The following is a 72,089-nucleotide window of genomic DNA, read 5'->3' as shown; positions in this document are numbered from 1 at the left end:
AATGCAACGAATGGCTGCTCTTCAAACTGATGTTAGGGCTGATGTCCAAAAAATGGCCATGGGTGTTGCTAGAAATGAAGTTCAAACTTCCAACCTCTGCCTAAGACAATATGGCGTAGATCCTGGTGCCCATCTTTCTCCTGCTGATGCTGACTGGAAAAATTTTGCTTTCTCTGTTCCTCAGTCAGATAGTAACCTTGATACACAGGTCTCCCCTGCTCACTCTTCTGCCCCTGCTGATGACAAAAAGGGGGAGAAGAAGTCTAGAAAGAAGTCCAGAAAGAGAAAACAATCTGAGGGGGAGCATGAGCATGAAAAGGCTCCTAAACAGCAAAGGAGAGATGGTGATGATGGTGGTGATGGTACTGGCACTAAGCCCAGCAACGCTCATACTGAAGCTGGTGTACAGGCAGCTGGTGAATCTCAACCCAGTGTGCCTGCCACATCAGTGGATGATATTAGTTCTGGCAATAAGCCCAGTGACGTTTCTGAATTGGCTGTTGCTGAATCTTTTGTTGTCTCTCAAACCATTGAACGTAAAATGAAAAGAAAAATGGAGAGACATCAGAAGAGACATCAGGAATTAGATGCTGCTTTCAATGCTAAGTTTGGGGCCTATGCTGCTCTAAAAAGACTTAAAATTGAGCGTAGACGAACCCTCACTCCTGATAAGCGTGAAATTGATGATGATCTGATCAGCATTGACGAATATAAAAGGGCTACCCTGAAAAGAAATGCTAAGTTCATGATCAAGTATGATAAAAAGAAAGCCAAGTTGTATGCTGAGTGAGCAGATAGAATAAAGAAGATGACTCCTGAAGAGATGAAAGACTATTTAGCTTCTACTGAGTCAGGAGGAGTTAGAGCTGATGTATTTGTGAAATGGCTAGATGCAATGTTAGAAACCAGCTCATCTTCTCGACCAGTATCGTCTACTCAGCCAGCTACACAACAACAGCCAGCAGATGTTGATGTTCAGGGGGAGCATCTTGCTATTTTTCCCTATCTGCCACCACAAGAACCAGTATCAACACAAGAACTATCAGCTGAACCCAAGTCAATTGACAAATAAAGGGTGAAATCTGCTCCTAGGGACAACCAGCCCCTAAGAAAAGGACCCCTATTTGAGGCAGCTGATGAAGATACTGTGGCAGTTGTGCCAGCTGATACTAATAAGTCAGCTGGTACTGAAGATATAGCAAGGAGTGCTGTGAATGAAGACCCAGCCAGTGGTGTGCTGCTGGGTGAAACAAGTGTTAAAGACCCAATAAAGGTGGATGTGCTGGGTGCTAATCAAGATGATGATACGGTTAATCCTGCTGACTTTACAGTCTGGGGTAGAAGAGATTACTTATTTGTTCAATCACCTATCTCTCCCCGGACCCTCACTTATTTTAACAGAACACAGGATAATCGTGTTAATCAGTTTCTAGTGAGTTCATCTGGCATAGGTGAATCAATCATGTATCCTCCATCTTCCCCAAAACGTCATGGTAAACACAGATCTTGGGAAGATGATTCAGTTGCCCGTGGTAAGCCAGATCTATTTAGAATGAATCCAGATGAAAGAGAGGCTTACAGGCTGGAGATCACTGTACCAGAATTGCTTGAGCAAAGACAAGTAGCTATTAATGAAAGGATACGCCAAGTTAGATTGCTACATCATCCTCTTAATCAGCCATTCTACATCACTGCCTTGACTTATGGCATTGAAATTGGTATATACTTAAATAACAGTGGTCAAAGGCTCTCTACTGATGAGGAGAAAGCTCAATTTCAAGAGGCTCACCAGCTGGGTATGGATCTAAGGGAGTATCGTGCTGCCCTTAGAACTGAAGAGGGTAGAAAGATGATTGAAACAGCAAAGTCCCTGAAAATTACTGCCGATAATTATCTGTTGGGCTTAGAAGCTGAAAGGCAAAGAAGGGAGGCTGCTGATGCTGAACTCGCTGAGAGGTTAAGGCTTCAGGAAGTAGAAGACAAATTGGCTGCTGAGAGAAAGCAAGAGGCTAAGTCCCTCAAATTAGCTAAAGCCATTATCAAGGAACAAGATAAGGCCCTTGATGAACTAGAAGCTGCTGAGAAAGCACCTGCTATTGCTCCTATAGAAACTGCCCGAACCATAGAACTATCTGATCATTATTATAGGAGTAGGTATGGTGATGTGATGAACAGAAGATCAAATTCCAGCAAGATCATCAAAGTGCACTGAGGCTCAAAAAGAGCTTTCAATGTCAGCAGGGAGAATAATGTTCAAAAAAGGATAAATTATGATGAGTTACGATCCTTAGGATTCAGTGAATGGATGGAGATATTGGAGTACTTCATTGGTAAAGCTGAAAGTGGTATTAAAAAGACATTGAAGCCAGAACTCCAAGAGCTCTTCAACAAAGCTACAAAATTTGGGAATGCACCAGTAGTAAACGTAGAAGAAGTACTTTCTCAAAAACCTAAAGGAAAGAAATCTACTGGTGAAGGCCCACAAAGAAGAGATCCCATCGTTCTACCTCCTCATATCCCTATATTTGATCCTGCTGATATACCTATCCTATTTCCTGAAGCCTGAAAAATCAAACAAGAGGAGCTATCTGAAGAGGAATTAGATAAAGATAAAGATAGATAGCCCTCTAGTGCTCAAATTGTATCTTTTGTTTATTTCATTTTTCATTATGATGTTCTTGTAATTACTGTATATAATCTGCTGTAATGAAAGTGAAATGAGTTTATCTTCAAAATCATATCAAATTATAAGATATAGATAACTCAGCAAAAGATCCCAAAAACAAACTTAAAAGGGACAAATTTACTGCCCATTTTTCATTAGGTCCCTCTGTGCTAGCTTTAGTGTTTTCTCTATATGTCATAGGTTTTGTCATCATCAAATAGGGGGAGATTGTTGAGTCCCCAAAATAATTAAGGATTTAATTATGACAAAACTATAATTTATTTGCACTAAAATGTTATGTGCAGCCAGCACAAGTTTGTTTATGTATAGACAGCAGATATTGCTGTGTCGAGTGTAGTTTGCTGCTCAGTCTACCAGTACAAGGTAGACAGTGTTCTTCAATCAGCACATGATGTGTACTCAGCAGTTCAAGAATATCAAGTGTCTCAGCAATGAAGAACCAGCACAGCTGGAATGCAGCTTACTATACATGACAGCTATGCTCCATTATAAGCATAGTAGTTTCCCTAGTGGTCTACATCAATTGTACTATTCAACAGAAGTCAAAGACAAAGTTAAACAGAAAAGGACACGCATCGGCGGCTGACAAGTGACCTTACAAGACTACGTGGGAATGCAGAAGTTTAACGCATGTGCAGACATGGGTTATACTTTGTCAACACCTAGGGAACACAACATTCTATTTGTTTAATCAAATAGTGGTGCCAAACCGAATTGGGGTGTTCCTGCAAATAGCTACCAAAGAGGAAAGAGGAGAGCATGCTCTCTGATGCAGTTGTCCCCACAAGTACAGACATCCTATGTACTAGTGGACAATAGAACCATTACACGGTTAATAGGACTACTATAAATTATTGTATCCACTATTGTAACAACTAGTGGTGTGGGTTTATTTATTTAGAGTCAAAAACGTGTAATAGCTTTTAGTTTACCTCTTAGCTATATTCTAGGTAATCTGTATCAACCAACTATCATTTCGCTAAGGATAGTTGTGATTCTTTGTGATTCAATCAATAAAGAATAACCGTTGAAAATTACATGTGACTCTATTTAATTTACATGCTTGAATACTAATCGTGTTTAACTGTTAAGTTAATTAAAAGAAATTGTATTCACCCCCCTCTACAATACTCATGTTGTTATCAAGGGACCAACACCTTCATTAAACGGAAGGTCATCAAATCAAATATTCGCGGGTTGCACATTGATGGGGTGTGGCAAGAGAAACCATCGGTAATCAAAGAGGAAGTGTTTAATTTCTATAAGAAAATTTTCGAAAAAGCTCACAACATTGACTCGATGGTACAGGGGCTGGAAAATCTTAACTTCAGGTCCGTCCCTACCAATGAAGTTGGCTTTGGAAGCTCTCCCTTTCTTGAAAGTGAAATTTGGGATGTCATTAAAAATTGCGATAGTTCGAAAGCCCCGGGTCCAGACAGGTTCAAATGTGCTTTTTTAAAAAAATTTGGTGGTTGGTCAAAGATCATATTGTGAATGCGGTTAGTTAGTTTTGGGAACGTAGCAGCATTTTAAAAGGGTGCAATGCCTCTTTCATAACGTTAGTACCTAAAAAAAAGATGTGATTGGTTTAACGGACTACTGTCCTATTAGCCTTATTGGAAGTTATTATAAGATTATCTCAAAAATCCTCGCAAATAAAATCCGTAAGATAATTCATAAGGTCGTCGGTATGGAACAAAGTGCTTTCATAAAGGGTCGACAAATTCTTGATGGTATTCTTATTGCAAATGAGTCTTTTGAGGATTTAAAAAGAACCAAAAAGAAGAGTTTCATTTTTAAAGCTGACTTCACGAAATCATTCGACAGCCTTGATTGGCACTTCCTCGACTCGGTAATGGGATGTATGGGCTTCGATTTCAAGTGGTGTGGGTGGATAAAAGAATGCTTTCAAACGGCTTCTATCTCGGTTCTTGTAAATGGATCCCCTACTAGAGAATTCCATCTCGAAAAGGGAGTAAGGAAGGGTGACCCGCTTTCCCCCTACCTTTTCATCATTGCCTCCGAAGGGTCAAATAAACTTGTTAAGCGGGCTCTCGAATTGAACATGTTCAAAGGTGTGAAGATTGGTCGGGATGATGTTATCATCGCACATCTCCAATACGCGGACGACTCTATCTTTTTCGGTGAATGGAGTAAACGGAATGCTCGAAACCTAATGAAGGTACTTCATTGCTTTGAGAAAGCATCGAGGTTGAAAGTGAACTTATCGAAAAGTAACTTGTATGGTGTAGGGGTCTCTAAAGAATTGTTGGAAGATATGGCTACTTTTTTGGGGTGTACTACCGGGGCATTTCCATTCACATACCTCGGCATTCCCATCGGGTGCAAGATGTACCAAGGTAAAGAATGGAATTTTGTGATCGAAAAATTTAAAGTTCGTTTAGCGGATTAGAAAGCTAAAACCCTATCCTTTGGTAGTCGCTTAACACTCATTAGATCGGTACTTAGTAGTCTATCGCTTTATGCTTTCTCCCTATTCCGTGCTCCTTCTTGCATCGTGAACTTGCTCGAAGGTATGAGGCGTAACTTTTTTTGGGCGGGTCGGGGGAAAACACAAAAATGTCTTGGGTTAAATGGGACACTATTATTTCTTCCTTCGGGCGGGGTGGGTTAAATTTGGGATCTCTAAAAGCTAAGAATCTCGCGTTACTTGGTAAATGGTGGTGGCGGTTCCATGTTGAATTCGAGTCGTTTTGGGTCAAAGTCATTAAAAGTATTTATGGTCGGGAGGGTGGGTTGGAGGGACTTGGACACTCTGTTAACCTCTAAGTCAGTTTGGAATGGTGTTGATAATGCTAAAAACGAACATATATTTCATAGCATTATTCCTCAAGAAAGACAAGCTTTTAGTTGCAATTGTTCTATTTACAAGAGATATTCGTTTAAATAATAAAAGGTGAAGACAAAAGACAGATTCGACGATTTGAAGACGCAAACGACCAAAAAGCTCAAAAGAACAAAAGACAATCAAAAAGGTTCCAATTATTGATAAGAAACGTCTCGAAATCACAAGAGTACAAGATTCAAAACGCAAAGTACAAGATATTAAATTGTACGTGAGGACGTTCGAAAATCCGGAACCGGGACCAGAGTCAATTCTTAACGCTCGACGCAACGGACTAAAAATTACAAGTTAACTATATATATAAATATAATATAATATATAATTAATTATATTAATTATATATATATTATATATATATAATAAAAACCGTCGGCAGCCAGAAACTCCAAGGGTGTGAAATGAAAATACCTCTCCGCGACTCGCGGAGTTTAAAGGGGTTTTTGCCGCGAGTCGCGGAGCCCCAAAAATCATTCCTGGCTATAAATCAACCCGAATTCTGATCAAAATATCATCATTTTTTTTCTTCTCATTCATACGAAGTAATATATATTTATATTTATAATTTATATTTTAATTTTAATTATAATAATAAGGGTATGTTAGCGAATGTTGTAAGGGTGTAAGTCGAAATTCTGTCCGTGTAACGCTACGCTATTTTTAATCATTGTAAGTTATGTTCAACCTTTTTATATTAATGTCTCGTAGCTAAGTTATTATTATGCTTATTTAAAACGAAGTAATCATGATGTTGGGCTAATTACTAAAATTGGGTAATTGGGCTTTGTACCATAATTGGGGTTTGGACAAAAGAACGACACTTGTGGAAACTAGGCTATGGGCTATTAATGGGCTTTATATTTGTTTAACTAAATGAAAGTTTGTTAATGTTAATATAAAGATTTACAATTGGGCGTCCCTATAATTTACCATATACACTCGATCGGACACGATGGGCGGGGTATTTATATGTACGACTAATCGTTCATTTAACCGGACACGGGAATGGATTAATAGCCACTAGAATAATCAAAACAGGGGTGAAATTACATTCAAGGGTAATTGGTGTAATTGTTAACAAAGTAGTAAAACCTTGGTTTACACGCAGTCGATAACCTGGTGTATTCATTAAACAAAGTATTAAAACCTTGTTACAATTCGAATCCCCAATTAGTTGGAATATTTATCTTCGGGTATAATAATAATTTGACAAGGACACTTGCAATTTATATTTATGACTGATGGACTGTTATGGACAAAAACCAGACGGACATATTGAATAATCCAGGACAAAGGACAATTAACCCATGGGCATAAAACTAAAATCAACACGTCAAACATCATGATTACGGAAGTTTAAATAAGCATAATTCTTTTATTTCATATTTAATTTCCTTTATTTTATATTTAATTGCACTTCTAATTATCGCACTTTTATTTATTGTTATTTTATATTTAATCGCACTTTTAATTATCGTACTTTTAATTATCGCAATTTTATTTTATCGCATTTTTATTATTCGCAATTTCATTATCGTTATTTACTTTACGCTTTAATTTAAAGTCTTGTATTTATTTTATATTTTACATTAGGTTTTAACTGCGACTAAAGTTTTAAAATCGACAAACCGGTCATTAAACGGTAAAAAAACCCCCTTTATAATAATAATATTACTTATATATATATTTGTATTTTTATAAAAGTAAACTAATATAGCGTTGAGCTTTGCTTAAAGATCTCCCTGTGGAACGAACCGGACTTACTAAAAACTACACTACTGTACGATTAGGTACACTGCCTATAAGTGTTGTAGCAAGGTTTAAGTATATCCATTCTATAAATAAATAAATATCTTGTGTAAAATTGTATCGTATTTAATAGTATTTTCTGCGTAAAATATAAGCTATTTTATATACACCTCGCGAAACATCAAGTATTTTTGGCGCCGCTGCCGGGGAGCTATCTTAAAAGCCGGAAGCGCAACGCTAATATAAAAAAAAAAAAAAAAGATTTTTATCTACTTTTATTAAAAGTCGTTTTTCTAAAAATTACGTTTTAATTATTCAAAAATATAAAAAGAAAAAAACAAAAATATAAGTATTTTTAGGATTTTGTTAAATATTTAAGTTTTATAAGTTTCTTTATCTTTATTTTAATTTATAAAAATATAAATTTTATTAAAAATCGTTTATTTAAATTAAAAACAGAAAACAGAAAATAATAAAAAAAAATAAAGAAAAACGCGTAAAAAAACAAAACCTGTCAACTGAATTCCTGAACCCCGCGACTCGCGGGGTTTTCCCCTTTATTCACCGCAACTCGCGGAGGGCCTCTGACACTCGGACAAAAACCCTAATCACGGGTTATTATTTATTATTATTATTATTATTATTAAAACCTAATTACTATTATTATTATTATTAGATTTAATTTTACTTTTTATTTAATTTGTTGTATTTTGTTAAATTAGTTTTAATAAAATTGTATTATTTGTAGTTTTATTAAATAAATAATATAAAAATAATATTTTTATAAAAATTGTACTTTTTACAACTTTTTGTATATTTTTATATTTTGTACCTTTTTAATCGTTGTAGCGTAATATTTGTATTTTTTAGCTCATAATTAATTTTAAACTTAGTTTTAGCTATAGTTATTTTTACTCCTAGATTTTTAGGCTTTGCCGTAGAATTCCTTAAGTGCTTTTTCTTTAGACTAAGAATTAGGTGCTTTAGAATTTTGCGACGCCTTTTTAAGTTTTAGTTTCTTTTTAAGTTATTTCCATTTGGGATTTAGTTTTTCTTGTAAGCTTTAATATTTTTAGACCTTTTACTATGTATCAATTATCATTCCAATTAGTAATTTCAATTTGCGATTATAATTTTAAGTTAGTTGTAGTAATAAGGTTAAATTAGTTAAGTATTTTTAAGTTTTGATAAGTTTCTTTTATTTTTCCGTCACCTTTTATTTTTCAACCATTTTTTTCTTTTTCGACATTTTTCGACGCGCAATCTTTTTCTCTCTTATTTCTCGCTATTCTAGTTTTTAGGACTTAGAATTTTATTCTACTTCTTATCTAAATTTCTTAAAATTACGAAAATTTATTTTAAGTGGTTAAATTGATAGACATCAAAATTTTCTGGTTCGTAGTAATAGTTGGATTTGTACGTGGACCGGGTTATTGGAGCCAAACAGTCCTCAATTATATTGAGACCAAACGAATCCTGCCCCTCTGCTGCATCTTTTGGCTATTCGAAACGTGGGCAAAATCAGAAAAGTCTATTGATTGGATAACTTATTATAATTTTTCTTTCCTTTTAAAAACTAATAGGATATTCAGTGAATGCACCGAGCAAGACGTTCATCACCTTTTGTACGTTCACCACCTGTAACTCGATCAAGACATCGTTTAACAAATATAACCGCCGTTGATTTTTCATTAGAATCGTCATCCAGTCGACCAAGTACTTCAGTTCAAATTTCCGATAATCCATTTTTTGAACCCAACCTCACAATTGAGAATCCAGAAAATATTCAGGAACGGTTCGTAGATCCTGAACCATTAAACTTTCCTCCGGAACCACCAATCATTCAAACAGAGATTGTTGAGGAACGAACTATTAAATCAGAATCATCTAGTGATACCGATTCAACAAATTCAATTATGGAGAATCTGGAACCTTTAAGTATGGAAGACCGAATGAGAGCTAAACGCACTGGCCAAGGTCACGCAATTACTCATCCAGACATTAATGCGCCAGATTATGAAATCAAAGGACAAATTCTACACATGGTGACTAATCAATGCCAATTTAGTGGTGCGCCGAAGGAAGATCCAAATGAACATCTACGTACCTTTAATAGGATCTGCACACTATTTAAAATCCGAGAAGTGGAGGATGAACAAATATATCTCATGTTATTTCCCTGGACTTTAAAGGGAGAAGCCAAAGATTGGTTGGAATCGTTACCTGAAGGGGCGATTGACACATGGGATGTTTTAGTTGACAAATTTCTTAAACAATTTTTTCCTGCATCTAAAGCCGTAAGACTTCAAGCAGAAATTGTTACGTTCACACAGAAGCCAAATGAAACTCTATATGAGGCGTGGACAAGATATGGAAAGTTGTTAAGAGGATGTCCGCAACATGGTTTAGACACCTGTCAAATAGTACAAATATTCTACCAAGGATGCGACATCACTACAAGAAAAGACATAGATATAGCAGCTGGTGGTTCTATTATGAAGAAAACCGAAACTGATGCTTACAAAATTATTGATAACACTGCTTCCCACTCACATGAGTGGCACCAAGAAAAAGATATCATTAGATCATCTAAAGCAGCTAGAGCCGATTCTAGCCATGACTTAGATTCCATTTCAGCAAAGATAGATGCTTTCGAGAGACGAATGGAAAAGATGACTAAGGATATTCATGCTATACGAATTAGTTGTGAGCAGTGTGGAGGACCACATTTGACAAAAGATTGTCTCAGTATTGAATTAACAATGGAACAAAGAGAGAATATTTCATACATAAACCAAAGGCCTGGAAATAATTATCAGAATAATTATCAACCGCCAAGACCGATTTACAATCAAAACCAGAATTATAACCGAAATATTCCATACAACAACCAACAAGGTCCTAGCAATCAACAAGTATCTAATAATACTTATAATCAGCAAAGACCGAATTTTCAAAACAAACCACCACAACAAACCGATGATAAAAAGCCGAATTTAGAAGATATGATGACGAAGCTAGTTGAAACTCAAACGCAGTTTTTCACATCTCAAAAACAAACCAATGAACAAAATGCTCAAGCATTTAGAAATCAACAAGCTTCTATTCAAAATCTAGAACAAGAAGTGAGTAACCTAGCAAGGTTAATAGGTGAAAGAAAACCGGGAAGTTTACCTAGTGATACAAATACTAACCCCCGGAATGAAACAGCTAAAGCTATTACCACAAGAAGTGGTACAACACTTAAACCACCTGAAATACCTGTAACTTCTGATGAAACTATTCCTACTCCACAAGAACCACAACCTGATCAAGATAAGGAAAAAGAACCGGTAGTTGAAAAGGTTAATGAAGATAACACAGTTAAGGATAAACCTTATGTTAAACCATACCAACCACCACTTCCTTACCCGAGTAAAATGAAGAAGGAAAAACTTGAAGCCGAGCAATCCAAATTCTTGGATATGTTTAAACAGATAAATGTAAATCTTCCTTTCATTGATGTGATTTCAGGAATGCCAAGATATGCTAAATTCTTGAAAGATCTAATCACGAATAGAAAGAAAATGGAAGAACTCTCGGCTGTTACTATGAATGCTAATTGTTCAGCAGTGCTGTTGAATAAGATACCAGAAAAACTATCTGATCCAGGAAGTTTCACAATTCCATGTTTTCTGGGTAGTCTTAGTTCAATAGAAGCATTAGCAGATTTAGGTGCTAGTATAAATCTAATGCCGTATTCACTATACGCTAAACTAGACCTTGGAGAATTGAAACCAACCAGAATAAGCATACAACTAGCCGATAGATCAATAAAATATCCTAGAGGGATAATGGAGAACATGCTAGTTAAAGTTGGTACTTTAGTATTCCCAGTAGATTTTGTTGTTTTAGACATGGAAGAAGATTCTCAAGTTCCTCTCATATTAGGAAGACCATTCTTAAACACGGCTAAAGCAATGATAGACGTGTTCGGTAAGAAACTGACCCTAAGTATAGAGGATGAGAGTGTTACCTTTTCAGTTGATAGAGCAATGCAACAACCACAATCTGCAGATGATACATGTTATTATATTCAAACTATAGATGCACATGCAGAATTATTAGAAGAATTTCCAGAATTACAAGGAACAGGAGAATGTTCTTTAGGAGAAGGAAATGAACCAATTGATGAAGCTGAAATGTTAGCTACACTTATAGCTAATGGATATGAACCAACAACAGAAGAAATTCAAATGCTAAAAGAAGAAGACAAATATCGATATAAATCATCGATAGAAGAACCTCCGAAATTAGAGTTAAAGCCACTTCCAAACCATTTGGAATACGCTTATTTACATGGTGAATCTGAATTACCTGTAATAATATCGTCTTCTCTTACTGAAAATGAGAAATCACAACTCATTTCTGTGTTGAAAGCTCATAAACCAGCCATTGCATGGAAGATTCATGATATTAAAGGAATAAGTCCTTCGTATTGCACACATAAAATCCTTATGGAAGAAGGTCATAAAACGTATGTGCAACGCCAACGAAGACTAAATCCTAATATGCAAGATGTAGTTAAGAAAGAGATTATTAAACTGCTAGATGCAGGTTTAATATATCCAATCTCTGATAGTCCATGGGTAAGCCCAGTTCAATGCGTGCCTAAGAAGGGTGGCATGACTGTTATCACAAATGAGAAAAATGAGCTTATTCCTACTAGGACTGTAACAGGATGGCGTGTATGTATTGATTATAGAAAATTAAATGACGCCACCAGAAAAGATCACTTTCCCTTACCTTTCATAGATCAAATGTTGGAAAGATTAGCCGGAAATAGTTACTATTGTTTTCTAGATGGATTTTCCGGATATTTTCAAATTCCAATAGCACCCGAAGACCAAGAGAAAACCACATTCACGTGCCCTTATGGTACTTTTGCTTACAAAAGAATGCCATTTGGACTTTGTAACGCCCCTGCAACCTTTCAAAGGTGTATGATGGCGATTTTTCACGACATGATAGAAGAATGCATGGAAGTATTCATGGATGACTTTTCAGTCTTCGGTGATACATTTAAATCATGTCTAGTAAATCTGGAACGAATGCTAATTAGATGCGAAAAATCAAATCTAGTACTTAATTGGGAGAAATGCCATTTTATGGTTAAAGAAGGCATCGTTCTTGGACATAAAATTTCAAAAGAAGGAATTGAAGTGGATAGAGCTAAAGTAGATGTAATTGCTAAACTTCCACATCCCACCAATGTTAGAGGAGTTAGGAGTTTTCTAGGGCATGCCGGTTTTTACCGACGTTTCATAAAAGATTTTTCTAAAATTGCCACTCCTATGAATAAACTCCTAGAAAAGGATGCGCCATTCATCTTTTCAGATGAATGTATCAAATCTTTTAATATTCTTAAAGAAAAACTCACTAATGCACCGATCATGATAACACCAAATTGGAATCTACCATTTGAACTAATGTGCGATGCAAGTGATTTTGCAATGGGAGCCGTTTTAGGACAAAGGATTGAAAAAAGATTTCAACCTATATATTATGCTAGTAAGACATTACAAGGAGCACAAACGAACTATACAACTACTGAAAAAGAACTCCTTGCTATTGTCTTTGCTTTTGACAAATTTCGATCATATCTCGTTCTAGCAAAAACGGTGGTCTATACCGACCATTCTGCTCTTAGATACCTATTTTCAAAACAAGATGCTAAACCAAGATTAATCCGTTGGATCTTACTCTTACAAGAGTTTGATATTGAAATCCGAGATAAAAAAGGAGCAGAAAATCTCGCCGCTGATCATCTTTCTCGTCTTGAAAATCCCGAATTAGAAGTTCTGAATGAATCGGCCATACAAGACAACTTTCCTGATGAATATCTATTGAAGATAGATTATAAAGAAATCCCATGGTTTGCAGACTATGCAAACTACTTAGTTTGTGGATTCCTTGAAAAAGGATTATCGTACCAAAGACGAAAGAAATTCTTCAGTGATATAAAACACTATTTCTGGGAAGATCCACATCTGTTTAAAAGTTGTCCCGATGGAATAATACGCCGATGTGTATTTGGAGATGAAGCCAGTAAAATTTTAAACCATTGTCACACAGGACCAACAGGAGGGCATTATGGGCCTCAACTAACAGCAAGAAAAGTTTATGAAGCTGGATTCTATTGGCCTACAATTTACAAAGACGCACACCTTCTTTGCAAATCCTGTGATGCATGTCAAAGGGCCGGAAGAATAAGTCAACGCGATGAAATGCCACAAAATGTCATCCAAGTATGTGAAGTATTTGACATTTGGGGTATTGACTTTATGGGTCCATTTCCAAAATCTCATAATAATCTATATATACTCGTAGCCATTGATTATGTATCTAAATGGGCGGAAGCACAAGCTCTCCCAACTAACGATGCACGAGTTGTAGTCAATTTTTTAAAACGTCTTTTTGCAAGGTTTGGAACACCGAAAGCTTTAATAAGTGATCGGGGTACTCATTTCTGTAATAATCAACTTGAGAAAGTTCTTAAAAGATATGGAGTAACTCATAAAATCTCCACCGCATATCATCCACAAACAAGTGGACAAGTTGAAAATACCAACCGAGCTTTAAAACGTATTCTAGAGAAAACCGTAGGATCAAATCCAAAGGAATGGTCCATTAAATTGGAGGATGCACTCTGGGCTTTTAGAACAGCCTACAAAACTCCAATTGGAACCACACCTTTTAGACTTGTTTATGGAAAAGCATGTCATCTTCCAGTAGAAATTGAACACAAAGCATTTTGGGCTTTGAAGACATGTAATCTTGATTTACATGAAGCCGGACGTCTACGATTAAGTCAACTAAACGAATTAGAAGAATTAAGACATGAAGCATACGAAAATTCGTTAATCTATAAAGAAAGAACGAAGAAATGGCATGATAAAAGAATCAGAAGTTCAAAAGAATTCAAAGAAGGAGACAGAGTTCTTCTTTTCAATTCACGATTCAAGCTATTTCCTGGAAAATTGAAATCAAGATGGTCTGGACCATTCATAGTAAAAAGAGTTTTCCCATACGGAACGATAGAATTGATAAATTCAAATGGGATTGAATTTAAAGTTAATGGTCACAGAGTTAAACATTACATACATGGTCCGATGGAAGTCGACAACGAAGTTAATCACAATTTCGACACCACAGCTAACTAAGTGTGGGGAGAATCAAGTCTTTAAAGGATAATATGAATTTCTGTTAGAGTTAGATTGTCTGTTTTCGTATAGTTCTCGAAAATGGAACACGTATGGTCTTTCCCTAGCAGACCCTAAAGAACTAGTCTTCTCCCCCCATTCTGAATTTTTATTTTTTTTAGGTTTTTACAAAATGAAGACTGCCTGTGAATTAAACCATGGTCTAATGCTACATGCTTTGATCACTAAAAGAAATAATGACATACTACCGAGTGAATTAGTATCAGTAATCAGAGAAAGAATGGACGGAGTTAGAAAAGGATCCAGATGCGAAGATAATAAGTTACAATTTGGTAAAGGAAAATCAAAATCCGCAGCGAAAAGAAGAGCACGACACCTAGAAAAATGTCACAAATGCGGAAAATGGTCACATGGAGGTAAATGTTCAAATAATCAAACCTATTCAAATACCGAATTTGTTACTTTATGCAGAGACGGACCGTTCATATGTTTAGAAGAAAAGACAATGAATGCTAGAGGTTACGCCTATGCAGCCATGGAAGACCAATTAAACCGACTATCTTATGAATATAATAGATCATATAACTAAGAAATCTATTTCACAGGTATGTCTGTACAGTTTTTATTTTTATTTTTATTTTTAACCTTTTGATAATAAACGCTAATTTGTTCGCTAAAAAGTATTAAATTGGTATTAAATAAAATTAGGTTTGGCGACCGAAATTATTGATATCATTCAAAAATTTATTACATCACTGCGAAATTTAACGTTTATTCTTAAGGTATAAATATCTTTAATCAATCAACGCAAAATATTTCAAAAATTCGTCATGAGTTAAATTAGGTCTTGGAACCGAAATTACTTTACCGAAAAGAGGGGCGCATATTTTTGATAATATTTGATTGATTAAAGTGGGATAAAAAGACAAAAAGATTTTTAATTTTATTTTTACCATGTTTTTTTAATCTTAATATTTAAATCTTAAATTAATATTGTAAACTTTGTAAAAACAATATATTTAAAATTGTAAATATTTGAAAAATTAATATAAGTTTGATATGAATTTATGAATTTTTAAATTAAGTTTGGTGTGAATTTTTAATTTTTAAAATATGAATTTTAATTTTATGCATTTCAAATTTTAAGTTTGGTGTGAATTTTTTAATTTTTAATTTTGAATTTTATATTTATGTTGTGTGAATTTAAAAACAAAAATTTACTTTATCTCATTAAGTTAAAAATATGATTTTTAAAATTCGTCGTAAGTTGAAGACTAGGTCTCTGAACCGAAATTGCTTTACCCGAGGGAGGGACGAGAACTTTTATTATCATTATTTTTAATCTTATTGATTTAAAGTATGCCAAAAACATTAAAAAACCCAAAAATCTTAGCTTTTTAAAACAATCGCTACAAAAAGACAAATTTTAAAATTTTGTCGAGGGACGGACTAGGACATCGATCCAAAACGACCTCGTCCTAAATAACAAGGGAAACAAAATTTTAAAATTAATTTCTTAATTGTTTTATAAGTTAAAGATTAAAAAAAAAAAAAAAAAAAAAAAAAAAAAAAAAAAAAAAAAAAAAAAAAAAAAGTAACTCCGCGACTCGCGGAGTTTTAAGTACAAACCTCCGCGACTCGCGGAGGGACAAAATTACAGAAAAAAAATATAACCAGCTGCACGATCTGTACACACAACACACACAAACATACTGCATAAACACTCGAAAAAACCCGAGAAAACCCCCGAAAATACACCCAAAAACACTACAAAAATCTCAATTTTTAACCGTTAATCACCAAATTTTTTGCTACAATCATGTTGAGAAGGATGATATCTAGGAACTACTCAAGAAAACAGGTACAATTACACCCCAAATCACCTTTAAATCCGAATTTTAGTGTGTTCTTGAGCATATTTTCATAATTTGAATTTTGTTAATTTTTAGTGTAATTAGTGTTAAATTGTTAGTATATTATGCATGTATAACCTAGATTGATGCTTGTTAACATGATTTGAAGCCAAAAACTTCAAAATCTTTAGAATCTAGGGTTTGTGTTCTTGAGCAATTTGGGGCTTTTTGATATAAACAGGTTATGGCCGATTTTTGTCATGAATTGTTGCTAAATTGAGTAGTGTAACATGTCTAGGTAGTTAAATGATCCAAACTTTGAGCCTAAACATGATTTTGAGAATTAAAGTGGACTTTTTCAAGTCTAAAATTCATGAACTTGATTTTTGAAAGATAATGCCATTTGAGACTTGTTTATTTGCTAGTAATGATTATTTTGACATGTTATTTGAGTTGAATGCTTATGAACTTGGCGAAAATTTTCGTATATGCTTATTTGAAAAAGTGTAGATTTGATAAAAATGTGAAAATAAGCTTAAGTTTGATATAAATTGATAATATCATTGTAATTATTTTGATTGATGATTTTGCTGACACTAATGCATATTTGGATGCACAAAATTTGTGTTTGATGTGTTTTGCAGACTGAAAGGGGTGAATCTTCATCCCAAGCCCGCCATGCTCCTGCTGAGAACTTGGAACAACAGGAGGTAGATAACTACTACAAGCAGGATGTACCTCATCCAGTCATGACCTTTTCAGATATGCACTTGGAACAGTTGCACCCGAACCTACGATTTGACAGACTTTGGATAGATTATCCAAAATATCAACGGGGTTTGCATACTCTTCACTCTAAGGTTGTTGAGGTACCAAGGGTCATAGAATGGGGACCCTTGGAAGCTGTAGAATTGGCCGGGCCAATTAGGGAATTACTGGTACAGAGGTATGGTAATTCTTCTTTTAATGACTGGATATGTTTATTCACCATACGCAGACCTGTATATAAAGTATGGTGTGAAGAGTTGTTATGTAGTATAGAGTTGAATGATCGGGTAGCTAGTTTAACCGATCGTTCTTTTATTAGATTTTTGTTAGGCGGTTCGATGCGCCACATGTCTTTACTGGACATGGCTCAGGCTTTACGTATATATACGCCTGAGGAATTAGCGTCTGCCGATTGTAGAGGATTGATACTAAACGGTAGGAAAATAGATGAGAATTTTGATACACACGGTGTGTGGAGTCAAATGACAAGCCACCACCGTTTTAAAGGGGGAAACTACTCTTATTTGGATATAGATAGAGCCGAATTAAGAGTAATACATAGATTTTTAGCTAATTCGATTACACAAAGGGGTAAAAACAAAGAAAAGGTAAATGAACAAGATTTGTTTTACCATATGTGTATTCGAGACCCACACAGCGCTGTAAGTATACCATATTGTGTGGGTTATTATTTATCAGCTATGGTTCGAGGGATGCGTCCACATAGCATAATAGGAGGTGGTATTTTTATTACTTTGATTGGTGAATATCTCGGTGTGGATATAAGTCAGGGGGGATTATTAGTAGAAGAGCCGGAACCCCGCGACACTATAGGTTTAAATGTATACCATGGTGCGAAAGTGTTGAAACGGCGAAATAACGCCGCAGTACGATACAATGGTAGACATCCACAGGTAGAGAGAAACCAGGAACAAGGTAATGTAGGAGGGGGGCAAGAGATGCATAGGTTTATAGCTTCTCAGGAATACGAAAATGCTAGACAGAGAGCATTTGAAGATTGGCAAGTTCATCAGAACCAGATCATAGCGCATTGCCAACATATAGGTAGAAACTATATTCCTACACCGAAGCCCGTCTTCCCTCCTTGGTCGATAGAGATGCAGCCACCATATCCTACGTATGACCCTGCCGAGGCATTCTATAGCACTTATGGTTATGCGTGGAACCCCTATTGGTACCAATATCATCCTTAGTTTACTTATTTTTATTTTTATTTTGTAATTTGTAATTATTGATATGTTTAATATTTTTTGTTAATATTGTAATCATTTTTATAATTATCTAACTTTTATTCTTAGATTTTAATAATTTTTGAATGTGGGGTAATAAACCAAACTTCAAAAATATGTATATATGTTTGTAGTTTATCTTATGTACACAACAGGGTAAAACAACGCATTTTCAAAGACTGGCAGTAAGTTCAGCAAAAGCAAGTAATTTTGACGATAATGATGCAAAATATATGTGAAATAACAACAAGACGGAATGAACAAATGACGTGCACCATTTATCATTCAGCAAACAAACGCCAATATATTTGGAAACTTTGGTAAAAATTTAATCATTTTCACACAAATCACCCTCAATAATTTAAATTGTTACTGATTTCTTGCAAATGAGGGCATTGCAAGATCTTAAGTGTGGGAAGGGGTTAAATTCTTTCGGATTTTAAAAATTTTTATATTAAACACTTGAAATACTAGTAAAGCAGTAGTTGTATTAGAATCTAGTGCTCTCTGATAAAAAAAGAACAGCCCTAGTCTTATATACTGACTACCCAATTCTAGTAAAATTTTTCAAAATTTTCAATTAAATGAATTCAAATCATGTTTATACATATTTATGAACGATAAAACTAGGTTTTAACACCGAAATTATTGTTACCTCGGAAAGGACATAAATTGAGAAACAAACTAAAATGTTAAAATTCATTTAAAATGGAATAGAGGACGATAAAAAGAAAAATAAAAAGCCAAGTGTGGGAAAATTTACCAAGTTATTTTAAACATATGCCACATATATTTGTAACAAATAACTGAAAATACTTTTGCTTTGAACTAAACTAAACTGTTTTACCCAATGAAAGAAAAGAAGAGATGGATCTACACGATGAATCAATTCCATCATTAAAAGGAAGTAAAGTCTTCCGAAAAAGACACGCGCTTCTTGATTTAGGTCATGAAGTTGTCGTCCAGACCAGCTGTAGGTTGACGAAAAATCTAGAAAAGTCATCACTAAAATCAGCAGGAAATCCACGGACCTCAGCATTAAACAGGGTCGCCAAGTGGTCAGATTTATCCTAACCATGAGAAGGATTTATCTCGTACAATGGGGGGGCACCGTGCAAATTAGCTTGATAAGACTGATGAATCAGATCCCCAGAAAGGATAATCTCCTTAAAGATTAAAAATCAGCTTTTAAGCCTGATATTACTCAATCCTTGAGATTGACCTTAAAGATTGAGAATTACAAACTCATGGAATTCAATGATATCTAAACTCGAGCTTGAACGAGAAAATATTTTGATCAAAAATACAAACCGATTTGTTTTCTGAAAACCCTATTTTCAATGCGTTCATTACCATTGAACGTAAAATCCTAGGAATTCACCTGGAATTCATTAGGTCACCTGAACTAAATCGGGTGTCAACCGTAAGAACGGTGGTTGCATAACATGGTCAAAGACAGGACTTTGTGCCAGACCGAAAAAAATCAAAGGATGATCTTTACTATTGCTCCTACCAAGGATAGTAATTGCGTCCGACACGTTATAGACCATAATCAAAAGCATGTCACGGGACATTGCCTTAACAGTTGCTTGTTCAACGCTTTCCTTTACAACCGGACGGTAGTTTACCGAAAGGTAATATACGGAGCAAGTATACTGGACGTGTTGCTTTCCAAATACAAGGTTAGCAAGTGGGTGACACAAAACCGCAAGTTTTGAGCTAAAATTTTCAAATCTGAAACCCACCAAACCCACAAAAATATTTTGCAAACACCGGTAAAGGGTTATTCCGGAAAACTTATCTAGGGTAAAAACTAGATTTAATTTTCAAAAGATCAAATGTTTTCATAAAGATCCAATTTCCTTAATGGATCTAAATTTTTATAGTCATGTGGGACTGTAAACCATATCGTTACTACCATTGTTTATACCGCCGTATAGAAATCACTGATGTACAAAGTGTGAAGAATAAAGAAGTGATTCTAGTATTTCAAGACAATATTGCTTGAGGACAAGCAACGCTCAAGTGTGGGAATATTTGATAATGCTAAAAACGAACATATATTTCATAGCATTATTCCTCAAGAAAGACAAGCTTTTAGTTGCAATTGTTCTATTTACAAGAGATATTCGTTTAAATAATAAAAGGTGAAGACAAAAGACAGATTCGACGATTTGAAGACGCAAACGACCAAAAAGCTCAAAAGAACAAAAGACAATCAAAAAGGTTCCAATTATTGATAAGAAACGTCTCGAAATCACAAGAGTACAAGATTCAAAACGCAAAGTACAAGATATTAAATTGTACGTGAGGACGTTCGAAAATCCGGAACCGGGACCAGAGTCAATTCTTAACGCTCGACGCAACGGACTAAAAATTACAAGTTAACTATATATATAAATATAATATAATATATAATTAATTATATTAATTATATATATATTATATATATATAATAAAAACCGTCGGCAGCCAGAAACTCCAAGGGTGTGAAATGAAAATACCTCTCCGCGACTCGCGGAGTTTAAAGGGGTTTTTGCCGCGAGTCGCGGAGCCCCAAAAATCATTCCTGGCTATAAATCAACCCGAATTCTGATCAAAATATCATCATTTTTTTTCTTCTCATTCATACGAAGTAATATATATTTATATTTATAATTTATATTTTAATTTTAATTATAATAATAAGGGTATGTTAGCGAATGTTGTAAGGGTGTAAGTCGAAATTCTGTCCGTGTAACGCTACGCTATTTTTAATCATTGTAAGTTATGTTCAACCTTTTTATATTAATGTCTCGTAGCTAAGTTATTATTATGCTTATTTAAAACGAAGTAATCATGATGTTGGGCTAATTACTAAAATTGGGTAATTGGGCTTTGTACCATAATTGGGGTTTGGACAAAAGAACGACACTTGTGGAAACTAGGCTATGGGCTATTAATGGGCTTTATATTTGTTTAACTAAATGAAAGTTTGTTAATGTTAATATAAAGATTTACAATTGGGCGTCCCTATAATTTACCATATACACTCGATCGGACACGATGGGCGGGGTATTTATATGTACGACTAATCGTTCATTTAACCGGACACGGGAATGGATTAATAGCCACTAGAATAATCAAAACAGGGGTGAAATTACATTCAAGGGTAATTGGTGTAATTGTTAACAAAGTAGTAAAACCTTGGTTTACACGCAGTCGATAACCTGGTGTATTCATTAAACAAAGTATTAAAACCTTGTTACAATTCGAATCCCCAATTAGTTGGAATATTTATCTTCGGGTATAATAATAATTTGACAAGGACACTTGCAATTTATATTTATGACTGATGGACTGTTATGGACAAAAACCAGACGGACATATTGAATAATCCAGGACAAAGGACAATTAACCCATGGGCATAAAACTAAAATCAACACGTCAAACATCATGATTACGGAAGTTTAAATAAGCATAATTCTTTTATTTCATATTTAATTTCCTTTATTTTATATTTAATTGCACTTCTAATTATCGCACTTTTATTTATTGTTATTTTATATTTAATCGCACTTTTAATTATCGTACTTTTAATTATCGCAATTTTATTTTATCGCATTTTTATTATTCGCAATTTCATTATCGTTATTTACTTTACGCTTTAATTTAAAGTCTTGTATTTATTTTATATTTTACATTAGGTTTTAACTGCGACTAAAGTTTTAAAATCGACAAACCGGTCATTAAACGGTAAAAAAACCCCCTTTATAATAATAATATTACTTATATATATATTTGTATTTTTATAAAAGTAAACTAATATAGCGTTGAGCTTTGCTTAAAGATCTCCCTGTGGAACGAACCGGACTTACTAAAAACTACACTACTGTACGATTAGGTACACTGCCTATAAGTGTTGTAGCAAGGTTTAAGTATATCCATTCTATAAATAAATAAATATCTTGTGTAAAATTGTATCGTATTTAATAGTATTTTCTGCGTAAAATATAAGCTATTTTATATACACCTCGCGAAACATCAGGTGTCAAGGCCATAAAAACTGAATTAGAAAATTTATACATTCCTTTTGCTAATTCTTTTGTTCGAGTGGTGAATAATGGTACAGGTACTCTCTTTTGGAAGGACATTTGTGAAATGTCCTGTTCTTATTGATTAAAAACGTTCCATATTAATTGATTTCGTTGCGAGGTTTTGACCTCTATATGAGACGTTTTTCAAAGACTGCATTCATTTTTAAAACAAACCATAACCTTTATTTCATAAATAAAGGTTCAAAAAACTTTACGTAGATTATCAAATAATGATAATCTAAAATATCCTGTTTACACACGACCATTACATAATGGTTTACAATACAAATATGTTACATCGAAATCAGTTTCTTGAATGTAGTTTTTACACAATATCATACAAACACGGACTCTAAATCTTGTCCTTATTTTAGTATGCAACAGCGGAAGCTCTTAGTATTCACCTGAGAATAAACATGCTTTAAACGTCAACAAAAATGTTGGTGAGTTATAGGTTTAACCTATATATATCAAATCGTAACAATAGACCACAAGATTTCATATTTCAATACACATCCCATACATAGAGATAAAAATCATTCATATGGTGAACACCTGATAACCGACATTTACAAGATGCATATATAAGAATATCCCCATCATTCCGGGACACCCTTCGGATATGATATAAATTTCGAAGTACTAAAGCATCTGGTACTTTGGATGGGGTTTGTTAGGCCCAATAGATCTATCTTTAGGATTCGCGTCAATTAGGGTGTCTGTTCCCTGATTCTTAGATTACCAGACTTAATAAAAAGGGGCATATTCGATTTCGATAATTCAACCATAGAATGTAGTTTCACGTACTTGTGTCTATTTTGTAAATCATTTATAAAACATGCATGTATTCTCATCCCAAAAATATTAGATTTTAAAAGTGGGACTATAACTCACTTTCACAGATTTTTACTTCGTCGGGAAGTAAGACTTGGCCACTGGTTGATTCACAAACCTATAACAATATATACATATATATTAAAGTATGTTCAAAATATATTTACAACACTTTTAATATATTTTGATGTTTTAAGTTTATTAAGTCAGCTGTCCTCGTTAGTAACCTACAACTAGTTGTCCACAGTTAGATGTACAGAAATAAATCGATAAATATTATCTTGAATCAATCCACGACCCAGTGTATACGTATCTCAGTATTGATCACAACTCAAACTATATATATTTTGGAATCAACCTCAACCCTGTATAGCTAACTCCAACATTCACATATAGAGTGTCTATGGTTGTTCCGAAATATATATAGATGTGTCGACATGATAAGTCGAAACATTGTATACGTGTCTATGGTATCTCAAGATTACATAATATACAATACAAGTTGATTAAGTTATAGTTGGAATAGATTTGTTACCAATTTTCACGTAGCTAAAATGAGAAAAATTATCCAATCTTGTTTTACCCATAACTTCTTCATTTTAAATCCGTTTTTAGTGAATCAAATTGCTATGGTTTCATATTGAACTCTATTTTATGAATCTAAACAGAAAAAGTATAGGTTTATAGTCGGAAAAATAAGTTACAAGTCGTTTTTGTAAAGGTAGTCATTTCAGTCGAAAGAACGACGTCTAGATGACCATTTTAGAAAACATACTTTCACTTTGAGTTTAACCATAATTTTTGGATATAGTTTCATGTTCATAATAAAAATCATTTTCCCAGAATAACAACTTTTAAATCAAAGTTTATCATAGTTTTTAATTAACTAACCCAAAACAGCCCGCGGTGTTACTACGACGGCGTAAATCCGGTTTTACGGTGTTTTTCGTGTTTCCAGGTTTTAAATAATTAAGTTAGCATATCATATAGATATAGAACATGTGTTTAGTTGATTTTAAAAGTCAAGTTAGAAGGAGTAACTTTTATTTGCGAACAAGTTTAGAATTAACTAAACTATGTTCTAGTGATTACAAGTTTAAACCTTCGAATAAGATAGCTTTATATGTATGAATTGAATGATGTTATGAACATCATTACTACCTCAAGTTCCTTGGATAAACCTACTGAAAATGAGAAAAATAGATCTAGCTTCAAAGGATCCTTGGATGGCTTGAAAGTTCTTGAAGCAGAATCATGACACGAAAACAATTTCAAGTAAGATTTCCACTCGAAATAAGATTGTTATAGTTATAGAAATTGAATTAAAGTTTGAATATGATTATTACCTTGTATTAGAAAGATAACCTACTGTAAGTAACAAAGGTTTCTTGATCTTGGATGATTATTTGGAATGGATTTAGAAAACTTGGAAGTAAACTTGCAATCTTGGAAGTATTCTTGATTTTATGAAACTAGAACTTTTGGAATTTATGAAGAACACTTGGAACTTGAAGATAGAACTTGAGAGAGATCAATTAGATGAAGAAAATTGAAGAATGAAAGTATTTGTATGTGTTTTTGGTCGTTGGTGTATGGATTAGATATAAAGGATATGTAATTTTGTTTTCATGTAAATAAGTCATGAATGATTACTCATATTTTTGTAATTTTATGAGATATTTCATGCTAGTTGCCAAATGATGGCTCCCACATGTGTTAGGTGACTCACATGGGCTGCTAAGAGCTGATCACTGGAGTGTATATACCAATAGTACATACATCTAAAAGCTGTGTATTGTACGAGTACGAATACGGGTGCATACGAGTAGAATTGTTGATGAAACTGAACGAGGATGTAATTGTAAGCATTTTTGTTAAGTAGAAGTATTTTGATAAGTGTCTTGAAGTCTTTCAAAAGTGTATGAATACATATTAAAACACTACATGTATATACATTTTAACTGAGTCGTTAAGTCATCGTTAGTCGTTACATGTAAACGTTGTTTTGAAACCTTTAGGTTAACGATCTTGTTGAATGTTGTTAACCCATTGTTTATTATAACAAATGAGATGTTAAATTGTTATATTATCATGATATTATGATATATAATATATCTTAGTATGATATATATACAGTTAAATGTCGTTACAACGATAATCGTTACATATATGTCTTGTTTCGAAATCATTAAGTTAGTAGTCTTATTTTTACATATGTATTTCATTGTTAATACACTTAATAATATATTTACTTATCATTTAACATAATTAACCAAGTGTATCAATATCTTAATATGATTCATATGTACCTAGTAAGACGTTGTTATAACGATAATCGTTATATATATCGTTTTCGAGTTTCTTAAGTTAATAGTCTCATTTTTATGTATATAACTCATTGTTAAAATACCTAATGAGATACATACTTATAATAAAATCATGTTAACTATATATATAACCATATATATGTCATCGTATAGTTTTTACAAGTTTTAACGTTCGTGAATCACCGATCAACTTGGGTGGTCAATTGTCTATATGAAACCTATTTCAATTAATCAAGTCTTAACAAGTTTGATTGCTTAACATGTTGGAAACACTTAATCATTTAAATAACAATTTCATTTAATATATATATAAACATGGAAAAGTTCGGGTCACTACAATTTGAATTGGTAACCAACCCCTATGTACTAGGTTTGGAAGACTTTACAGGATCAAGTCGAACAAAGATGCTACAATAATCGATCGTATTTCGCGAACTGGGCCTGAATTGTCGTTTAAGTGGGCCTGGACTCGTGAACCCACAGGCAGAATACTTGATGAGCTGAACCGAATTATGGCTGAAGCTTCTGATTTCGAATTTGGTAACCAGGAGAACGATTCTTGGAAGTGCAATATACAGGGTAATGGGCTATTTTACACGAGTACTCTAGACGATCTAATCAATGATAAAATCTACAACACGTTAGCCCCGGAAGATCCTACTTTGAGAAATAAATTGGTACCGCAAAAAATTGAGGTGTTTGTATGGCGGGCTCAAAAAAACCGCCTTCCCGTTAGAACAGAACTAGCGAAACGGGGTATTGACCTGGACACTGTCCGATGTCCGGTATGCAATGGTGACGTGGCAGGTTTGTAATTGGGTCTATGCTTACACTATCTGGAAAAATCGCAATAAAGTAGTCTTTCAAAAACAATCTTTGACGGGTTCGGTTGCTCTACAAGAGGTACAAATCAAAAGTTTCGAATGGATAAAAAATCGCTCAAAGAAGTATAATTTTGGATGGTTAGATTGGCTAACAAACCCCAATGGCATCGAGAATCATGGTTAGAGAATTAGCTGGTTGAAGATCTATCGATTTATCGTTTCTTATTTTCAGCTTTATTCGTTCTCTGTAATTTCATTTTTTCTCGCTTTTTTTGCTTCTGTTCGATTTGTTGTATTAGCCTTTTCCTCTAAGGTCCCTTGTAAATATCCTTTTTTATATGAATGAAAATCTTTGCTACTTTTAAAAAAAAAAAAAAAAAAAATTTAAATATAGACACGGATATAAACTACACACTAGTATTAAAATTTATTTAAATTAAAATTAAAATTAAATTAATATTAAAATTAATATTAAAATTAAAATCAAAATTAAATAAAATAAAAAGTACTCCGTAACACACAGTTAGCGTGTCATCTTCACAGACTAACACCATCTCTGTTCCAAAGTCTTCTCTCCTTTCGATCGATTCACCAAATCCCTCCAAATCTTACACTCTCCGTGCTTAATCGATCAACTATCCAGGTTAATTTCATTTCTTTTAATCTATATCTTGCTTTTATTAATTGCTTGTTTTTGCTGCTTTAATTTCTATATGCTATGATTCATGTATATTGCTCGTTACTGATTTTTTTTTTTTTTTTTTTGTTGCTGTTAGGGTTAGTGGATTTAATTTGATCCGTTATATTATATTTTGTTAATTGATTGGTTAATTTCAACATATGGATATTAGTCATATTACATTTTTTAGCTAATGTATTAGTATAAGGCAATAAATATCTGGTTTTATAAATTTGTGTTATTCGGAAAATGTAAGCGATCAATAAGATAATGAATCAACAAGTACAAAAGAACTAAAGGTGTTTATATGAATTATGTAATAAATTTGTCTGCCTTTTTCTGGTTAAGAGGCAAATAAATATAGGGAAGAAATGATTTAGTAGGGAAGAAATAATTTAGGCAAATATGAATAAATTTCATTTTTATTTTTTTACGCTTTCAAATTATGTTACTCAGACTAAAAGTAGTAGCGAATTTATATCATGCTCAAGTTTAGATTTGACAGAAATAACAAATTTTATGTTTTATTTTTATTTTCCGCTTTTGATTCTACTAGTTTTCAATTACTATTAGTAACTTATTTATTGTCCTTTATGCTATCTATGGTCCAGTGCTTTCTACGTGCCGTCCCTCTCGCTTAGTGGTTGAGGTCTTGTTATCCAATAGCAGAAGCTTAAAAACAAGGAGAAACTGAACTAATTCTTATGAATTTTTCATGTTGATGCTTACATATTTATAGAAGATTTACGGTAAAGAACACTACTTATGGAGGATTTTCGCCTTGATATCAATTGGGATGATGTCACATGTCCCATATGCCTATCCTTCCCACATAATTGTGTTCTTCTTCAATGCTCTTCTTATAATAAAGGATGCCGACCCTTTGTGTGCGACACCGATCATTTACACTCAAATTGTTTAGACCGTTTCCAAACTGCAAATAAAATGTCATCCGCATCGGACTCTCTCGTTGCCTCTGTTGACTCAACCATAATTAAGTCAGACACCACTAGCAAGCCATTATGCCCTCTTTGTAGAGGTGATGTTACTGGTTGGGTTGTTGTCAGTGAGGCTCGTGTTAAACTGAACGAGAAAAAACGTTGCTGTGAAGAAGAAAAATGCTCGTTTACAGGAACTTATATGGAGCTTCGTGAACATGCTAAAATAGAACACCCTCATGCATGCCCATCGAAAATTGATCCTGCTAGACAACTCGATTGGGATAATTTTCAGCAATCATCTGAGATTATTGATGTTTTAAGCACTATACATTCTGAAGTTCCACATGGGGTTGTATTGGGAGATTATGTTATTGAATATGGGGATAATGGTTCTGGAGATGAGTTTGAAGACTTTCCTGGTACCGATGGAAATTGGTGGACTTCGTGTATTTTGTATCAAGTGTTCGATAAGTTTAGGAGCTCTAGAAATAGAAGAAGGCAAAGAGTTAATGAAGCAAGGAGAGAAAGTCGTCGATTGAGTTATGATACGTCTAATTCTGATGAAGGTTCGGTTGTATCAGCTGAATTTGCAGAGTATAGAGTTGATGAGGCTGAGGATGATTATATGACTAGCAATAGCATATCTAGAGGTAGAACGGGTCATCGCAGGTGAGCAACTTTTTCTTGTTTTTTTGAATCTTTAGGTTTCATGACGCAGTATTGTGTTTTGCTGATGAACACGTTTTGTTTTCTAGATGTACTGATGTAGCAAGATGGGTGAGTTTGGGTAATTTCTTATTACATGTTTGGGTGAAACGTGTTAGTTCATAGTATGTGCAGAAACTGGTTACTAATACTATTATGTCCATATTTACATTTTAATTGAAATAGTTAATGTGTCACCATGATAATGATTACGAAAACGATATTATTAACAATAAGTATCTAGTTACTCAAATGAAATGATTTTAGGAGGCTGATGCACAGGGGTGAATCTACCCGTTGGCCCGTGGGGTCACGGGCCACTAGTTTGACTATTTTTGTGTAGAAAACACCTTTTAAAATGTATAGGACACGACTAAATTTAAAAACTACAGGAACCCATATTGTTTTCGAATTTATAGCTTTTCCTTTAAATTGTATAGGACACCACTAAATTTAATTAGTCGAACCCCATATATATATTTCGAAATTGTAGTTTTTGAAGTTAAACGACATTAAAATAGCATTCAATTATAATTAGTACAAAAAGTAAAAGTCGGGATCCCATTGAGTTTCAATCCTGGAATCGCCACTGCTGATGCATAAGAAATATGCTTTGGTGACGATCAACTTGTTTGAAGCATTTCTCTTTTAGTTTTGATTTGATTCATTTCAGATAGAACACACCTCAAATTAACTCCTTAAGTAAATGGGCCTAAATTGCCACCTTCATTATAAGTGGGTAAACCAACATATCGGATGAGTAAGTAACGGGTAAAAATGGATGACCTATAATAGTTGTCCATTTGGGGAAACTTAAAATTGGTAGGGAATCTTACAATGCTTTTGCTATCATGTTTTCTTATCATATATTGCTTGAGTGCTTCTTATTTACACATGCATGCTCTGATTCTTGTTCTTTTATATATCTTTTTTCGCAACAGTTCTCGAAGACGTCCTTCTCGCTTCTATGATAATTAGGTAAGGTACATATCTCTTATACATTTCTTTTGTAATTGATCAGATGAAAAGTCAATTTGTTAGCCATCACCAATATCACCTAGTGCTTGGCGACCTGATATCCTCACAAGAGGTCTCAAATTCAAACCTCACTAGCCGCACATCTTGACATCTTTTGGGGTAGTTAGGAAAAGAGTCAATCCGGCCAGGTAGATTAGGCGGCGTACATTTGAATAAATAAACTCACCCTCCCCGGACCGAACAGGAAACCTCCGTTTTATGAAGAGTTGACAGTCGTTTGATTACTATGTATATAAGCAGGTGTATCATTAGAGGTGGTAGAATGGGTGTGCTGGGTAAGGGGTATGTGTTTGCCACTCAGAATCGCTTCCCGAATCTTGAATCAATTAATAATCAATTCTATTTAATATGTTTAAACTCACTATTTTATGTCAACGATCTAAGTAAATAAAATGTAAGGGGTTTAGGAGGTTCTATACATTATGAATACATCTTGTTTCCTTGACCTTTTCAATTTTTTATTTTTTTTCCCATTTGGATAGACACCATATATTATCCAAGTTGATATGTTTACCCATACATGGGTCGATATTGCCACCTCTAGTCCCACATTTATGTCAAGGGAATAATCTCCCTCAAAAGTGTAAGGGGTTGGCGGTGGATTAAGTTATCCATCCGCAACCCTCATTTATTTTACAGCGTAGTGCATGATCAATTCCTTATCGGAAGTAGTTAAAGAGGAGATTTATAAAAAAAAACTTAATGTTATTTCATCCATCCAATATGTAGATCAACTGGAGCTCTTATATCTTATTTGTAATTTTGATTTTTCTTTACAAAGGTGCCAGATTTGAGCCAGTCTCAAGGTGAAAGGTCACTCATGTAAGACAACCCTTCAAGTTTAAAGTGTTGGTAACCTAAGAAGACTAGATACGTGATTTCATGTGCGAATTTTGCTGAATTTTCTTGATGATGTTCAGTAGTTACTTTCTACCAAGTTACTTTTCGAAATTCACTCCTGGATCATTGAATAAAACCCGTGTACATTGAATGTGGACATCTTTTATTCTCGTCTTCTGATACCAAACAAATGACGCAGACCCAGTACATTTAGGATTTGATGATATTCATGCAGAACACAGTTACCTTTCATGTCATCTTGCATTTGCATTTATCTCCAGTTGATCTGTTTTTTGTATAACATTTAACTTTTTTCTTATTTTACACCATTGAAATAAAATAACAATAAAAATTAACACGTTTTTTTAAATGAATGGATCGAAATTTTAAGATATTTTAATGCGTTAGATCTGAACGAGTCCAATGGTGTTCGTGCTTGTGGTGTAGTAGGTTGGAGCAGCTTCTACTACTAATAATGGTCTGGCTTAACAATGATATACCGATATGTGCAGTTTAAGTAGACGTGGCTCTCAACTCATATTTTTATTTTTTTTTACGGCCAAAGAATAAATATTATAAACCAAACGTTCCCAAGCAAGGCGCTGAGGGAAATTACAAAGGCATAGAAAGCCATAAGTTCCAATTGGAAACTATATGACTTCTATTTTTAATCCAACGGAAAGTAAAAATTCTAATTACATCGAATAAATTACTTTTAGAACAAAAAGAATCGTGAAAAACAACACCATTTCTGAAACGCCAAAGAGCCCATAAAGTAGTAATCGTAACAGCGACAATCCGATTCTTTGAAGAGACCGGTAAGCTAATGCCTTCTAGCCAAACTACAAACGAATCCCATGAAGACATTTGAGGCAAACCACAACCGAGCCAAGTCGAGATTTTAATCCAAATGTCACGCGCAACATTACACCCGAAAAAAAGATGATCTCTCGTCTCTGTATCGTTGTTACAAACGGGACAAACGATGGAGTCGACATCTATTCCTTTCGCGGAGTGGTTCCAACGAACGGGAATACGATCTAAACGAAATCGCCAAAAAAAATGTTCACTTTGCGGGGAACGAATTTAAACCAACTCGTACCAAGATGAGAGGAAGGCAGACTTTTCTGATCAATAATAACACGAAGATCTTTGACACAAAATATGCCATCTTTATTTGCTGAACAAAACCATGCATCGGTTCTATTAACAAGCATGAGTGCTCCTATCATCTCAGTGAGTAAATTAAGAGCAATAAGGCTTCTGCCACCAACTATTTTCCTTTTCCAATTAATTTGCCAAACGCCATTAATAACTTTAGAGGCAATAGACCCGTTCTGTTCGGAATCTAAGTGGTAAAGTCGGTTAAAGCGAGAGGCTAACGTCTCATTACCGATCCATAAGTCGTGCAAAAAACGAATAGATTCACCATTCCCAATAGCCATTTTAAAAATATCATTTGGGAGAAGTTCATCTCTTAAACATGAAGAACAACTTTTGACTATATTGCTCCACACGCTACTGTCAATCGTATACTTCTCAAAAACAGACCCATGAATTGACTTGACAATTTGCACCCATAAATCATTAGGTTTCGTAAGATATCTCCATCTCCATTTCATGATAAGCGCTAAATTGAAGGCTTTGAGACTTCCAATATTAAGGCCACCTTTATCGTATGAGGCAAGAACTTGTCCCATTTGACCCAAGATAACTTTTTAACCGAATTGCTACCGCCCCAAAAAAATCTAGCCCGGATAGCTTCAAAACGTTTTAGGACAGTTTCGGGACACTTGAATAAGGACATTAAGTAAATCCCGAGACTCCCCATAACCGACTTAATAAGTGTTAATCTTCCTCCTGAAGAAATAAGACTTGCTTTCCATGTTGATAGTTTAGAACGTAACTTATCGTATAAAGAGTCCCAATTAGAAATAATTTTCATGCTTGTGCCTATAGGAACGCCTAAATACGTGGTGGGGAAAACGCCAACTCGAGCTCCCGAAGCATTAGCGAGACAGGAAATCTCACTTTCTGAAACCCCAATGCCATAAACAGGAAATCTCATATTTTTGGAATAACAAAATTTTAAATTGAAATTGAATTGAATAGATCCAAATGCCATAAACAGGAAATCTCATATTGTTGTGAAAATTTTAAATTGAATAGATCCAAATGATGTAATTGAGTTACAACTTATACAAACACTAAAGCATGTTTAAATAGATCATACGATCAAATTGTACATCCAAATTGCTCTACCGATTGAAGATAAACGCTAACCACATTGAATAATGCCTTACAACTAACAACCATTGATACATACAAACATCTGTGTCATCGCTCGACTTGAACCAAACGCTTCACCAGAACATTGATCGCCGAGAAACTGGTTACAATCTGATGAAATCAGAATTCGGTCCTAAAACAAAATGTAATAGTCAAACCGCCGTACTAATAACCAAATTTTGTCGCTTTTTAAATGAGTATATTAACTTGTCATTATGGTTATGGTTAAAAACTTAGTCCCATTTGTTTTTTCTTTTCATTATTATGTCCTTTTGTCTGAATATGAATATGATGTCTGAAAAAATTAAGTGAATAAGAGATAATTATTGTTTGTTTTTTGAACTGAATAACTGTCTGAATAATTAATTTTACTAAATCAATCTTATATGTAGACAGTTAAAATAGCAGTTATTAAAAATTGAAGACTTAAATGGAAAATCACGATTCTTTGATTTTTAAAATTAAGACGTGTCTTATTTGTTAAGGGTAATGATAAATCCATGTGTTTTTTATACATCCACTTTTTAATGCATTAGATATTTGTACTGTACAATTGTTCCTGCATAATTATGAGTGGATCTATCAAATAATCAAGTGGATATATCACCTCCCATTTGCGAAGTCAAAAACAAACACCTCTTAATAACTTTCTGTATTAAGTTCCATTCTATTAAGTCAATTAAGTGCAAAACAAACATGGCCTTAGAATGATTATTATTAATTTAATTTTAATCTTAAGTAAAAAATAGTACTCCCAACCGAAACATATATCTTCTTCTTTATATGAGCATGAATATTGTGACTTGAAGTTATGAACAATTGGTGCATAAGAAAGCAATGTACCTTGTTAACCAAACAAATTTATTAACTTATATATTTTCATCGACAATTACATTTTGTTGAACTTGATCAGCAAGGAGGTTTCAATTAGGTATACTGTCGATCTGATCTATGAAACCAAGTCTTTAGATTGACTCACATTTGTAATGACAGTTTTCAATTTTTTTTTTTTTTTTTTTTTTTTTTTTTTTGAAGTCTTTTATCTTTGTTTTTGTGTGTATTAGTAAAGAATTTTTTTTACACATAACATTAACATACAACTATAAAAGTGCTGTTTATGTCGTAAATTGTTTGACTTTTTGTTGGTTATAACTGTTAGGATCATACTTATTATGAAATCAATATAACAACATTAAATCTCTCGTTTCATTTGATATGGCAATGGCGTCTTGTTAACAACCTGGACTCTCTTTGGGCAGAATTGCTTAAGGCTTTTCATGGTTCTGATGGAAAACCGTGTGTACTTTTAAATTTTATAAACGCAGCGGAACATGAAAAATAAACATCTTTTATTAACTTTAATAAACATCATTTATTTTATTATAATAAACTTTCAAGTAAAACATTCACACGATTAACGATCCCAACAAGATCCAATTACACCACTAATAATTGTCAAGTAATAAATTCAAAAGAGTAGTTTAGATATACCTTTAGCGAGCGATGCAAGAACGGTAGAAAGAACTCTCTTTGTCTAGGTTGAAACATATATTCAAAGTGTATGAATATTTCTATGGTTGATTCACACAGCACGTCGAACAACACCAATCGAATGCTAGTCCGTTATAACGCGAAAATAATATCATATATTACTTTCACCCATTGAAAAGCATAATCACAAGAAAAAGGAATCTCCATGGTTTCCTATTTTTATTCTGACCAATTCATCAAAACCACATCCTTTGTATATCTTATTTAAATAATCAAACAACAATCGATTATTTAGGCTTTTTAACAATAACACATATGTGTTAGACTACCGATGAAGAGTAAATAATATTTTAGTTTCTTTTGTGATGCACTGTCAAAGACCCCTTTGTATATCTTTCATCACATATATATATTAGTATATATATATATATATGTGCCATATCTTTTTGTATTTGATCACGGACCAAAAACTTTAGAAAGAAAACAACAATTATTTTAGTTCACGGGCCATAAAGTTTATTTATATTCTATTCCAAAAACTTTAGAAAGAAAACAACAAATAATTTAGTTCACGGGTCATAAAGTTTTATTTATATTTTATTATTAAATTAAATTATAATTAGATCATATTTAATTAAATTAAATTATGCTTTCTTAAAACTATAGATTATATATCAACAATATATAATAATTGGTGTCTAAATGCTAAAGTGTGTGACCCCATAGGCCTGTATATAAGCGATAGTATAGATTTGTGTTATGACGTGCACACTAAACCAACAAACTCCCACTTGTGTATGTCATAACATCAAGAAAACTATACAGACATATATTGGCGTCTAGTAACACGTCAATGCCCCCGAAAATATACAAGTGTTTGTTTCAGCTAAACGAACTATCATTATTATTAAAATGATTTAATGATTGAGTGTCTATCGTCCCTTTATTACCGATACCGAGTTGACATGAGATATGGATCTAGTCATTCTCATTTGTCAACCAATTCTGTTTCTCGATCTAGAAAATTTGAATGTGATCACCAAGTTAGAAATTGATCATCAATCAATATATCTTGGACACGGCCGTGTAAATATCCATTCATTTTCATCGAGGGGCCCAGCGGTATCATACTCTCGCATAGAGGAATAAATTTCATTTTGATTATATGCGTTCGTCATGTAGTTCACATCATACCCAATGATGGCCTTTATAACTACCTTGTTCAGGATAGCGTTTAACCATATCAAAGTATAATATGTCATACAATCAAAAACCAGCATATACATCTCAGGTCTAAGGACACAAAGACATAACCATTATGAGATTCACTATTGACGACGATCCATGTAGTGACATCTTATGATTGTGTCATTCCAATATTCATCATCAATGAATACATATGAATTTTGGCATCAACTAGTTTACTATTCACCATCAGTGAATAAAACCAAACATTCATAATAATCTTAATTCATGTTATTCCCATAACATGACTGATTATGGAGATTTATGATGTTATGCGAGGTGTATATAAAATAGTTATTATTTTACTAGGAAAATACTATTAAATACAATACAATTTTACACAAGATATTTATTTATTTATAGAATGGATATACTTAAACCTTGCTACAACACTTATAGGCAGTGTACCTAATCGTACAGTAGTGTAGTTTTTAGTAAGTCCGGTTCGTTCCACAGGGAAATCTTTAAACAAAGCTCAACGCTATATTAGTTTACTTTTATAAAAAATACAAATATATATAAGTAATATTATTATTATAAAGGGGGGTTTTTACCGTTTAATGACCGGTTTGTCGATTTTAAGACTTTAGTCGCAGTTAAAACCTAATGTAAAAAAATAAATACAAGACTTTAAATTAAAGCGTAAAGTAAATAACGATAATGAAATTGCGAATAATAAAAATGCGATAAAATAAAATTGCGATAATTAAAAAGTACGATAATTAAAAGTGCGATTAAATAACAATAAATAAAAGTGCGATAATTAGAAGTGCAATTAAATATAAAATAAAGGAAATTAAATATGAAATAAAAGAATTATGCTTATTTAAACTTCCGTAATCATGATGTTTGACGTGTTGATTTTAGTTTTATGCCCATGGGTTAATTGTCCTTTGTCCTGGATTATTCAATATGTCCGTCTGGGATTTGTCCATAACAGTCCATCAGTCATAAATATAAATTGCAAGTGTCCTTGTCAAATTATTATTATACCCGAAGATAAATATTCCAACTAATTGGGGATTCGAATTGTAACAAGGTTTTAATACTTTGTTTAATGAATACACCAGGTTATCGACTGCGTGTAAACCAAGGTTTTACTACTTTGTTAACAATTACACCAATTACCCTTGAATGTAATTTCACCCCTGTTTTAATTATTCTAGTGGCTATTAATCCATTCCCGTGTCCGGTTAAATGAACGATTATTCGTACATATAAATACCCCGCCCATCGTGTCCGATCGAGTGTATATGGTAATTTATAGGGACGCCCAATTGTAAATCTTTATATTAACATTAACAAACTTTCATTTAGTTAAACAAATATAAAGCCCATTAATAGCCCATAGTCTAATTTCCACAAGTGTCGTTCTTTTGTCCAAACCCCAATTATGGTACAAAGTCCAATTATCCAATTTTAGTAATTAGCCCAACATCATGATTACTTCGTTTTAAATAAGCATAATAATAACTTAGCTACGAGACATTAATATAAAAAGGTTGAACATAACTTACAATGATTAAAAATAGCGTAGCGTTACACGGACAGAATTTCGACTTACACCCTTACAACATTCGCTAACATACCCTTATTATTAGAATTATAATTAAAATTAAAATATAAATTATAAATATAAATATATTTACGTATGAAGAGGAAGAAAAAAAAGATGATTAAAACTCGGCAGAAAACTGGCTTTATATAGGACCTGACCAGCAATTTCACTCCATGCGACTCGCATGGATTTGTGCTTCTGGCCATGCGAGTCGCATGGCCACCCTGGATCCAGCCAAATTGATTTGTTTTCTTCTTGCCGACGTAATATAATAATAATAATATATATAATATATAATTATATATAATTATATATATATTATATTATATTCTTGTGCATAGTAGACTAGATATTTTTGGTCCGTTGCGTCGGGCGTTTCTTCTTGGCTCAGGTCCCGGTTCCGGATTTTCGGACGTCTTCGCGTATTATTTTATATCGTGTACTTTGCGTCTTGTAACTTGTACTCTTGTCATTTTGAGACGTTCCTCATCAATATTTTGAACCTTTTTAGTTGTATTTTGTTCTTTTGAGCTTTTTGGACCTTTTTGTCTTCAATTTGTCGAATCTGCCTTTTGTCTTCACTTTTTAATATTTAAACGAATATTGCTTGTAAATCGAACAATACCAACTAAAATCTTGTCTTTCTTGGGGAATAATGCTATGAAATATATGTTCGTTTTTAGCATTATCAAATATTCCCACACTTGAGCGTTTGCTTGTCCTCAAGCAATATTGTCTTGAAATACTAGAATCACTTCTTTATTCTTCATACTTTGTACATCAGTGATTTCTATACGGCGGTATAAACAATGGTAGTAACGATATGGTTTACAGTCCCACATGACTATAAAAATTTAGATCCATTAAGGAAATTGGATCTTTATGAAAACATTTGATCTTTTGAAAATTAAATCTAGTTTTTACCCTAGATAAGTTTTCCGGAATAAACTTTTACCGGTGTTTGCAAAATATTTTTGTGGGTTTGGTGGGTTTCAGATTTGAAAATTTTAGCTCAAAACTTGCGGTTTTGTGTCACCCACTTGCTAACCTTGTATTTGGAAAGCAACACGTCCAGTTTACTTGTCCCGTATATTACCTTTCGGTAAACTACCGTCCGGTTGTAAAGGAAAGCGTTGAACAAGCAACTGTTAAGGCAATGTCCCGTGACATGCTTTTGATTATGGTCTATAACGTGTCGGACGCAATTACTATCCTTGGTAGGAGCAATAGTAAAAGCTCACCCTTATAATTTTTCGGTCTGGCACAAGGTCCTGTCTTTGACCATGCTATGCAACCACCGTTCTTACGGTTGACACCCGATTTAGTTCAGGTGACCTAATGAATTCCAGGTGAATTCCTAGGATTTTACGTTCAATGGTAATGAACGCATTGAAAATAGGGTTTTCAGAAAACAAATCGGTTTATAATTTTGATCAAAATATTTTCTCGTTTCAGCTCGAGTTTAGATATCATTGAATTCCATGAGTTTGAATTCTCAATCTTTAAGGTCAATCTCTAGGATTGAGTAATATCAGTCTTAAAAGCTGATTTTTAATCTTTAAGGAGATTATCCTTTCTGGGGATCTGATTCATTAGTCTTATCCAGCTAATTTGCACGGTGCCCCCCCATTGTACGAGATAAATCCTTCTCATGGTTAGGATAAATCTGACCACTTGGCGACCCTGTTTAATGCTGAGGTCCGTGGATTTCCTGCTGATTTTAGTGATGACTTTTCTAGATTTTTCGTCAACCTACAGCTGGTCTGGACGACAACTTCATGACCTAAATCAAGAAGCGCGTGTCTTTTTCGGAAGACTTTACTTCCTTTTAAATGATGGAATTGATTCATCGTGTAGATCCATCTCTTCTTTTCTTTCATCGGGTAAAACAGTTTAGTTTAGTCCAAAGCAAAAGTATTTTTAGTTATTTGTTACAGATATATGTTTAAAATAATTCGGTAAATTTTCCCACACTTGGCTTTTATTTTCCTTTTTATCGTCCTCTATTCCATTTTAAATGAATTTTAACATTTTAGTTTGTTTCTCAATTTATGTCCTTTCCGAGGTAACAATAATTTCGGTGTTAAAACCTAGTTTTATCGTTCATAAATATGTATAAACATGATTTGAATTCATTTAATTGAAAAATTTTACTAGAATTGGGTAGTCAGTATATAAGACTAGGGCTGTTCTTTTTTATCAGAGAGCACTAGATTCTAATACAACTACTACTTTACTAGTATTTTTAATGGTAACCAAGTGTTTAATATAAAAATTTAAAATCCGAAAGAATTTAACCCCTTCCCACACTTAAGATCTTGCAATGCCCTCATTTGCAAGAAATCAGTAACAATTTAAATTATTGAGGGTGATTTGTGTGAAAATGATTAAATTTTTACCAAAGTTTCCAAATATATTGGCGTTTGTTTGCTGAATGATAAATGGTGCACGTCATTTGTTCATTTCGTCTTGTTGCTATTTCACATATATTTTTCATCTTGTCGTCAAAATTTGTTGCTTTTGCTGAACTTAATGCCAGTCTTTCAAAACGCGTTGTTTTACCCTGTTTTGTGCATAAAAGAGAATACATACAATACAAATATAATCATACATGCAATTTGAAATGGAACTTTGGCATCCCACTTTCAAACTATAAGAAAAATATTAGTACACAATAATAATAAGAATATCAAACATTACATAAAAGTAATAAAATGTTAAGTGTTTAAAATAAAAATAAAAATTACCAACTTATCTCTACTGATCAGGTTGTGGTTCTTGTGGAGTAGGAATAGTTTCATCAGAAGTTACAGGTATTTCAGGTGGTTTAAGTGTTGTACCACTTCTTGTGGTAATAGCTTTAGCTGTTTCATTCCGGGGGTTAGCATTTGTATCGCTTGGTAGACTTCCCGGTTTTCTTTCACCTATTAACCTTGCTAGGTTACTTACTTCTTGTTCCAGATTTTGAATAGAAGCTTGTTGATTTCTAAATGCTTGAGCATTTTGTTCATTAGTTTGTTTTTGAGATGTGAAAAACTGCGTTTGAGTTTCAACTAGCTTCGTCATCATATCTTCTAAATTTGGCTTTTTATCATCGGTTTGTTGTGGTGGTTTGTTTTGAAAATTAGGTCTTTGCTGATTATAATTATTATTGGATACTTGTTGATTGCTAGGACCTTGTTGGTTGTTGTATGGAATATTTCGGTTATACTTCTGGTTTTGATTGTAAATCGGTCTTGGCGGTTGATAATTATTCTGATAATTATTTCCAGGCCTTTGGTTTATGTATGAAATATTCTCTCTTTGTTCCATTGTTAATTCAATACTGAGACAATCTTTTGTCAAATGTGGTCCTCCACACTGCTCACAACTAATTCGTATTGAGTGAATATCTTTAGTCATCTTTTCCATTCGTCTCTCGAAAGCATCTATCTTTGCCGAAATGGAATCTAAGTCATGGCTAGAATCGGCTCTAGCTGCTTTAGATGATCTAATGATATCTTTTTCTTGATGCCACTCATGTGAGTGGGAAGCAGTGTTATCAATAATTTTGTAACCATCAGTTTCGGTTTTCTTCATAATAGAACCACCAGCTGCTATATCTATATCTTTCCTTGTAGTGATGTCGCATCCTTGGTAGAATATTTGTACTATTTGACAGGTGTCTAAACCATGTTGCGGACATCCTCTTAACAACTTTCCATATCTTGTCCACGCCTCATATAGAGTTTCATTTGGTTTTTGTGTGAACGTAACAATTTCTGCTTGAAGTCTTACGGCTTTAGATGCAGGAAAGAATTGTTTAAGAAATTTGTCAATTAAAACATCCCATGTATCGATCGCCCCTTCAGGTAACGATTCCAACCAATCTTTGGCTTCTCCCTTTAAAGTCCAGGGAAATAACATGAGATATATCTGTTCATCCTCCACTTCTCGGATTTTAAATAGTGTGCAGATCCTATTAAAGGTACGTAGATGTTCATTTGGATCTTCCTTCGGCGCACCACTAAATTGGCATTGATTAGTCACCATGTGTAGAATTTGTCCTTTGATTTCATAATCTGGCGCATTAATGTCTGGATGAGTAATTGCGTGACCTTGGCCAGTGCGTTTAGCTCTCATTCGGTCTTCCATACTTAAAGGTTCCAGATTCTCCATAATTAAATTTGTTGAATCGGTATCACTAGATGCTTCAGATTTAATAGTTCGTTCCTCAACAATCTCTGTTTGAATGATTGGTGGTTCCGGAGGAAAGTTTAATGGTTCAGGATCTACGAACCGTTCCTGAATATTCTCTGGATTCTCAATTGTGAGGTCGGGTTCAAAAAATGGATTATCGGTAATTTGAACTGAAGTACTTGGTCGACTGGATGACGATTCTAAAGAAAAATCAACGGCGGTTATATTTGTTAAACGATGTCTTGATCGAGTTACAGGTGGTGAACGTACAAAAGGTGATGAACGTCTTGCTCGGTGCATTCACTGAATATCCTATTAGTTTTTAAAAGGAAAGAAAAATTATAATAAGTTATCCAATCAATAGACTTTTCTGATTTTGCCCACGTTTCGAATAGCCAAAAGATGCAGCAGAGGGGCAGGATTCGTTTGGTCTCAATATAATTGAGGACTGTTTGGCTCCAATAACCCGGTCCACGTACAAATCCAACTATTACTACGAACCAGAAAATTTTGATGTCTATTAATTTAACCACTCAAAATAAATTTTCGTAATTTTAAGAAATTTAGATAAGAAGTAGAAAAAAAATTCTAAGTCCTAAAAACTAGAATGGCGAGAAATAAGAGAGAAAAAGAGTTCGTCTCAAAAGGTCGAAAAAGAAAAATGGTTGAAAAATAAAAGGTGACGAAAAAATAAAAGAAACTTATAAAAACTTAAAAATACTTGACTAACCTAACCTTATTACTACAACTAACTTAAAATTATAATCGCAAATTGATATTACTAATTGGAATGATAATTGATACATAGTAAAAGGTCTAAAAATATTAAAGCTTACAGGAAAAACTAAATCCCAAATGGAAATAACTTAAAAAGAAACTAAAACTTAAAAAGGCGTCGCAAAATTCTAAAGCACCTAAATCTTAGTCTAAAGAAAAAGCACTTAAGGAATTCTACGGCAAAGCCTAAAAATCTAGGAGTAAAAATAACTATAGCAAAAACTAAGTTTAAAATTAAATATGAGCTAAAAAAAAAAAATACAAATATTACGCTACAACGATTAAAAAGGGACAAAATATAAAAATATACAAAAAGTTGTAAAAATATAATTTTATAAAAATATTATTTTTATATTATTTATTATAAAAGTATTAAGTTTATAATATATAAAACTAGTTTAAAAGTAATATAAATAAAATAAAGTAAAAACTTAATTATAATAATAATAAAAACATTAGGGTTTAATAATAATAATAATAAATTATCCGTAATAAATGCGTGATTAGGGTTTGGTTGTGGCCCTGTCAGACCCCTCATGCGAGTCGCATGATTTAAGAGGGTGGGTCATGCGAGTCGCATGGATACCCTGAACTGGTTCAATTGGACTGGTTCAAATGACAGGTCACGTAATATTTATTTATTTATTTATATTTTTCTGTTTTATATTTAAAAGATAAATATATATATAATTAAAATAAAACTTAATTTTAAAAACTAAAAATATACTTAAAATACTTTATAATTTTGTAAAAATAAAAGAAAAACTTAAAAATATATTTAAAATACTCTTTTTTTTATATATTTTTTTAATTTTTAAAAATATAAATTTTACCAAAACTAATTATAACTTAAAAATTAAAAATATGGCGTTTCGCTTCGGCGAATGTCCCCGGCAGCGGCGCCAAAAATACTTGATGTTATGCGAGGTGTATGTAAAATAGTTATTATTTTACTAGGAAAATACTATTAAATACGATACAATTTTACACAAGATATTTATTTATTTATAGAATGGATATACTTAAACCTTGCTACAACACTTATAGGCAGTGTACCTAATCGTACAGTAGTGTAGTTTTTAGTAAGTCCGGTTCGTTCCACAGGGAAATCTTTAAACAAAGCTCAACGCTATATTAGTTTACTTTTATAAAAAATACAAATATATATAAGTAATATTATTATTATAAAGGGGGGTTTTTACCGTTTAATGACCGGTTTGTCGATTTTAAGACTTTAGTCGCAGTTAAAACCTAATGTAAAAAAATAAATACAAGACTTTAAATTAAAGCGTAAAGTAAATAACGATAATGAAATTGCGAATAATAAAAATGCGATAAAATAAAATTGCGATAATTAAAAAGTACGATAATTAAAAGTGCGATTAAATAACAATAAATAAAAGTGCGATAATTAGAAGTGCAATTAAATATAAAATAAAGGAAATTAAATATGAAATAAAAGAATTATGCTTATTTAAACTTCCGTAATCATGATGTTTGACGTGTTGATTTTAGTTTTATGCCCATGGGTTAATTGTCCTTTGTCCTGGATTATTCAATATGTCCGTCTGGTTTTTGTCCATAACAGTCCATCAGTCATAAATATAAATTGCAAGTGTCCTTGTCAAATTATTATTATACCCGAAGATAAATATTCCAACTAATTGGGGATTCGAATTGTAACAAGGTTTTAATACTTTGTTTAATGAATACACCAGGTTATCGACTGCGTGTAAACCAAGGTTTTACTACTTTGTTAACAATTACACCAATTACCCTTGAATGTAATTTCACCCCTGTTTTAATTATTCTAGTGGCTATTAATCCATTCCCGTGTCCGGTTAAATGAACGATTATTCGTACATATAAATACCCCGCCCATCGTGTCCGATCGAGTGTATATGGTAATTTATAGGGACGCCCAATTGTAAATCTTTATATTAACATTAACAAACTTTCATTTAGTTAAACAAATATAAAGCCCATTAATAGCCCATAGTCTAATTTCCACAAGTGTCGTTCTTTTGTCCAAACCCCAATTATGGTACAAAGTCCAATTATCCAATTTTAGTAATTAGCCCAACATCATGATTACTTCGTTTTAAATAAGCATAATAATAACTTAGCTACGAGACATTAATATAAAAAGGTTGAACATAACTTACAATGATTAAAAATAGCGTAGCGTTACACGGACAGAATTTCGACTTACACCCTTACAACATTCGCTAACATACCCTTATTATTAGAATTATAATTAAAATTAAAATATAAATTATAAATATAAATATATTTACGTATGAAGAGGAAGAAAAAAAAGATGATTAAAACTCGGCAGAAAACTGGCTTTATATAGGACCTGACCAGCAATTTCACTCCATGCGACTCGCATGGATTTGTGCTTCTGGCCATGCGAGTCGCATGGCCACCCTGGATCCAGCCAAATTGATTTGTTTTCTTCTTGCCGACGTAATATAATAATAATAATATATATAATATATAATTATATATAATTATATATATATTATATTATATTCTTGTGCATAGTAGACTAGATATTTTTGGTCCGTTGCGTCGGGCGTTTCTTCTTGGCTCAGGTCCCGGTTCCGGATTTTCGGACGTCTTCGCGTATTATTTTATATCGTGTACTTTGCGTCTTGTAACTTGTACTCTTGTCATTTTGAGACGTTCCTCATCAATATTTTGAACCTTTTTAGTTGTATTTTGTTCTTTTGAGCTTTTTGGACCTTTTTGTCTTCAATTTGTCGAATCTGCCTTTTGTCTTCACTTTTTAATATTTAAACGAATATTGCTTGTAAATCGAACAATACCAACTAAAATCTTGTCTTTCTTGGGGAATAATGCTATGAAATATATGTTCGTTTTTAGCATTATCAATTTAGAATAATCAACAATTATTCATGGATTAAACATGCTAATATAGAACACAGTAATATAAATGAAAACGACCATACCGAGTATCTCAATTCATTAAGATAAAACTGCTTAATATTCCAAAAATATCCAAATACTAAATTACAAATGAAAAAGATTAGTAGCTTAACGAAGTCCAATATTACTAGCATGATCATCATGCTAGTTGTGCATCAAGGGCTTCGTGAATGGTTCAGCCACGATATCACCTGTTTGAACCTTAAGAATACTAATAACATTCTTCTCAATGACTTAATGAATGTAGTCAAACTTTTGAAGAATGTGTCAGATGGATTAATGTATATGTGATTCTTTCGCAAGTATAATACGCGGCGAACTATCACAATACATTTTCATAGAAGATTTAATGTTGGGAACTACTTCGAGTTCAACAGTAAACTTCTTAATCCAGACAGCTTCCTGAGCAGCTTCTCAAGCAACAATGTATTCTGCTTTTGTTGTAGATTGTTCAACCGTGCTCTTCTTAGAGCTCTTCCAATCAACTGTCTCGTCCATCATGACAAAGACACAACCTGACTGGGATCGAGAATCGTCTCGATCAGTTTGGAAACTAGCATATGTATTATGGTTAATACTTAACTACTTTCCCAAACCATCGTAAACCAAGAACATATCTTTAGTACTCTACAAATACTTAAGAATATTCTTAATAACAATTCAATGTTCTTAACCTAGATTTTGTTGACAACGACTCGTCAAACTCAAAAATAACGAGACATCATTTTAGTACATAACTTGGCATACATAATGGATCCAATAGCCGAAACATATTGGATACATTTCGTTCATCTTATCTCATCATGTGTGATAAGACTTTGAGACTTGCTCAAGGTTATGCCCTTTTGCACAGGCAATGCTCCAAGGTTGGAGTAATGCATGCTAAATCTCTGCAAGATTAGATATGTACATTAATTCAAACCAATAAGTCATTCAAATCTATTTCTATAGATTATGATTCAAAGTATATAAGTAGCTTCTCCAAGATCCTTTATGGAAAAACATTCACAAGCCAAAACTTGACATCTTGCAAGTTGAAATGTTATTTCCAATAAGTGGTATGTCATCAACATACAAGATCAAGAAGACTACTTTGCTCCCACTAGATTTAATGTAAACACACAGCTCATCTTGGTTTTGAGAAAAACCAAACTCTTTGATATTCTCATCAAACTTAAGACTCTAGCTCCCGAATGCTTGCTTTAATCCATAAATGGATTTTAGAAGCTTGCATACCATAATAGTATGCTTCGAATATATATATACTTTCGGCTGAACCATATATTCGTCCTCGCTTAGGTCGCCATTAAGAAAAGCGATTATGATATCCATTTACCATACTTCATAATCATGAAAACTAGCTATGGCAATAAGTATCCTAATTTATAAAGCTCGCGATCAGTGGAAAAGCTTCATCATAACCTTTTGCCACGAATCGAGCTTTAAAAGTGTTTACATTACCGTTCATGCTAGTCTTCTCTTTGAAGACTCATTTACACCCCATTGTCTTACAATTGGGTGGAAGATCAATCAAGTCACATACTTGATTATCTTTCATGGACTGCATATTTGCATTCACAGTATCTCGCCATTTTTAAGATACGTGATCTTATATGGCCTCACGGTAGCTAGAGGGTTCATAATCCTCTAGGTGAAGTTCATCTGAATTAATCAGATAATCACACCTCTTATGCTGATGAGGATTTCTACCAGACCTATGAAGTTCAGGTGCAACACGTTTTGACTCACCAACAGTGTGCTCAGCTTCAACGTGCGGTTGGCTAGTGCCTTCAGAAGGTATGTCACTTTGTGATTCTTGAATTTCTTCAAGATCTACTTTACTCCTACTAAATTCTTGTAAGAGAAGATCTCTTTCTAAGAACTTAGTAGACCAAGCAGTAAACACGTTATGTTTCAGATTGGTAGTGAATGTAGTAACCCATTGTTTCCTTTGGGTATCACAAAAAGTGAAATTTAATACTCCAGGGTTTCAATTTGTTTGAAGTGTCATGCTTCACATACACTTCACAACCCCAAAATTTCAAATAAGACAACTTGAGAATCTTCCCATGCCATACTTCATATGGTGTCTTTTCAACCTTCTTGGTTGGAACCATATTGAGTATGCCTGCAGCAGACTCTAATGCATAACCCCAAAAAGACGGTGTCAGAGTAGCCAGACTCATCATAGATCAAACCATATCAAGTAAAGTTCGATTCCTCCATTCAGACTCACCATTGAGTAATGGTGTGTGAGGTGAAGTGAATTGTAAGACAATATCACAATTCTACAGGTGGTCCAATGTCACACCCCCAGTTAGGGCCTGGGGTATTTGTAACTAATTATATCAAATCACAGTTGTATAAACGAGAACGACTCTACATGAGACGTTTTGTTGAGTTTTGCAGCGAAAGATAAATATGTCTTTAATTGATATGATATGTAATGAAGACTCCAAGCATAGCAAGCAATCATCATCAAAGCAGTAGATATACAGCGGAAGCAATATTTAAGTACCTGAGAATAAACATGCTTAAAAAGTCAACATGAGGTTGAGTGAGTTCATAGGTTTGTCATAAATAATGATTTCAGTAATAGTGTTAGACCACAAGATTTGTTTTCATAAGTAGATCACTCAGATCCAGTCAAGTTGATCTCCTGCAGGATCAAAAAGTTATGCCAGTGCGTGATATTTAGACTAAACGTTCAAGTTTGCCCCGTGACAAGTTGTTCTGTCCTTGTCATTTAATTTCATTATCAAGTAATACAAAGACTTAGTTAAATGTATCGGGGACGTTACTCCCGATAGGCCTATCCCCAATAATTAAGAATGCCGCAGCAATTAAAAATATCACTGTAGGGACTTAGTCGGACATAGCCGGGTATAGCATAGTTTTAACAGTTGGTACTGATATTTAGACTAGACTTTCAAGTTTGCCCCATAACAAGTTATCGTTTATACTTGTCGGTTGGGGACTTGCTGGTCATAGCCCAACATATCACAGTTTAATAGTTGGTACTTGTATTTAGACTAGACTTTCAAGTTTGCCCCGTAACAAGTTATCGTTTATACTTGTCGGTTGGGGACTTGCTGGTCATAGCCCAACATATCACAGTTTAATAGTTGATACGTGTAAAACAGTTATAAAAGTTGTGCATGTATTCTCAGCCCAAAAATGTAAAGAGTAAAAGGGATCATATTAAACTCACATTAAATAGCAGTTGAAGTATTCCACGCAAGAAGGAAAGTAAAGCAAGTAAGTGATCTGGATATCAACCTTGAGGTATAACATTTGATTAGTTAATGTCTAACTTGACATAAAGTATGTTTATTAATATAGCAACTATATTGACAGTGACAGTTTTCGAGAAAAGTTCCTATTTCTCAAAAGTTTCTATTTTTGAAAACCTACTATTTATGAAAAACTTCCACTTATAGTAAGCTTCTAGTTTAAGAATGTTCGGGTTATAATTCTTAACAAAGATGTTGTACAATCTCGCCCAAACTTCGTCGCTAACATGCAAGTCACTCGAATGATCTATTGTTACCGAGCGGCCCAGGATCTCTTGACCAGAATCTAAGTCTTGGCATTCGAGATCCACAAGCGTCCCATAATGGTAACAAGGATCACCCTAGGCCACAAGTAGCGGTGATGTTTGTAGTCTTTGTATGCTATCTTTAATTATAACCTTTACGTTAGGTGCGTATATACATATATATTCATTAATTCGATTTTAATTATAACTCCTATATATTAATTCATAAAAATACTTTTATAATTTTTAGTAACATATATTACTAATTATAACATGTTATTTATTTTAATTTTAATTGCATATAATTTATAACATTATTTACATGTTTTGGTAAAAAAATAATAAACCGAAGTAAATAGTAAAAAGTAAAAAGTAAAAAGTAAAAAGTAAGACAAAAATACTTACTAGTAGTAATTCTTCAAAGAGAGAATGAGAGAAATTTTGGTGTGAGTTTGAATGAGAAATGAGGGGTATTTATAATTGAAAAAATTAGGTAAAAAGAATAAAATAATTAAAAGAAAAAGAAATATTTTAATTTTTAATGGGATTTTAAAATTCAAAAGTATTAAATGTTAGGTCATGGGATAATGCACAAAATAAAATAATAAAAGTAGTTTTCCATTATAATTTTTAATTAAAAAGTAATTTATTTATTTATTTATTTTATTAAAAAAAATCATTTATTTTAAGGATTTTTTTTTATATATATATATTTTTAAAATAAATAAATTGATTTACTACTTTTCCAAGAATATTTGTCAATATTTTTTTTATTCATAATAACAATACTGATAATAAAGATATTAATTATTGATATCTTGTTTAAAAAGGATATTAATAATAATAATATTAATATATCAAATTAATGCGTAATTATTTACAAATAATTGTTCGTGAATCGTCGGAATTAGTCGAGGTTAAATGAAATCATATAAAGATTTTTGTTTAAATTTTGCCGAAAATTTACGGGTTGTCACATCCAAAAACTCTTGACTCATATACTCACTTCATCCATAAGAGTGAAGTGATTTAATGATATTTCCAAGCTGACTCTTTACTTTATTTTGAAAGAATTTTGAACATTTCAAAAACTTCATGTTTATGTTTCAGCAAGTAAACATAACCATATCTACTATAACCATAGTTAATTTAACGAAGCAAGATTTACCATTTCTAGACATTATTCTAAAAGGGTCACATACATCAATATGTATTAGTCCTAAAAGATATGTAGCTCTTTCACCTAAATCGGAGAAATGAGCCTTTGTCATCCTTTCACATAAACATTACTCACATACATCAAATGAATCAAAGCCATTTGATTCCAAAAGTCCATAAGAATGGAGTTTTGAAATGCGTTGTTTATATGACCAAGATGACAACGTCATAGATAGGTCTTATTCAAGCGTTGCTTGAATTACTTGGCAGTACAGGTATACATAGAATTCTCATTTGAAATCACACCATGCATATCAATTTCAAAAATACCATCACTTGGATATGCATTAAGATAAAAAAAATATTATCCTTAGAAATTGAAATATCAAAGTGCGTAAATGCAAGTTCAAAACCAACATCTTTCAAATCATATTGCTCATAATACTAGGAGCATAATAACATTGTTTCAATAAAACAATAAGACCACTTGGAAAAGTACGCTCATATTGACCAATGGCTTGAACCGAAGCTTGATTCCATTGCCCACTCGCAAATCCAGTGTGCCTTTCTTCATTCTACTACTTCTTCTCATTCCCTTCATATTATTACAGGTGTGAAGGCCACAACCAGTTAACATATCCAGGAATTACTAGAAAAAGTATATAACTGTATATGAAATATACCTGAGTTTACTAGTCTTAACAGCATTGCCTTTTCTCAGCTCAGATTGGTAGAGAGGACAACTTCCTTCTCCAATTGCCAACCTTTCCAAAATAGAAACATTCGGCGTCTTTTATTGGAATTTACTTCTTGGATGGTGGAATATTTTCCTGGCAAATGATTTACCATATCCCTTCCACAAAGTATTCGACTTATTCTTTTTCACCCTTTCATCCTACTTCTCCTACTCATCGAACAACTTTCGATAAGCATTTTGCTGAGAAGCAGGAGCTGTGCAAATAGGAGGATCAGATAAGGGTTCTAATTTTGTTCAACTTTCATTCATGCTTGAGAACAATTCTCAGGTTGCATTGCCAGTCTAGGAAGTTTGAACATTGAGTTTATCCTTCTCCAACAAAGAAGGAAGTGTGTTTTGGTTTACGTTTTGATTATTTGACATCTACAACAGATATAAGATTCAATTTAGTATTTTCGAAATTGCGCTTTAATAAATTAACTACCCAAGTTTTTTTATAATTTTTAAAATCAATTAATTTACGAAAGCCTAAGATCCACATAGAGGTTCCATAGCGACATATGTTGACCAGCTAGCAGTTATGGAGTCTATTGGTAGGTAGCGGGTACCAATTGCATTACAAGTACAACTCTTAGATCTTTATGGGACATAGAGATATAACAAGGAGTGTTTGCAAGCTCATTGGATGGCATGACTTAAATTTGACGGGTATTTTAAAAAACGTTCGTGTCAACGAATAATGCATGCACACAAGATTCGCTACACTATTAGTTAAAAAATATTTTAACCAATTATATATATGTCAATCGTGTTTATGCGTCTAGTTTGTTATTTTATTTCATATATAAAAATAACAAACACACATTGCGTATCGTTTTAAAACAGTTTTAAAAGATGTCGCCCATATATATTATTTGAGTTTCAAAAACATTTAACTTTAAACTCGTCAGAGTTTAACTTTTTAAAATCATCAATTTTAATCTTGAAACTAGTTACCGGTTTTATTTGATGTTTTCATCAAAAACATTTAGCATATATTATAATCAACAATTAAATATAAATGCATAAAATAAAACACAACCATGCATCACACACACATATCTTAGCCCAAAAATCCTATGCTTGATCCCATGAGCCGACATGAGATCAAGAGGTCAAACTAAGGGTAATATCGTAGCTCCCACTTGATTCAATAACCAAGTGAAAAACTTGACAAATGTCATTGTTGTTAACTTAACCTGTTCGCCATCTTCTAAGTCAAACTTCACGTTGCATCTATATCTTCAATCTTCATCTTATTACATTTATTTAAAATTAAAAAATACAACTAATCTAATACTTTTACAATTTAGAATAAACATAAATAAATACCATGAAATTGAAAAATAAATAAAATACAACTTTGGCTTCAAAATGGCCTTCTAATAAAATAAATAATCAACATGACATAATATTGCCGTAATCAACAATCACAACAATCATACATAGGTCGGGGCATTATGGGCTATGTATGCAATCACAATTTTAATAACTACATTATTAAACCCTATATATGGCTTGTCCATGGTTACAATGCATGTGTGTAACCATGGAATAGAACAATCAATAATTATAATAAATATTCAAGCCATAACAATTAAATCTACAATTTAAAATAGTGATATTCTTTCAATCATATTTGTGCGTCATGAGGTTAATTCTAAATCAACCGCGTTGACTTTAAAAACCAAAAAGGTTTCGACTTTCACCAATACACCACAAAACTAAATCTAAAGAATAGTCACACGACAATTAAAACGGTGTAAAAGCGGCCCGGATACCACTGATGGAAAACCGTGTGTACTTTTAAATTTTATAAACGCAGCGGAACATGAAAAATAAACATCTTTTATTAACTTTAAAATAAACATCATTTATTTTATTATAATAAACTTTCAAGTAAAACATTCACACGATTAACGATCCCAACAAGATTCAATTACACCACTAATAATTGTCAAGTAATAAATTCAAAAGAGGAGTTTAGATATACCTTTAGCGAGCGATGCAAGAACGGTAGAAAGAACTCTCTTTGTCTAGGTTGAAACATATATTCAAAGTGTATGAATATCTCTATGGTTGATCCACACAGCACGTCGAACAACACCAATCGGATGCTAATCCGTTATAACGCGAAAATAATATCATATATTACTTTCACCTATTGAAAAGCATAATCACAAGAAAAAGGAATCTCCATGGTTTCCTATGTTTATTCTGACCAATTCATCAAAACCACATCCTTTGTATATCTTATTTAAATAATCAAACAACAATCGATTATTTAGGCTTTTTAACAATAACACATATGTGTTAGACTACCGATGAAGAGTAAATAATATTTTAGTTTCTTTTGTGATGCACTGTCAAAGACCCCTTTGTATATCTTTCATCACATATATGTATATTAGTATATATGTGCCATATCTTTTTGTATTTGATCACGGACCAAAAACTTTAGAAAGAAAACAACAATTATTTTAGTTCACGGGCCATAAAGTTTATTTATATTCTATTTCAAAAACTTTAGAAAGAAAACAACAAATAATTTAGTTCACGGGTCATAAAGTTTTATTTATATTTTATTATTAAATTAAATTATAATTAAATTATATTTAATTAAATTAAATTATGCTTTCTTAAAACTATAGATTATATATCAACAATATATAATAATTGGTGTCTAAATGCTAAAGTGTGTGACCCCATATGACTGTATATAAGCGATAGTATAGATTTGTGTTATGACGTGCACACTAAACCAACAGGTTCTAACGTGGGTTTTGATGATCATCTATTGTTGGGGCCATTCGTCATCTACACTGTATTGGTGCAGTTCCTGATCACTCTCTTAGAATCCAAGTTGGCAATGGTTGGACCGATATTTGGTTGGGTAACTAATTAACTATTTTCTTGCTCTCAGTTTCAGTCATCTCTATATACTTGATGCAAACACTGAGTGCAAGATTAGCGAACGCCGGTGGCAGATCTATATAATACCCAGTGGTGGCACGGGACACCACTGAAATACGCGATGTAGTGGAATTTTTTTTGTATTTTTAACTAGTGACACCACTGGATAGTGTACATTTTTTTTAGTAACACCATTGAAATAAGACATACAATTGGAATTTTTTAGGGGTTTTAACCGGTGACTACCAATCCTAGATCCGCCACTGGCGAACGCCTTTCATATTCTTCCCAGACTTGGGAGTGGGTTCAAGATCCTCCTGGTTCATGTAATCTTGACGTGCTTATTTGTGAGTTGCAGGACGTTCATCTAACGAGTGACCAGATAAATGGGTGTGGGATTTATGGCCTGATAAATCATTCACTTTTCCTGGTACTCGTAATCATGTTGGATGATTTTTTCCTCCCTTCATCGGATCATAGCACTGGTTGGAACACGGTAATCCCCAAGAAGGTTAATATATTTATTTAGTGCTTAATTCTTGACCGACTTCCAAATGGACTGAATCTCTTTTTGCGTGGTTTCGACATCAACACTATCATTCGCCCAATATGTGGTGGGGGTGAAGAATCCCGAGACCACGTGTTTCTGTTTTGTAACGTTGATTCCTCGGTTGGTCTCTCATTCGGTGGATGTGAAAGGTCCATATTTCAATCGTTAAAGGGGTTTTCCTAATGCAGTTTCCTCCCGACACGTGCCATGGATATGATCGGGTGATTGGTATCCCAATGCGGACTTAGTCAATGACTCCTAAGTCGATATTAAAAATAACATTCAATAAATAACATAAAAACTAATCAATTTGGTGGTTTGCTTAGCTTTTTTTTTCCTAAAAAAAAAAAAAAAAAAAAAAAAAAAAAACCACAAGAATTATATAGAACGACTGAACAAGACCTTTTCTCGAAAAAGAAAAGACTAAACGAAGGTACAAACTATGAGCATCCTGGCTCATGATAACAATCAGACCTAAACAAACGCTAGCCAAACTAACAAGCAAAACATCAAGAGCCAAAATGCTAAAAATCGAAACCCAATGCATCAAAACAAAACAAAGAAAACTACGAAAAAATTACAAAGTAAACACCTAATAATCGAACCAAACTAACAAACCAAAAAGATTACCCTTGTGAGACTTGGAGCCCTAGAAACATTCAAACAACTTTTATGATTATTTCAAAATAGTAAACTAATAATCCGGTAAAATAGGTTTACTCAAACAGCCCGAGTTTCATTTGTTGGACTGTCGCCTCATAAAACATTTAAAATTTTTAAACACATAGATAAACTTTTGAACCAATCAACCATAGCCAATTGTTCAAAACTTTACCGAATCTAATTTCCGTGATCAAATTCTTGTTGCCTTATCAATAATTAAAAGTAAAAAAAATTCACATTCAATCATCATTCTAGCAACGCAATTACACTAAATTAAGACTACGATGTCAGCTCATTCAATTGCAGCCGGTACAGCCATCTCCGGTGGTAACGCAAACGGCGTTAATAATAAGCATAACGTTTTCGTTTACGGCAGTTTATTGGCAGACGACGTCGTTCGTGTTCTCCTTCACCGCGTCCCCCAAAACTCGCCCGCCGTCCTTCACGGCTAGTTAGTCTCTATATCTCTCGATCATTCAGTTTAATTTACTGATTGCATATATTCATTAGTGTTTATTTGAATCTGGAACTCGAGTTTTCGTTAATTACAAACCCTAGGTTTAAGTGATGGTTTGCTGCAATCATATAGTCACTGTGTGTACTTTTTGTGTTTCTGTTCAATAGTTACAGCGTCTATTTCATCATAATTTGCTTACTACTATTGATCATTTTGTATGTTTTTGTTTTTGTTAATTGTTCATTTTCGTATACTGCTAACGTCGTGCAAGCTTGCTTAGTGTTAGCATCATGGATCGTTTTCCGTTTGGTGATTTACTTGATTAATTGTGTTTATTAACAGATACGACGAATATGTCTTTTATCCGTACTATGAAACGTAATAAAGATTTATGTGTCATATCATGATCTCATTTTAGTTTTGTGTGATGACTTTTGAGCAAATTTTGATCTACATCTTCGGTTGTGTTCACTGAACTCTACATTTGTTATATTTATGAACTCACAAATTACGATATGCCTAGAAATGAATAGGGTCATTAGGCAGTTGACAGCAACCTCCAAACGGCTTAACGCATTATCAGATCCTTGTTAATCCTAACCAGATACTATTATACGTGGATAGCAGAGTAAATAATGAACTTCTGTATAGTATATTTTTCAAGAAACACAATTACTTATATATCATGAACAAAATCTATTGAAGATTCTGATACTATTACATATTACATGATCAATATAATAAACAATGTAATGTTTTAGGACTGCCTGCATTGGGTTCTGACCGACCTTGATACAGTAATTTTAAATAGTGTATGAACTTAAAAATAAAGGCGCTGCGAAGTTGAATTTAAAAACACGGCATACTTAATTCTCCAGTGAACTTCAACAGCTTTTCTAGTTCTGTTTCTAAGTAACATTTCCAACCTTGGTTAACGTCACTTTATTTATATGCAATGGTTTTTTGTGGGCATTATTCCTTTATATACCCATCCGATTTTTTGGTTTTAGTTTCTTCCATGCATTCTTCTTCTTTATGACACATTGTAAAGTATGGGATTGTTATCTGAATGACTCCAATCACATAAGCGTGAAGTAGTCGAGTAAATTTCATGGGTTGTTTTCTTGTAAAGTTTTTAGTCCCATTTTGCGATATACTGGTAAATAGTTGTAGTTCACTTCTTTTTTTAAAGTTGGGAGTTTATTCAAACTTGGCAAAACCGCATATTTTTTTTTTTTTCTTCTACTCATTTATAATTCTTGTTTTTGCAGTCATAGATTTAGCGTCAAAGGGCGTGTTTATCCTGCAATTCTACCTGTAGAAAACAAGAAAGTTACAGGGAGGGTAAGCTATTCATCAACGTCATGTAGTCTCTTTGATCTTTTGGTCATTTCATCATTCTTAATATGAGGCAATTTATGATATCTTTCACTAATTTGTTGCAGGTCTTTTTGGATATAACTCCACCAGAGTTGGATATTCTGGATAAATTTGAGGATTTTGAGTATGAGAAGAGGCTTGTTGATGTTACTTTGCTGGTATGCTCCTGAAACTATTCTCACATACAAAATGATATCCAAAGGCCGCTTACACGAGCTGTTGATTTGTTAAGCAGGATACCACTGACTTCTTAAACGCTTACACGTATGTTTGGGTCAACAGAGATGACCCTGATTTGTATGGAGAATGGGATTTCGAGGTAATAATCTTTGTTATCATGTGTCAAATTACAAATTTAAACATGCAACCTAGCTTTCGTTTTGAACTTTGCAAACCATGTCTAACTTTTGTTTTTTGGTAGGCGTGGAAAGAATCGAAGATGAAAGATTTTCTGAATATGACAGTGGAATTTGTGGAAGAACAGGAGCTACCTGAATCTAAACCACGAGTTGCAACCTACGAGTCCTACTATAAGCACGATGATGGCAAGAATCTTTCAAGTTAAATAATATATTCATACACACATTGCCCCAACTAATATCTTGAGAATGACCATTGTTATTCTCTAGCTAAACCAACAAACGCACGATCAACGACGGTTCATATGCTAAAGACCCTTTTATGTATAGTCTGAAAACACCCTTGGTCTTTCTACTTATTTTTTGCATTTACTAGTCATACGAGCTGTAGTTGGAAACCTGTCCGGGATCCAATCATAATAAAATTACTTTTTATACTTTTTTGCTTCTTGTTTTATATGCATTTTAAGAATACTGTGACACTGTTTGATACTCGAAGTGATGGGCTAGGGTCAGGGAAAAGAGTCGAGTTGATCGAGCTCGGCTCCCACCAAGAGAAGCAAAATACAATCAAAATTTTGCCAAAAATGAAATTCAATGAACAATTTCGATTCTTTTATGCTCTGTTTACAACTGACTTCCTCAGCTCTATTAACTAAGAGAACAACAAACGTTAATTTATTGGTGACTTGACTGATTCGTAGAGCCTAAATTGAATTTCAAGCATACTATAATATCCAAGAAAATAAAATGGCGTCTCATCCTTTTTTTTTGCGGAAGTTCTCACGGAAGCAATCTCTTTTTCCTGGAATAAAGAGAGTGATGACCTTCTCTTCCGTGGGTGGAGAATATTTTAGGGCTGTGCATGGTACGAGAAAAAATCGAAAAAACCGAGGACCGAACCGAATCGGACTGGAACCGAACCGTACCAGTGAATTTTGGTACGGTCCATGGTCCTTAGTTCGGGACGGAACCGGACCATGTACAGGCCTAGAATTTTTTCTCGACTCGTGGTTAGAGAAACAACTTATTTTCTAATTCTATGGTAGAGGAAGGATTGCCTACATCTCACCTCCCACATACCTCGCATATGCAGGATTGGTTATTGTTGTTGTTGTTACAAGTGACTTGCATAACAAATTCAGATTTAGTTAGAAGCAGTGAAGTCAAAAGTTGAATGAACGAAGATCTTGAGAAAACCCTTTTAAGGAGGATAAAATCCTTTTTGTTTCACCCAAAATACTTATAGATCCAATTCTGTTATCAAAGAGGAAGAAATTATAGCTCATGTGTTTTGTCACGGGTTGTTTACTGCTACCGAGCTTTGCCGTTTTGATTGTATTCTTATTCGTCTTTCATTTTTCGATGAAAAGACTTTGTTTATATAATCCTCGTTATTTTGGTAACAAAAAAAAAAAAAAAGGAAGAAACTAGACTTGATAAAGAACAAATTATAGATGGAAATCATAATGGTTCTGAATGAAACTTGAACCAACAAAGTGTGAAACAAATACAAAAGTAGTTCAGCAGAAAGTAATAACTAGAACAACAGTAATGAGCCCCGGACTAGTTTTGTTGAGTAGAACATTACAATGAAAACGTCTAGGTGTTCATCGGCACAGGATTTGAAGCAAGAATGTCCAACAATGAATTGTGTGCCTCCACTTCATCATGCCATAGAGGAAGCTGATCACCTGGGTAAAAGTTCCTTGTAACCCCCTCAGAGTTTATCTACATGACAATTTTACAAGAAGAGTACATTATTTCAATTTTACAATGATAACATAATCTTCAGAATAAATTTATTACAAAGGTTCTAAATTTTGAACATAAAAAACACTTTGGGTGAATTTCATATATTTGGTGAAATTCCATTATAGCAATGATTTTTACTCACCCGTTCAAAACATGTAGCCAAATTTATTTATATAAAAGTGTTTAATATTACCACATCTGAAATTCATGTGATAATCACATTAACCAATAAAAGTTGTGATTTTCATAGTTCTTAATGATCAAAGGGAACTTACAGTGACAGTGCGAACAACACCCCCGCTAGCACCATCTCGTGCTATGGCTAGTGAAACAGCCTTAACCACCAATTGCTGCAGCAAAACAAATACAAATACAAATTTGCATCAGAAGACAAATTTCAACATGCATCTTTCACAAGTTGTCATATTTTCCGTTCATACATGAGATTAACCCAACAAGGTTTTTTGATGCTACAGAGGCTACTCACTTACAAAACCAGAAACTCGAAACCAAGAAATTTAAGGTGGGTGACAACCTCTTGTTATGTTTACATTAAAAACCGTTTTTCAAAGACAATCATGTAATGGTACAACAAAAAGTTCATGATGTTAGTTTACCTCAGCTTCTTCTTTGGTCATATTGTCCTTCCATACTTGATCAAAGAACCCGTATAGATAACTTGAGCCAGATCCTGCAAGACGATAAGTTAGATGTGACAATTGCAATCTATTAAGTGACAAACGGGTTGACTTGGGTTATCTAATCTATAATGGGTCAAATCCGCTTACAAAAAAAATTGTATTGGGAAACTGTTTAAGTAACAAAAACAAACCTCCAATGGCAAATGGCTGCTCAAGAATTGTTCCACCAAGAGGGATACCATATATTTTCCCTCCTTCATATTTGTCCCATCCTCCAACAATTATACCAGTTTGCAACATATTCTGTAAAATTTAAAAACAACGAAATACAAAAACTTTAACAAGAAGATATAATCCAACAGCCAACAATCAGTTAGATCTTGCGAGTACCAATGAATTGATAGCTATATATATAATGAATGCAAACCTTGTTGCTGTAAGATAAAAGTCTAACAAGATTTGCAGCAACTTTCACGGTAGCAGGTTGACCGAGTTGAATCCTGTTGAGCACGCAAGTCAATTAGGATAAGCTGAACATATAATATATCATCATTATCATACACACCTACTAACACAGGAGCATATAAGTATAGTCTTATTCGATTTCCGTATTTATTGTCCCAAAAAGCATCTCTAAGCACAAGAACTGTTCATATATACATCGTCATGCATTAGACACAAATGTAGTGCCAACGACATAGTTTGTCTTAGTTCAAAAGATCTTTGACAGATACAATTTTGGTGTTCATAGATAACCGAATGTGTAAGCAACATAACTAGTGAGAATCGAGATCAATTCCTTCATCAACATGAAACAAAAACTTTTAGGCTAATTACAGATAGGAATACACAGTTGGAAATATACTTACGTGTGTTGATGAAGAAAATATCTAACATAGTCCGAGACAATTTGAGAATCTGCAGCCTGAAAAAAGAAAAAAAAATGCGGCTGTTAATTATTGAAATGTTTCCATCAATAATCTAGCATTCGTATATCAGAGCTATCTACGCCTTTTCCCACATCGTATTGCATTTGACTACCAACTAGTCTATACTTGGTTCAAACTTTGATAAAAAAATGTGCAAATTGTTAATCCTCAAGTGTGAAAATCGTAAGTTTAAGGATAAAGCAAGGTTGAAGAACTCGGAACTCGGGGAGTTCTCGGCGGGACAATCTTTAGGAGTTCTTGGGGAGAACTCGAGAGAACTCGGTTGTTGACTTTCGTTGACTTCTAATATAAATATATATTTTTTAATATATATTTATAAATATTAGACTTTTGAGATAATTTTTACGATTTGACCGAGAAATTCAATAAAATCGGATATTGACCGAGAAGTCCGAGAAATCGGTAGTTGACCGATTTTTTTGCCGATTCATAAACGAGAACTCGTCAAACTTCTGAATCCGAGTTATCGCCGAGTTCTCGCGATTTTTTCGATTTTTGCAACCTTGGGATAAAGCGGATAAAGCAAAACAGAACCACTTTAAGTGAGGCTTTCTACATAAATGTTCACTATTTATGATAATGTCTCTCAAAAGGGGCCATCAGATGATCATAAGACCACTTCAAATTATTTTTTCAAGGACTACCACAATCATCCATTGAACATATTGTATAAATGAATAAGGGTTTCATATGATCTAAAGGTAACTAGTACTGCGTATTATTTTCCATATGACTAGATTACTTTGCAAGTAACATATCAAACAAAACCTTCCCAGTTCGATTTGTTACAGAATATCAGAGCCTGATGAGCTAAACCTCCGTTAAAACGCTATTAAACATAAATGCTCATGACTAGAACACAGTGAGCTGACAAACTCGGTAACACCTAAGACTATGGTTCCACCAATAATCGCGTGACTAGGGCTCTAATAACATGTAAAAAACAAAGTACAGAGCCACAGACTATATTTGTTTGGTTTAATGTATAAGGTAAGTCCTCGATTTATACAAAAACCATAAAAGTAAATAGAAAACTAATTATAGTTACCACCAAGTTATATTGAACACTTCAAAGCATATTATCTCAAGAAAAATATATACAGTGTGTATGGGAAAAAACAAAGTGTTCAGGCGATCACACAAAGCTGTTGATCTACAACGGTAAACTGACTACACACATTACAAATTATTCATCAGAAAATATAAAAAAAAAAAAAAAAAAAAAAAAAGAAGCAGAAACATTCTTTTTGAGAATATGCTATTAAAACAAACACCAGGTTGCCCAACGCCAAAGGTCACTGAAAACAATGAATAAGAAAATACAGATTTCGATGAACACGAATAGCAACTTGAGGAATTCTGGTCACATATATGCATATGCATATACATAAGTATAAGCAGGGGCGAAAATATATAGGGCCCCGGTGGATTTGTAATTTTTAGTGCAAAAATTTTAGATTTTTCGATTTTGCCCCAAGTGGATTTTTTCCCCCAAAATTCTTCATATTTTCCCCCCAAAACCTCCGTATTTTGACCAAAAACAGCCATATTTTGCCTTGGCTACGCTTTAAATTTTTTTTTGCCCCAGGTGAAAAAAATAAATTCCTGCTTCAGTGTAAGTATTATTATTAGTTATTAAATTATATACAGTAGTATGTTACAAATGGGCACACCTCGAATATATCTACCAGCTAAAACACATACAGTAGTATAACAGAAGCTACAATTATCATCTGATTTGAAAATGAAAAAAACAAAAAATAAACAAAATGAGTAAATATTAAAGCAGTAGAGAGCATATATATACCGATCCAGAGCGACAGATGTAAACATTATCAGTCAGCTGTGTAATCTTATCAGACGCCCGATTAGCCACATACAACCCTAATTACACCAAAAATTAACATTAATCCACCAACGCATTACAAAAAATAAAAAAACAAATTAAAACAATTAAAAAGCATATTCATAAATAAAAAACTAGGGCTCAAAATTTTACCGGTGCTGGTACGGGAATCGGCGCCGAGAATAACTCCGCCGTTGTAGGTAACTCCGATAATCGTTGTTCCCATGGAGTGAGGTTGGTTAACATCTGAAGTAGCATCACGATCCATTTGTGGTTGCTGCTAAAACTTTTTTCAGAGTAATTGATTTTAATTTAATTAAAAGAAAAAGGACCAAATTTTGCAGTATTTCGTGTTTTGATGTGGGGAGGGGATGGTATAGTATCCTGGCTTTTGCAACAAGTTAACAAATCCTTATGTTTGTTGTGATTTACAAGATTACCCCTTGTACTTATAATTTGTTTCAATTAACCCCCAAATTTAACAAATCCTTATGTTTAGCTCACATTGTTATTCAGGCGTAACAAAAAAATTGCAGGTTGTCGACTAGTGGGTTGATCGATGTTGTTCGATTAAATGAAATGAGTTCTATTGTAGTTTAATTTAAATCTTATCTGAGTTATTTATTAAACTGGTTGTGATGGTAATTTTGGTGATTTGCTACCCACGTAAGCACGACAAATACATTTGATAAAAAATTATCCATCCATTTCCTCTTAAAAAATTCATAATTGGGTTTGAACACGCTTTGCTTTTGTAGATTTAAAAGATTTTAAAATTATGAAGTAGAAATAAGATATAATGTTCGGTGATTAGATTTTTTTTCCCTCTGCTAAGATTTGAACTTCAGGACCTAGGGTGACGAATTTTAACAAAATTTTTAACATCCGTTAATGATTTGGACTACTCGTGAAAATTTGGCATAATACGGGGATTTCTCACTTAACACGAGGATGAAATTGAGACTGAAAATTGTCATTAAAGACTAAATTGAAACACATTTACGCTATTAAGGATGAAAATTGTAGTTATTAAAATATAAGGATGAAAAGGTTAAAAATGAACACACAAATGAACAATTTTGACAATTTTATAAAAGAACACTAATACAAATTTTTAATTGGATACACTTTCATTCGTCACAAATATAAATCATTTTTAAGTGGGCCATATATGAATAATGATGAAATTTAAATAAAAGAATCAACATTGTTAGCCCACTTAGCAGGTCTAGTAGTTTAGCTTTGCGACAATTGCCCAAGCTAAAACCAAGACTAAAATTTTTGAGAAGTGATATGTACGCAACCACTTTTTACACATACACAACTAAACATGTTTTACAGTATTGTACTGTATAACACTGTAAAGCATATTTGATTGTGTATGTGTAAAAAGTGATTGTGTACATATCATCACCCAAAAATTTTACTCTCTTATGCATATTATAAGGGGTTTATCACCAAAATGCCCAAATTATTTTCACCCTTTGCACTGGAGCGTAAAAATAAAAAAATTGACAAAATGCCCTCGCAACGCGCAAGAAAGCTTGCGTACCCATCGGCGCAAGCACGCACGTTACCTTGCGTCCTTGCGTCGTTATCTTATCAGGATATGATTTTAAGGATAAGATTTCATTAGATTTTTTAGATTTTTATGGATAAAATTTTGATCCTATATATAGAATGACTCTGAAACTTTTAATTCATCATTTCATAACAACTCATTCCAAAATAATTTCAGTGATTATTGGCAGCTTAAGGTACATTTTTAAGCATTTTTACAATAATTTAAGTATTTATGAATTGTGTTAATGATGATAAATTTGTTGTTCATATATGTTATGGGGTTCTTTTGAGTATATTAACAACATCCCCACGTATTTGCCTCTAGATTATTTTAGGATTCGGCTAAAACTACCTATTGCACCTGTAAACCAATGAATCCAAGAATATTATTAAAAAATGTTCTTAAAAAGATAGAAATGCTACCCAATGCACCTGTTTCAATGAGATACATTTATAATAACCATGTTTTTGATATTACGGATGATTATGAAGACTTTCAAGAGTGTTTACAATATGCAATTGTAAATGCTCCTATTGATATTTATATTGTTGAGAGAGTTTTATATGAAGACTTTCAAGAGTTTTTACTATACGGTGTATATATAAGTTTTTTTACGGTATATACCTGATCACAGTCAGCCCAAGATGGATATAGGTCATCACTACCGTCCCCGAGTCCAATTAAATACATGTAATCTGGAGGATTATGGCCAATGATTTCCTCTCCGGACGTATTAGGTTCCTCCTGTTTGCCGTCCTTCTCCTTCTGAGTATTACAAAATAAGTCTTGAACCTCGCAAGCAGATTCGGGAATCCCATTGGCATAATAGTCCATCGAGAACTTGCTTTAAGCACCTCTGCTGGAAACTCAGGAGTGGAATACATTTGGCTGGCTCGGGGGAGAAATCTCTGACGATATCTCAAAAGAAATGTAGCCCATCCATCAATGTGCTATAAATATAACAAGTTAATATACTGGGTAACCCTAATAATACTATAATATAAAATAAATAGCTAAAGATTATTAATTAACAAAAAAATAACAAACTTACCAAGTTATCCAAATAACCAGAATGTCCTAATCCCAGTAATCGAATCCAAAAGTCTTCATTAATGTAAATGAATTGGTCATTTTGAAAGATGAACATGCAGCGCGTCTCTTGCTTGCTCTCAATAATTCTCTTTGGATCTTTTGCTGGGCCTGCATGTTTTCTACCATCTCTCCAGGCATTAGGTGGCGGTGGTTGGAGAGTTCCTTATTCATTTACAAACCTATCAATCATCCACCATATTTCATCCTCACTAGCCCAGTCTTGTTCCTTTCTTTTTCTCTTATAACCTTTAACGGGAGGCTTATCAAATCTCACCTACAATAATTCAACATATTAGCTTAATAAAAGGTTAAACCAACGAGACGCAAGGACGCAAACATGTTCTTGCATAGGTTGAACCAACGAGACGCAAGCACGCAAAACAGGCCTTGCGCCTAAAAGAAAGGGACGCAAGGACGCAAAGTGTTGTTTGCGCCAGCTAAAATCCAGTAAAACCCACCTCTACTGGTGCATCTGTTTCCATAGGTACCACATCATCATTTTTTTTTGTTGTTGTTGACCTTGATCTTCTTCAGTATCTAGGTTTACAACATTCATGCTTTCCACTTTCTCTACCACATCTTTTGACAACTGAGTAAAAAAAATAAAGAGTTACTTAGTAAACATCCATGCGCAAGGACTCAAATCAAACCTTGCGTGTCAAGGACGCAAGAATGACCTTGCGTGTCCAGGATGCCAGGACGCAAGAACAACCTTGCGATACGCAAGGACGCAAGGTAATTCTTGCGTCCACACCAGTCACAGAAATACATCATTATATTTTGCAATAATACAACATACAAGTAAATAATTGGCTAAAATGTACATTCTCAATGGCTTTCTGTACCCAGGTGTTGTGAATGGGGACCTTAATATACCAGTGGGCCATCTTTCTTTGATTCCACGTCGAATGTGCATTGGAGAAGGCCTTTCAATAATCTCATTGTCAGACAAAGATCTATCGAAACACGTATCATCATCCTAAACACAATAAAAATAAATCACATAAATATTCAATTACATCTTACATTTAATACCAAACTTAAATAAAAAATACCCAAGAATATACCTGATATTGATATTGTTGTTGTTGCGATAAAAGTTTTTTGTGTTGTGATACAAGTTTTTTACAATCAATTAACTCTTTTTCTTGTTTGTTCATCCGCTTTGTCAACAACGCTACCATACGATGTAAATGTTGTACATCGGGATGGCCCTCTGGATCTAGATTTTCTGTTGAATGCTTGTGGGGTGTCTGCTCAGCCCCATCAACAAATGGATCAATTGGATCATCCTGAACCTCTTCCTCAATCTCATCTTCTGGTACTATTCCTTCTCTAAAGTACACGTCACTCTGAATTCACCATTGACAACTCTTTTCTGTATCAGTTGGGTGCAGACCACGTAAAGGTCTCTTTTTCTTGGGACAATCATCCTGCATAATTAATTAACAAATAATAAGAATATTAGCAGAATACCAAGTACGCAAGGACGCAAACTAAAGTTTGCGGCTTGTTCTCAAATGGACGCAAGGTCGCAAACACAACCTTGCGTCCAAAACAAAAGCATACGCAAGGTCGCAAGCACAAACTTGCGACCAAAACAAAAATCATACGCAAGGACGCAAGGCCTACCTTGCGCCCATACCAGAACTATTCTGTAAACAGATTAACTATGCAACAATTTAGGATAAGCTACCATTTTTAAATTGCAACTAACCTAAATATCTAGGAGTTTAAGATATTCAGAGATTCCATATGACTCGGCTCATGAATGCTTCCAAAAAAGAGCCCTCGGTACTCCATTCTTGTCAGCCTTTATAGCAAACGGTTTAATGGTACGACGGCAAGCCTCGAGAATCCAAATCTACACATAAAAAATCAATTAATTAATGTTTGAAATAAATATTATCATTAAATAATAAATATTCAACCATTTAGTTACCTTGAATGCCCACATAAATCCCGCCAAAGTGTACGTCTTTCCACTCTCTAATTGGCTTTCACGAATAACAAACCCTTCACTAACCGCTTCGTAAGTTGGTTCCCAAATACGAGACCCCCATGTGTACTCATTAACACACGATAAGTCTTCGACTAACCATAAAAACTTCTTATTCACAACATGGATCCCTTGTTTACCCATAAAACCTCTCTCTACAATCAAGATAATTGCTAGTTGCACCACATCATCGTCACTAATACGACTGTGATCAGATTTTAGAAGCATCTTTTCAACATCACTAATCAAAACTTTTTGAGAATCTTTAAAACCCTTAAATAAACGTCGTCTAATAGGTGCGGTTAGGACGTCATAATTCTTCGGGATGTAATGTGCCATGTCCATCCTGCTACTAAACAAAAAACCCGTCACAAGACAAAATTCACGGCTACCAAATCTAATTGAATAATTGTGCTGAAAACGAAACCATAGGTCCTCAGGCTCATCGGGGTACTTATCATTATCTATTCTTTCCGGCCGCAGACTCTTCCGTTGGAGCATGGAATGTACAATTCTGGGATCAAAACCAACGAGATCTAACCATGGGCCAAAACACGTTTTTCTTTAAACTTTTGTATTTGATTCTCAGTCATGACTTTCTTCACATCCCCAATAACACTCAACTTGTTCTTCATCGTTAACTTGACTTCCACATATCCCTGCATAAGTAAGATTAAAATCAGCAGAAAGTAACACAAGGACGCAAAACTAACCTTGCGTCCTTTTAAGTGAGGGACGCATGGTCGCAAAGACAACATTGCGTCCACTTAAGTGCAATACGCAAGGACGCAAAGTAACCCTTGCGTCGATTAACGTCCGATACGCAAAGATGCAAACTTGTCCTTGCGCCTGGTCAATTACCATAATTTTACGAGTTAATAATGTTTGTTTCACCCCAACTTATACACACAACTACAGTCGAATATCATTAATAAACGTATGTACTTCAATAAACACAAACACAATTCAAACAGACATTTCATCGAGCAGTTGGTGTGCATACTTATAGAATTCCCATCGAACACAAAACAAACATATAAAACGCACATATACAGTGAACTAAACACTAACCTGGTTACTCGCCATCGTTTAAAGGATGATTATTTGGTTGATTTTTCTCGAAAACCCTTCTTGTTTTGCGTGAAAGCTTGGTGTAGTTGCGAAGGGAATAGAAGGGAATACAAGGTGACTGGTGGTGGCGAGAGGGATTTGGTGGTAGTGGAGGTGATGATGGAGGATAATCTGGTAGTATCGAATGATGGGATGAAGAGAAATTTGCGTTTGGGCTTGCATGTTTGCGGATCAGCTTTGTCTGTGTGTTTTTGCGGGTTCATGCAAATGTGTGGAGTGCCAGGCAAGAGTTGTCATTTAACCCTAAATTTTTAAGCAAAGGACGCAAGGTCGCAAGGTCCTTTGCGCCTTGCAAGGGCATTTTGTCAAATTTTTTTTTTTTGGGCTCCTGTGCAATGGGTGAAAATAATTTGGGCATTTTGGTGATAAACCCTATTATAAGTAGTTGAATTCAAGAACATACAAAAAGTGAGCAATCTTTTGTGAATATTTTGGCAGGTAAGAACATTAGTCAACATGATTTACAATTTTAATAAAAATGTGGTCTTGTAGAGTTGTAGATTTCAAGTGTTAAATTTTATTTTAACTTGTTAATATAAATTCGAAATCCAGTTATGTAACATTTAATTTAAATACATATAAATACAAATGAGGCTCTCTGTTTCTGGATTTTATGTACAAATACCCTAATCATAAGAGGACGTATATGATAAGCATATATTCATGTACATTTTAGTTAACTGTGATTTATTTGAAAGCAAGGGTAATCACGTTATACTTTATAACGGGTTAGAAGAGTGTAGAGTAAATGCGCGTAAAAGTTAACTTGATACTTATGAAAATTGTATCATCGAAAGGGGTTAAACGCCCACCATTTTCCATTAGGTGTGAGCGAAAAGTTGTATCTATTCGTTGAAAGGCTACATCATCTTTTGGTTGAAAGGTTACGTCTTTGCACTCGCACATTTTCACTTCCTATATATATGGAAATATGAATTTTCATTCAAAAGCAGAACATACTCAAATACACATATTCTCTCTAATATCTGGATTTGAATTCTTCTTGCCTGAAATCAAACCATTATTTTTCCGAATAAGGATTTCGTGAATACGAGGTAAGTAGGGTCGAAATACTTTATTAAAAAACTGATTACATGATTCAAGAATCAATTCAAACCCTGTTTTTAACAAGGAAAAAATGTTGGAAATGGTCACACAATAACATGATTAGGCCATTTACATCTAAGTAAAAGTATTCCCTTTTTCCATGTAGCCTGATACGAGGAAACTTTATCTCCTTTCAGTTGGATTTACTTGATGTGTTTCATGAAACTTGAACGAATTTATACGTCGTAGGAGATAAACATATGATTTTGATTAACTTTTGACTTATCATCTCTTTCTACTAAATGTTTTATATAGTTTTTACAAATGTTATGTGATCTATTTAACAAGCTTAATGTAAAAACTGAATTTTTGAGAAAAGAAAAAGTAAAAAACTAATACAAATTTGCAATTGGATACACTTTCATTTGTCGCAAATATAAATCATTTTAAAGTGGGCCAAATATAAATAATGATGAAATTTATATAAAAGAACCAACTTTGTTAGCCCACTTCGCAGGTCTAGTAGTTCAGCTTTGTTGCAATGGCCCAAGATAAAACCAAGACCAAGAATTTTACTTTCATATATGCATATTATAAGCAGTTGAATTCAAGAACATACAAAAAGTGAGCAAGCCTCTGTGAATGTTTTGGCAGGTAAGAACATTAGTCAACATGAGTTGCAAATTTAATAAAAATTTGGACTTGTAGATTTCAAATGTTAAATTTTCTTTTAACTTGTTATAAATTCGAAATCCAGTCATGTAACATTTAATTTTAATACATATAAATACAAATGAGGCTCTCTGTTTCTGGATTTTATGTACAAATAAAGACATATATTTATCGCACCCTATTCATAAGAGGACGTATATGATAAGCATATATTCATGTCATGGAATATGATGAACCACACGTTTATATTTGTTAATCATGGAGCATATACCATACATGACTCGGATTCAAATACATTGCATATTCCATATTCTTTAACTACAAAATAATTTAATGAATACTTACATCAATGTGGTTCATATGATGAAAGATACAAGTGATATATTCGGCATGCATAATATACCGTATAATATTTGAGTAAGTGGTATCGGAGTTAGGTGTGCGTTAATATTGATATGAATTCCCTCATTTTATTTACTTAAACTGGTTATCTATATATGTGTGACATCACCTTTTATTTACATTTGTTCAAAGGAAACTTATACGGAGTATTAATTAGTACATGTAATTATGCTATATACAAAGACTTAAGATGTGATAACGTACTCTCATTAGACGAATCGAATGAGTTAAATGTACGTGTTTGATTTAATTATTATTAACTAATAATAATCGACAATTGATTTGGAGTTAATAATATATGATTTGAGTGAGCAAGAACTTGGTCGTCTTCATGGACATCATTCATCAAATAGTATAACTTCTAGTTTGTGGCTACTATCTTATCCAACCTTTTTTCTTTTCATGAACCAAGCTAAAGCTATATTGTTAAACTAGTTTTATATTTGAAGAGATCATATAATAATCATAGTATATAATATATATCTATCTGTATTAGAATTTGATTATTATTAAGAGGAAGGTTACTTTATAAAGTTAGTGGGTTAGCAGCTAAAATATTTACAGAAAGTGTTATGACAATTTGTCTAGCGCACCAACACCAGCGGAAGCGGGGATATAATTTGTTTGAGACAAACTTACGAGAAATAATAGAAAGCAAATAAAGTAACTGATAACACGACGATTTAACGTGGTTCGGCAAACCCTGCCTACGTCCACCCCAAGAGTCTCCTTTATTCTTATAATATAAAAGAACCCAGTACAAGAAAAAGTACACTATGAGTAAACGCAAACCCAAGCCCCTTAGATTTTAGTATAAAATCTAAGTTTCCCGTACACTTTTTTACACTCCTTACAAGAATAAAACTCTCGACCTCACAAAGAAACACACTCCGTTGATATTATCAATCAACTATGTTTACTACATTTGTGATACTTTGATCCTCCCTTGGATCACTTGATCCTCTCTCTGGATTGGATCCATTTGGATGATATTTCTTCTCTGCAAGATCACCTATTTATACATGAATATATTCATGCATACAAGTTGCTTACAACTCATACTCACCTACCTCATGTGAAAAGTACCATGTGAAAATATGAAATCCACACGTTGCATGCCTTCTTTTACTTTAAGAATACAAAAGCCATTTTCTTGACTTAATATCTATGCAAAAGACAATTCATATTTTTCAACTAAATGTTTGTCAAATGTTGACTACCGTCCAACAATCTCCACCTTGACGAACATTTATCTTCTCCATCACTGAAAATACTATCACCTAATACTTTCACCATTGGCCTCCTTATCACCGCTGCACACACCTTGAATCACCTCAGTCCTGAACCCTGACTCAATTAAAACCGGCCAATAACCATGTGCAGCTGACCCCGTCAACTTACCTTGCTGACACCGGAGAGGAGTCTCGAATCACCTCTCCCACCACAGTAGGATTTTCTTTCTCACCATCGTCTACCTTGGTCAAACATGTCCCAACATGTTCCCGACCTATTTCCCGCGTGCACGCTTTATAAACCTTCGAGACACGAGTACATTTTGTACTCGCCACCAGACGACATAAACCCTCATACTTCTCTCTCTTCATCAGGACCTTCACACCACGTGTGATTTTCATAACTCCACCTACGGCCTAATAGCCGTATCCTTGAGAATCCAACACGCATAAGGAAATTAGATTCTTGCACATCATTTGGTGTGTACGCCACACCACCAAGAGTGTAAGCAGCTCCGTGAAACAATTTTAATTTCACCATGCAAACACCCTCAACATCACATGTTGAACCATCACCTAAAGTCAGCATCCGCTTTCTTTAACATTAGCTTATCAAAATAAGCTTCCTTGGAACACACATGCATCGTACAACCAGAATCTAAAATCCATTCATCTTGAGCAGAAGTAGAACTTTTGGAGATTGTGAGAACATCTTCCACCGGTACAATAACTGCTACCGCAGCCGACGAACCCCCAAATTTACCTTCACCATTCCTCCAGAGTGGACAGTCCATCCGTAGTCACCCCATTCATGACATTTGAAGCACTGGATACCCTTCACGCCGTCTTCTGATCTAGACCTACTGTTATCGCTAGAT

At 33.7% G+C, this 72,089-nt stretch overlaps 3 protein-coding genes across 5 annotated transcripts; 2 read left to right on the top strand and 1 right to left on the bottom strand.

Annotated features, from left to right (window-relative positions):
- The first annotated feature begins 27,708 nt into the window (after positions 1-27,708).
- On the top strand, positions 27,709-31,009 carry LOC139891414 (uncharacterized). Of its 2 annotated transcripts, none has more exons than XM_071874386.1 (3): positions 27,709-28,721; positions 29,699-29,735; positions 30,577-31,009. In XM_071874386.1, the coding sequence occupies exons 1-2, from the start codon at positions 27,877-27,879 to the stop codon at positions 29,733-29,735; spliced, it is 882 nt and encodes a 293-aa protein (XP_071730487.1). In that variant the 5' UTR covers positions 27,709-27,876; the 3' UTR covers positions 30,577-31,009. The 2 variants fall into 2 exon arrangements, with proteins under 2 accessions (XP_071730487.1, XP_071730488.1); XM_071874387.1 differs by having other exon boundaries at positions 29,699-29,740.
- A 23,939-nt stretch (positions 31,010-54,948) lies between these two features.
- On the top strand, positions 54,949-57,383 carry LOC139891413 (AIG2-like protein D). 2 transcript variants are annotated; one of them, XM_071874384.1, is made up of 5 exons: positions 54,949-55,135; positions 56,413-56,485; positions 56,587-56,679; positions 56,754-56,840; positions 56,943-57,383. In XM_071874384.1, the coding sequence occupies exons 1-5, from the start codon at positions 54,969-54,971 to the stop codon at positions 57,084-57,086; spliced, it is 564 nt and encodes a 187-aa protein (XP_071730485.1). In that variant the 5' UTR covers positions 54,949-54,968; the 3' UTR covers positions 57,087-57,383. The 2 variants fall into 2 exon arrangements, with proteins under 2 accessions (XP_071730485.1, XP_071730486.1); XM_071874385.1 differs by having other exon boundaries at positions 56,757-56,840; positions 56,943-57,381.
- Positions 57,384-58,325: 942 nt separating this feature from the next.
- On the bottom strand, positions 58,326-62,432 carry LOC139891412 (proteasome subunit beta type-6-like). Its single transcript, XM_071874383.1, has 8 exons — positions 62,226-62,432; positions 62,034-62,110; positions 60,146-60,201; positions 59,704-59,776; positions 59,468-59,579; positions 59,253-59,326; positions 58,911-58,985; positions 58,326-58,611 (listed from the first exon to the last, which is right to left on the bottom strand). Exons 1-8 carry the CDS (start codon positions 62,338-62,340, stop codon positions 58,483-58,485), a joined length of 711 nt encoding a protein of 236 aa, XP_071730484.1. The 5' UTR covers positions 62,341-62,432; the 3' UTR covers positions 58,326-58,482.
- Between the last annotated feature and the right edge of the window lie 9,657 nt (positions 62,433-72,089).

This window comes from Rutidosis leptorrhynchoides, chromosome 2 (genome assembly GCF_046630445.1).
Source record: "Rutidosis leptorrhynchoides isolate AG116_Rl617_1_P2 chromosome 2, CSIRO_AGI_Rlap_v1, whole genome shotgun sequence".
NCBI classification, from domain to species: Eukaryota; Viridiplantae; Streptophyta; class Magnoliopsida; order Asterales; family Asteraceae; genus Rutidosis; species Rutidosis leptorrhynchoides.
This window is presented reverse-complemented; position numbering and strand designations above follow the sequence as displayed.

What these genes read in the sequence shown, in the direction of transcription:
- LOC139891414 (XM_071874386.1), top strand. Translation starts at nt 27,877, where the DNA reads ATGGAGGATTTTCGCCTTGATATCAATTGGGATGATGTCACATGTCCC. An exon ending in GGTAGAACGGGTCATCGCAG is followed by an intron (nt 28,722 to 29,698) that starts GTGAGCAACTTT and finishes TTTTCGCAACAG; the next exon opens with TTCTCGAAGACGTCCTTCTC.
- LOC139891413 (XM_071874384.1), top strand. Translation starts at nt 54,969, where the DNA reads ATGTCAGCTCATTCAATTGCAGCCGGTACAGCCATCTCCGGTGGTAAC. An exon ending in CCCGCCGTCCTTCACGGCTA is followed by an intron (nt 55,136 to 56,412) that starts GTTAGTCTCTAT and finishes TTGTTTTTGCAG; the next exon opens with TCATAGATTTAGCGTCAAAG. An exon ending in ATGGAGAATGGGATTTCGAG is followed by an intron (nt 56,841 to 56,942) that starts GTAATAATCTTT and finishes GTTTTTTGGTAG; the next exon opens with GCGTGGAAAGAATCGAAGAT.
- LOC139891412 (XM_071874383.1), bottom strand. Translation starts at nt 62,340, where the DNA reads ATGGATCGTGATGCTACTTCAGATGTTAACCAACCTCACTCCATGGGA. An exon ending in TATTTTCTTCATCAACACAC is followed by an intron (nt 59,777 to 60,145) that starts GTAAGTATATTT and finishes CGTGCTCAACAG; the next exon opens with GATTCAACTCGGTCAACCTG. An exon ending in GCAGCCATTTGCCATTGGAG is followed by an intron (nt 59,327 to 59,467) that starts GTTTGTTTTTGT and finishes ATCGTCTTGCAG; the next exon opens with GATCTGGCTCAAGTTATCTA.